At 50.5% G+C, this 53,665-nt stretch overlaps 1 protein-coding gene and 1 long non-coding RNA gene across 5 annotated transcripts; both read left to right on the top strand.

The window, feature by feature from the left end:
* Window positions 1–1,555: 1,555 nt before the first annotated feature.
* On the top strand, window positions 1,556–6,014 carry LOC149864222 (uncharacterized). Its single transcript, XR_016442524.1, has 3 exons — window positions 1,556–1,706; window positions 3,733–3,861; window positions 5,449–6,014. It is a non-coding gene; the product is annotated as an uncharacterized LOC149864222 (long non-coding RNA).
* A 12,206-nt stretch (window positions 6,015–18,220) lies between these two features.
* On the top strand, window positions 18,221–41,383 carry LOC149864223 (uncharacterized). 4 transcript variants are annotated; one of them, XM_090048918.1, is made up of 15 exons: window positions 18,232–18,331; window positions 18,886–19,000; window positions 24,714–25,068; window positions 25,312–25,536; window positions 25,740–25,976; window positions 26,241–26,393; window positions 26,915–27,142; window positions 27,516–27,743; window positions 28,038–28,196; window positions 29,060–29,170; window positions 30,130–30,357; window positions 31,216–31,449; window positions 32,003–32,053; window positions 36,352–37,323; window positions 39,464–41,383. In XM_090048918.1, the coding sequence occupies exons 3-15, from the start codon at window positions 24,720–24,722 to the stop codon at window positions 40,387–40,389; spliced, it is 4,101 nt and encodes a 1,366-aa protein (XP_089905044.1). In that variant the 5' UTR covers window positions 18,232–18,331; window positions 18,886–19,000; window positions 24,714–24,719; the 3' UTR covers window positions 40,390–41,383. The 4 variants fall into 4 exon arrangements, with proteins under 4 accessions (XP_089905045.1, XP_089905044.1, XP_089905046.1 ...); XM_090048919.1 differs by lacking the exon at window positions 18,886–19,000 and having other exon boundaries at window positions 18,221–18,331; XM_090048920.1 differs by lacking the exon at window positions 32,003–32,053.
* Window positions 41,384–53,665: the final 12,282 nt, after the last annotated feature.

Raw genomic sequence — 53,665 nt, forward strand, 5'->3', positions numbered from 1 at the left:
TTTCCCAAAAATACAAGCCTCAGCAATCAAACAAATCCCAAGGTACACTGTAACTCGCCGTGCCTGTCCTGTGCTCCTCACTTATGATTTTCTAGTCGCCCAGAGCTAACCACGGTCCTGCAGCCCAACAGTTTGACCCCTGGCACCAGTTACCGAGACCACCAGTGCTTCTCGCCTGCAGCGTCTTCAATGGAACTTTAATCTTGGGGAATGTTGTTAACCCTGGCTCAGTGGTATCGTGTTGTATCTGATCATTAGCATGAGGTCATTGGGGCTCTGCCTCCCCTACACCTGCCTAGCGCCAACCCATTGTAACTCCGATGTTGCATGAATGAGTTTTTTTTACCAGTCGTCTCTCTCATCTTGTCCTGCAGATCCGCCACTGCCTTGGCTCCACTCTCTGCAGCTGGACTTCCACTTCACTCCTCCAGGTAAGTGTCTCCCTATTATAACCGCGTTAGTATGCAAGGCAACAAGATGGCGGGAGTCCCCGCCCTTCATGTCACAGGACAAAGGAGGCGAAAGTTACAGCGCGCGCTTTTTGAAAAAATCAGACAGGTGATAAGGTGAACTTACCGCTCATCATCGCGTGCATCACCTAAGTAATATAAGGGAGCGTGTAGCCGCACCCGAGCGAGGTCGTTCGTTACCTGCTCTGTTATTACAAGGGACGCTAGCCTGATCATCTAGCTTCTGCCTCCCGTCCGCGATTAGCAGCTGCCGGACGCTGTTTGTAATCACTGTGATGCGTCAGCACGTACTGCCGGTTGTAGTCTTCTCGTTTGCTTCTGTCTTCTCTCCCCCGCAGCTGCTGCCATAAGTAATTAAAACGCTTCGATTTTTTCATCACCCCACCTGCTCCTTGTTGATTGATATATATGATGTTTGAGAGCAGGCCCAAAAGCCAACAAAGAAAAATACTGCTGAGAGGCCATAAACAGGATAATCATGAACTTTCTGTATGCAGGATGACATTTGGAATGTGAGTTGATAAATAGGGATGGTACAAACTGAACCTACCTTGAACCCACTAGCATAAGTAACAGTGCTGAAAAGAAAGTTGCATATTTGATGATAAGGAAGATGCTTATGCGTAAGAACTGCTCAAAGCCTATTATTGTGTAGCTGTAGAAATTAACAAGACCATAGATAAATCTACAAAGCAGACTCAGTGCTTCAAAGACAGAGCTGAAACAATCAAAGATGCAATCCTCCTCCCTGATTTAGCATATCAAAACAAGTATGTAGCCAAAAGCCAGTTTGAACTAATTAGAAGTTTTCTCACACTAACCTGATACCTTGCTTTCTTTTACAGTGGGAAATTCCCACCTACGCGCGTATCGTGTCATGCGCACTAGAAGTTTTTAACTAACCATAGAGGTTGAGTCAATTACGTGTAGAATTTGTGACGCAAAACTGTCTATATAAACTTGCTTATTATCAAGGGGGGCTGGTTCTTGGAGGAGACGGGCTGCTCTTTGTTGTTGTATGCATGCTTCAATAAAGAGCTTTGAGATAAGACCTTGCCGGTGTTGCCTGTCTCTTGCAGTCAGACAACAGACCTGGGAAGTTGGGGTTCGAGTCCCTGACATCGTCAATTGTTTAATCACAACAACGTGCAAGCTGGACTTGAACGACCCCACCGTCCGCTAAAAGTCCCAAAACTTTATCTCCGGTCCTCATGCACAGCAAGTAACACCGTGACGGTAAGTAGCCTGACTTTTCCAAGTCGGCCAGTAGGGGCAGCTCCTCGTTTGGCGGCTACCACCAGTTGCTCCTCCCGGGACCTAGGTCTCGCCCACAGCCTCCTCCTGGCTGCTGGGAACTTCCTTCCAGGCTCCCTGCTGGACCAGTGTATGGGGCTTTTAGCTCTGCCCCACTGCTTCTGCTGGTAATTCGGCATCAGCATGCATTTATCAAGTGCGTCCACGCTGGCACTGCCTTACTTTGTTTTTCCGGCATCCTTGCCCCTGTTGGCTGCGGCTCAGTACACCACAGCGCAGCTGGCAAGCCCAGTCCCGCTGTTGCCACATCCCACTCCCATGGCTCGGCATGCTGTGGGGCCACCAATAGGATCTGCAGCGCGGCAATTATGCCGCTGCCACCATGCTCCAGCAGCTCAGCATGCTGTGGTGCCACCAGCTGTGGCAGGGGCATGGGGATCCCGCTGTTGCCGCCAGGCTCCTGCAGCTTGGTGATTCCACCGCCCCTACCACATATGGTTAAAACTGAACACCTTAAAATTACAATCTGTTTGTTCCCTTCAGGCACCAGAACATGTTGAACTCTGTCCTCCAGTGATCTCATGGCAAGGGCACTTGTCCATGTAATCAGTGTTTACACACTAAAAGTGTTCCTGGTTTAATTTTTCTTTCTTAGTTTACAACAACTAATTAAGTAACATGGACGTGATTTACCACATAATAGCTTATTATGCTATAACTATTAAAATGCGCTAGGGGGCACATCAGAACAATTTTACCCTCCTGCCCTTTCAATACTACTTTACTGCCAGGTGGCGTTTTAGGACAAGAAACGCACAGAAGAATCCTCCCAAAGGGGATTGCCATGGCTTCAGGCATCCCCTATCCTAGCCTGGTACCACAGCGCTTCTGCCCCTTGCTTTTTATGGATGCTTGCTGCACAGAGCGCTTGCAGGGTTGGGGTACAAAATCCTTCTGTGCAAAGCACTTCAAAAGGTTGCCTGCCCCCCCTTCACAATTCGGGCTTGTCATGGCTTCGGGCATCATGGCTTCTCCTTGCTTCTTCTGGGGGCATAGCAGTTCTGCCTCCCTTTTTCTGCACACACTTTGCACCGGGAGCTGGGTGTGGGGTACCCTTAGGGCTACACAAGGGTACATAAGCATTGCATTTCCCACCCACCCACTTTGCAAAGCTGCCCACAGCAAATTTTTTTCCTGCTATTTTTTGCACAGGGAATAGTTATGTTTTGTGCTTTTTGGGGACTGGGCTTTTCGCATGCTTTTCCAGCCTATGGGGGTTTTTGCACACTTACAAAGCCGGTGCCAGACTGTCTGGTGTTTATTTTTTAACACCAGAATGAGGCCGGTGGGGGTGAGGGGAGGGGGACCCCTGAGGGCCTATAAATTTGTGGAGCAGGGATCAGGGTGCATATGCTATATCCATGAACGAGAGACTTTTGAGGCAGATCAGAGATGGCAGCACACCAGAGGCACAACGGCTGAGCCATACGGGACACTTGCCCTGGGTGGCACAGGAATACGAACGCACCTGTTCGATAAGAGTGCAGCCTGCTGCTTGCTGCTGATGTCAGGTGCAGTGCAGCATTTGAGTGCCGAATGAGACCGCTTTTGCGACACTTGAAATGAGGACATCTCTTCCTGTTTTGCAACCAAGACATTTATGCATTAGTAAGTGACACCCAACACTTGGCTGTGCCCTGAGAGAGGGCGGTTTGTGTTGTTTACTTCAACTTGCAAGTAAATAGGGTTTAACTGCCATGAATGAAGGTGCAAGGTAGCCCACAGCATGAAGCCCCACAGTCGCAGTGCAAGGCTTGGGATGGGGGATAAAATACACCCTTCCCCGCTTCCTCAGCCCTCAGCTGCCCTTCTCCACCTTCCCATGCCCCTCCCTCCCCTGCACCCATGTACAGGAGGGGTACCCCCATTTCAGGGCTGGAGGCACTGCATGGTGGTTTTACAATACAAATTCTTATGCTCTTAACTTCCCCCTCCCTCCTATTTCTAGTTCCCGATTGCTACACTTCATATGTTGATCCCGCCAGGCACAACAGGCAGAAAAGAAGAACACAAGCCTGAGACAGACATCTGATGCCATTTCCGTCTCAAGTAAAAATGCTGGCAATGTCACTGCCAGGTGTTTATTCGCTACTCTTAATATCCTTTTAGACTTATATTCATAATACTGAAAAAGCATATGTGAATTCACCATTAGCTTCTCTCTTCCATGATGTAGACAAGTCCTTGCATTGTGTGAATACATCAGCAACTAAGCTTGCATTTTAACTGTAACCCTGGTGGCAGCACTACCCACAGCCACCTCCAGATTTTTGGGATCCTGGGGCGCCAATAGGTCTTGGTCTACTCCCACTCCATCTACAGCCTGGGAGCCACCACTCATTGGAGTGCTCTCCTGCTGTCCTCCCCGCATGACCACACACTAAATAGTTATTTACAATAATATATTATTTAGAATAATGACTGATTGACAAATTCAACATCCCGTAAATAACAAACAAAATGTTTTCAATGAGCTCAATAATAATCTATGCAGATAAAGCAAATATTTATCATGTAGCAAAAGCAATTATGTTATCAACGTTAACAACTCAGGCAACTTAAAACAGGTATATACACTTAATCAGCCAGGTCTCCACAAAATCACTCTACCCACTGTGGAGTGGCTGCAGTGGAGCCCCCCGGGAGCAGTGCTCGCTCTGCCTAAAAAGAGGGGTGGCAATGCCGTCATCGGGACAGAAGATGGAGTGCCTGTCAGGACCTTGGGTGTAGCTGCTTCAGAGACCAGGGTTTCTTCCCTTTTCCAGTATTTCCTGGATGCCTGCAATCAATCGCACCATTCCTCATACACTTGCCCAAGGCAGTTCCCCTGTGTTTGACACCTAGAGTGCCCCTTCTCAGTTGTACTTTATTGAGCTCCCTGCTGAAGCTCCCACAAAGCCACGATTCCCTGCTGCTTGCTTTAGCTCTCCTAGAGAACCTCCTTTAGCAACCCCTGTCCCTGATTCCCTCCCAGTGACTCCCTGCACCCAGGGATCTTAAGAGTGGGAGAGGAACCCATTTGCACAACCCCTGCTCCTTTAGCAAAGGATACCAGGTGATCCTTGACACTCATTAGCTCAGGGGTGGGCAAAATGCAGCCCGCGGGCCAGATGCAGCCTGCCAGGCCATTCTATCTGGCCTGTGGGGCCCCTAAAAAATTTAGAAAATTAATATTTATCTGCCCTGGGCTGCCTGGTATGTGGCTCTCAATGGCTTGCCAAAACTCAGTAAACAGCCCTCCACCCAAAATAATTGCCTGCCCCTGCATTAGCTGATGGCTCCTCTGCCTTCAGCAGCAGCTCAATCAGCAATAATTCTTCTGCCAATAGACCTCTCAGAAGCAATTGTCCTGGCACCAACCCCCTCAAAAGCAGCCCTTCTCAGCACACCTTCAGCTACCCTCTCCCCTTTGGTTTTTTTCCCTGGGGCTTCCAGCCCTGGAGTTCCAGCTGTCCAATCCTGTGCATGTATTTTGTGTGCACAGCCTGCTGCAGAGCCTTGTCCCAAGAATGCAAATGCCCTGATTGAGCTTGCAAGCTCCGAGGAAACCCTTCAACACCTTTACATAACTAACCATTTTAGGATTGAAAAATTAACGTTTCTGTTTCATATATGACCATGCCAGTATTTACCAATAAATACCATTGTTTTTGTCTCTGTTCAGGCTAAGAACCTTCTCTGCTGCGTTTTGTTTGCCCTACTTCCTGCCCTACTTCATACTTGCCTGCTGCTCAGCCACCCAGCCTACAGTGTGCAAGATTTAAAAATGAAGAAAAATTACAAATGTTTGGGTAGTCCAAGAAGCTACTTAATGGAATATGCTTCATTAGCTCTTTTCAAAGATGATGTATGAAATGTTTCCTTTTTTATACCCAAAATATGTTAGTAGGCTGTCTGCCTTTCCTTGGTAGCTGCCCAAAGATCTGAGGTGCTGTACAATGATTAAGTTATTAATTATACTAGTAATACATACATACATACATACATACACACATACTAGGGCTAAACGAAACAGGTACATTTCGATTTGGTTTCGTATTCAGCCATTTCAGAGGACAAAGATTCAGTTCGGTGTTAGAGATCACTGTCTTCACGACGCATTGTAAACATTTCAAAAAGAAATTTGGCAGGAGTAAAAATGAGCCGTGTCAAGAAGGAACTGCTCTTTACTAGCGGAAGAGCATGATGGTTCTTTCTTTCTTACTTTCTTTCTTTCTTTCTTCATTTGTTAAAATTAACGTATGTTATTAAAGAATTCATTTGTTAAATTTGAAGTTAAATTATGTTATTAAAATGTTTTAATTTTTTTACATTATTAACATTTTTTGATCTGTAGAATATGGGCTTGTGCACTTCCCCCCCACCCCCAGGAATAAGCAGCAGGGGGGGAACGGGGGTTGGGGTCCCCAAAATTTTCAGCAGCAGCAAGATAAAACATTGGAGGGCTGGCTGGAAAGGAAGAGGCTGAGGCTGGCCGACTCTGATAAGATGCAGGGGTGGGAAAAGCGGCCTCGGGGGTGGGGAAGTGGGGGCGGTGGCCAATCTTACTGACCAGGGCTGGGGGCTTGCGTGGCCACTTCCGGAAGCAGCGTGGCCGCTTTTGCTGGTGGCCCTGCTCTCAGGCGGCACTCGCAAGGGGCCACTGGCGCTCCAATCTGCCCCCCTGCTCGTCAGGGAGCACAGCCTGACAGGAGCTGCACCAGTGCTCTTAGGGGGTGCACATGCACCCCCATGCACCCCCTATGCATTGCCACTGGATGCACCTTTCCTCCAAGAATTTGTCCAAGATGGAGTGGGGCCTAGAGGATTAAAGTGACAGGGCATTAAACCAGGGCACTTTCTATCCCAGCCTTAAGAGGGGAGTGGTGTTGGTGGGTTTGAAGTGAGGGTTAGGAGCCAGGATGCCTGGGTTCCTCTCCTGACTGTCACATGGTCCCTGCATCCTGGCTGCCAGCCACACTGCTCTAACCTACCAGCCCCCACTCCCCAAAAGCCCTGACTCCCTGTCTTCTCTGCTGTAATCCACTGCCCCCACTCCTGCTAGAACAAGTTTATCTTGGTTAGCATATGCTAGTTACTCAGTTCTGGAAGAAAAGGCCATTAATCATGCCTGAGGACTGCTCAGGGACAGAAAGTCTTAGATTAATTGGCATTATGTATTACCAATAGTCATAAGAACTGTCATTTACTGGGTCCACCTTGCCCACTACCTGGAGTGCACCAGGATGCAGCCCCTTCACCTGGCTACACTACTCCCCTTGTTACTGTCAGAGCAAAAATTTTGATTAAATCCTGACAGCACAGAAGAGCTGAAACTGACATGCGCATTTGACTCTGTGAGTGGAAAGTTCCAAGGCTCACCCAGCTCTTGCCCCCTGGGTGACCTGCGGGCCTGTCAGTCATTGCTGACCTACTTCCCTCCCCCACCCCTGACACATGCTCAGACTGTGTCAGCTTCTGACTGAGAGCATGCTCAGTCAGAACCTGACATGAGGTAATCTGACTAGAAATTTCTCTGCGGAGAGCGTTCTGATTGGCCACTAAATTCAGATAAAAGTTCAGTGAGCAACCCCTCAGGGGGAAGATGGCACTAGCTGGAGACAGAGGCTGGTATTCCAGGGACTGTCTCTCAGTCAGGCTTTGGGGCCTATTGATCTCCTCCCTCGCTCGGCGTTTCTTCTCGCTTGTTGCTGGTGTATTGCGGTTTTGATTTCCTGGCTTCTGACCTATCTTGGCATTGACCATCAACCATGACCCGGATCATCCCTGCTGGCTTTGACTACTTCTCGGCTTTGACCTCGGCTTCGGATACCACCACTTCTCTTCACTGTCCTTACTGGACTGGCGTCACGACCCTGTTCTACCCGACGTGTTACAGTTTTGTTTGTTCGTTTACTCCAATTAATGAGCTGTTGACCAGCCCTGGGACTTACAGAGTGGGCAGCCACCCCAGCCCTCTGGGCTTAGATAGCAAGGGCTCACTCCAGAACCCCGTGGGCCAACAGACCCCTTTGTTATTGTTCACATTCGTTAACTGTAACTGAAGAAAGAACTATGCCTCCACTTCAAAGTGTGAGTAAATAAACCTATCTAATTTCAAAACCAATACGCTTCCCGTGCCGTTCAGACTCCGCCACCGCTAATCCCACCTGTTCTGTGATCCAATCGCCACCCCAGCCCACCGTGACCTTGGGGCCCGATTCATTCGGTTTTGGTGACCCCGACATGGCGTCACGAACAGGATCCAAGGGAGGTGTGTGTGAGTCAAGGCTGAGCGAGAGCTGCCCATGGCGCAGTGGAGTCCATTCGATTGATAATCCGGATGATCTGTGGGACCACGTCATGTTCCATCAGGCCACAAGACCGGCCAGGGAGTGGATAAGCGGGTACCTGTCCCTCCGGGGGGCAAGCGGCAAGGAGAAACCCATCCGGCTCAGCCCGGCGGCTCTGGGTTGTATATTACGGGACTCCTGGGCCGGTTATCACCCGAGGGAGGAGAGCGGAACCACCCGGACAAAATCTCTGGCTGTGGCAAGCCTCAGCCCGGAGCGGGAATTTGCCCAGTATATTAAATATATGAAGGAGGGGAGAGATGAAACTCCTTCCGACCGATTCCAGTGCCCTAGCCACACTGCCGAATCGAGGGGCCATGAGCTCCTGACTCAACTCCGTGAGGTCCTGGAGAGAGATGGGAAGAAGGCCAAGTGGACCGGCATTCGATGGAAAAAAGGCAGAATAATAAACGTGCTTTTTTGACATTATGCCATTTTATTGAGGGAATTCATGGAGCTGGGGGTAAAGCTTGAGACCGCTACCGAGTGGCCATTACAAGATGGCGCCAGCCGCTCTGAAAGCGCGCCAAACCCTGCACTGACGTCACCACCCACCCTGCCCATCAAGATCCCTCCTTCTGCCACCATGTCCCCCACTGTCCCACCCACCTGGGACCCGCCTCTCCCGCTATTAGTCACCGCCCCTGAACCGCCTCCACGGCGCAATCAACCTCCCGTGGCAGCGCCCCCTTCCAAGCCAGTATCACCGCCCCCATATGTTGACCAGCACCAACTAAGGGACGTACAAGAGAACTGTAACTATGAAAGCTACCAACCCACAAGCAACAATGTAACGAGAAGCATGAGAATGGAAGCAGCAAGACAGCCAAGTAACAGCAACGAGAATGCAACTGGCACAAGCGGGACCAACAATAATGATGAGACTGCAGCCACAAGCCGAAGCAGGGACACTATTGAGGCCAATGCGAATATCAGAAACAAGGAAGCTACGAATGAAACCACAAGCTGGAGCAATGCGATTATGATCAATCAAACAAGCAATGAATCAGAGTATGTAACTGCATACCCAATTGCAGTACAAAAATTTGTGACTGGACCACAAGGACAGATGCAAACAACGATAACTACAAGATCCAGAAACCAATTAGAGATGAGTGAACTTAGGAAAGATACCCAAATCCGAAGTGATGAAACGCCTATCACGTGGTTAGGACGTCTAGTAGCGGAAGCTGGCAGCGAAACTGTCAATCAAGAGGAAGCGTTGCAGCTTGTGAGAAACTCAGGATGGAGTAGAGCAAAGGTGGTTGCGGCTTCATTAGTATACGCCATAATCGGAGCATCTTATGGTTATTGGAATCCTGCTTATCAACCACTGAAACTGACACCAGCCCAGATACAGGGAGCATGGCCACACAGGTATGCTGCCACCCCCCGGGACGTGCCTTGTCTGGCTGAAGCCATTGACGCTGCCACCGAGATCTATGGTGGGGATCAAGCAATCACCGCCAAATTGTTGTTAAATGCATCCATTAATGGTCCTGTCATTCATTCACACCTTGGGCTGATTAGACCAACTTCAGCGAGCAATGAAGAAAACTAGAGTGAACCTCGCTTCTGGCGATGAGCATGAAACAGTTAGAGTGTATCCAGTAGAAAACCGATCACAAAAATCTTTCACAAAGTTACCAGAGAAGTCATTCATGCATGACCCTCCAAGATCTAATCAACATGGAGGTATTCGCCTCCACAAAGAACACCGATGGAGAGAGCCTTGTTTAGTTTCCTAGTTAATAAGTCGGGACTAACAAAGGAGAAACTAAGACTACTAGGGGACGACGGTCAACGAGCCTTAGCAGAGACTCTAGACTTCCAGAGATATAGCCCCAAACCAAAAAACGAGTAACCGCCGTCAGCGTGAGTCCGACGACCGGCGGCTATCCTGAAAAACGGAATGATGGACTAAATACGGACCCCAAATTAAACCAGAAAACGGTAACTTTTATGATTGATGGAGAGCAGGAGACGGTTGGAGGAGAAAAACGATACGATTCACACGGTTCTTCGATAAATTAAACGGTTATCAAGGGGGACAGAAAGTGGAAGATGGTCAAATTTTCGGATACGGTACAAGAGAAAGATATGATCAGTGAAATGGTACGGGAGAAAAATGTGGTTGATAAAACGATTCACAGAAAAAATGGAGAGGTAACGACAACGAGCTTTACGAAACTGCTGAATGATGATCAACAACGCTATGCCACAATTAGTATTCAGAACCCAGATGACCCCCCTGGACGAAACTATCACAAGATTCCTACTTGATACGGGAGCCCAAGTTAACGTAATTAAACCATCCATCCCGCATAAGCAAACGAGTAAAATCATGATGGTGCAAGGACTGAACTCAGCTTCGGCGACATCACAAGTAAAGATCTTCGTGAAAAATCACAAGAAACCACTCGAAGCGGTATTAGGATATGTAAACATCTTGGGGATACCAGGTATTCGAACGTTACACCTAAAGGATCAAGTGCTCGAGGCCCTACCAATTAACATCTTGCCTGAATGTGAGTGGCACCAACCATCCCTCAGGGTAACCACGCTTTGGAGGTATACTCCAATACCCACTAAACAGCAGTTCCACGTTCAACTAGATACATTATTCAAGAGTCTGCAACAAGATGGATCCATCACACCAGTACATGCTAGCACTCGATTGTCACCCGGATGGGGGATACCCAAGCCGGGGAAGCCGAATGAGGTCCGTCTCATCATGGACTATCGCGAGGTCAACAAGAGATGTACTATCCTGACCCAACTGGCACCTTACACCTTGATCCATAGTCTCAACGAGATGGTGGTATACCAGTCGGAGGACTGGGTTGGAACAACTTTAGATTTGAAAAACATGTTTTTCTACATCCCAATTGATGACAAAGAAGGTATCCTGAATATCTGCATGAGAGGGAAAATGTTCCGGTGAAATGTCTGCCCGCAAGAGTATTGCAATGCCCCTGCACTAGCAACCGGAGCGATGAATACAAGCCTTGACCGCTTCTACCAGAAACACCCTGAAGCCCATCAAGTCCGACTCTGGAGTTATATGGACAATCTAGCAATCATGGGACGAATGGCAGAATTGGTTCGGCACATCACAATTAAGCTAGTAAACCACCTAAAGGGTGAAGGGTGGACCGTCAACAAAAGCAAGTCCCAACTAACCCCGACCAACCAAATTCTCACAAAAGTTTAGCGAGCCCCTCCCTCGGGGGAGACCGGCGTAGCTGGAGACAGAGGCTGAACTCTTTCAGGGGCTGTCCTCCAGTTAGGCCCTTGAGCCTATCAGTCTCCTCCCTCTTCTGGTGTTCTGCATTATTCGTTCTGTTACTGTATCAATCTGTTGACTTACCTACCTTTGCTTTGACCTTCGACCACGATTCCGGATCACCCCTTTGGACTCTGGCTACGACCTCAGCTCGACTTACCTGGCTTCAGACCTCAGCAATCGCCTCGGCTACCCGACCTTTCTGTGGACCAGTGAACCTCAACGAGTTACACTTTTGTTTCGTTATTTGTTCATCCGCTAATAAACTGCTGACCATCCCTGGGACTTATCCGACAGGCAGCCGCACCTATTCCCGGGCTTCGGCACCAGGAGTAGAAAGCAAGGGCTTGTCGGTGAACCCCATGGGACAACAGGTCCCTCTGTTGTGCATTAACACTGCTACTGTAACTGAAGAAGCTCCGTACCTGCACTCTTCCAAGCGTAAGTCAATAAACCCATTTTGTTAAAAGAATCCCCAGCTTCCGTGTCACTCAGAACTCCACCGCCGCTAATCCCACCTGTTCCGTATCCAATTTGCCACCACTCGACCAACCAACCACGACCGAGACCGTGAGCTTGGCTCGCCAGCTCCGGGTCCCTCGACAGTTACACGTGGACTTAATTATAACCTAATTAATTAGGGTCGCTCAGTGAGTGGCTTCCCCCTACCCTAGATCCTATAAGTATCCTAAATATTAATAAACATACTATTACTAATAAACGGTTGGGCCAACCACTACCAACCTATATAACTTAAATTAAAAGTCAAATCCCATTTTCCATAAGTAAAGCCAAACTGGTGCAAGTTGGTATAATTAAGGCAAGTTTCATCTGTCACGTAAGTTACCCAGATATTTTTGGGATTAGAATCCCTATGGAAGGGTGGCACCCTTTCTAATTCTGCATCTATGATAGTGATTGGGTGTCTCTGGAACAGGAGGTCAATGAGTGTTATAGCATACTTGTCCACCATCTTATACTTTACAAAGATCAAGAATGGTTGCTTGTCAATCACCTGCCGGGGCACCATCCAAAATGCGTATGTATTTAGCGGGGTAGAAATGGACAAAACTAATTTCTGCCTCCCCACTTCCACTCAGATACTCATGACTGCAAGGGTACCATATTTAATATTCCCGCAGGTAATCAGCATTGATTCAGTCACTACTGTGGACCATATACATATAGCCTTATTTTTACATTGTACAACAGGTTGTCTATGCAATTTTGTAGTCTTGTTCCCATTTCCACTCAATGATAGATAGATAGATAATTTATCCTTTAAATGATCAGATTGACAAGTTATAACAATTCCAGTTAAATTACACCATGTCTGCACAGGAATCCTGCCAGAGGTCTTATTCACTAAAAGTCAACTGATGAGTCCTTTAGCTGTTATACCCCAAAGAATCTTCATCCACACAGTGTCAGTATTTGTGATGGATGACAGAAGGACAGACGCTTCCATCTTCTTTGCGGTACTGAAGACTGCGGTGGTTTTCAAAGTCAGGGGGCCCCATAGAATTATCATCAGGATGGTGGTCCAACCCATCTCAACAGGTAGTACCTATATAGATATATCTATATTTATATATTTATACATGTACACACATTTACACAGATTACTCCTCCTTCACCAATCTGCTGCTAGGAATGCCAAAACATTATCATTTATATATACATGCATTATTTCAATTACTCAATCACCTCTCCATTCTTTCTACTACAAGGGATCAGTATGCCATAAACTGTGGGACTTGCCTTTTCGATAATCAGAAATGGCCCTTCCCACAATGGGGATAGATAGTGTAGCTTCTGTCTAAAACTAAATACCATGACCTATTGGCCTATATCCCACTCTATGATTCTGAACAGTCCAAATCTTTTATTCATTCTCTGTTGATTTTGATTTAAGTTACATTTAACTTACATTTGCATTTGCGACTTGCATTTGTATTCGCTTTATTTCTTCCATTATCAAATTGATCCACTGATCATTGCATGTGCCCAGACGGAATTCAGTTGGAATGTAGCTCTTAAGGAACCATGCCTCAGGCATTCTCATCTCTCTTCCAGTGTTCACAAAATGTGGAGTGTATCCATGGGATGCAATGGTTCTGCATAATGTCACGAGTATCAATGGGAGCTTCAGGTCCCAATCTTTTCCATTTTCATGGTTGGTCTTATGGAGTGCGGTCTTGATGGTTCTGTTTGTGTGCGCCACCAAGCCAGACAACTCTGGATGATACGCAATGTGTAGTCGCTGCTTAATATTAAAGGCAACACAAATCTGTCTCATCACTTCTCCCACAAAGTTGTGGCCCTAGTCTGACTATCAATATTAGCATATGCCACTGTGTAAAGACTTCATTAATGAGGACTCTCGTGGTAGCCATGGCAGTATATGTTTTCATTGGGTACGCTTCGGTCCATTTCGTAACGGTGTCAACGATTACTAAGCAGTACTTGGTTCTTCACTGTGTTGTTGGCAAGAGACCTATGAAATCTAATTGTATAGTATGCCATGGACCCATGATTTTCCTGTGGCGCAAGGGTCCTTTTTTAATTCTGCAGTCAGCGTTGTTGGCTGCACAGGGTAGACAATTCTCAATGAAGTTATGGGTGTCTGTAACAATTCTGGGCCACCAAATGATCTTCAGTAGTCGGCTAACAGTCTTCCCCAGTGCAAAATGACCAATGCCATGGGCCAGTTGCATGAAGTCAAAGCGGACCTGGTCTGATGCTACCTAGCCCACTGATGAACTTGGGCATTGGGCCAGTACTAGACTGGAGGGTTCTTGCCATCCATGCCACTGTCAATGTTTGCCAATCTTCACCAATTTGGTAATCAAAGGGTCCTGCTTCTGGAGTTTAATCAAATCAACTGAAACAGAACCAGGCATGACCTTCGACACAGGACAAACGTTAGCTGTGTTGGGCAGCTTCCACTCATGTCTCGGAGTTCTCCTTCCTTGGCATAGGTGTCTGCTTGTCCATTCAGTCTAGCCACTATTCCATCCTTCTGATGTGCCCTGACTTTACCTAACCGTACAGGCACGCGTCTATTGATGGCAATCGTGTGGCAAGACACCAGAAGGTCGGCATATTTTACTGCCTTCCCATCTGAGGTGCGATAACCTCGACTTTGCCATACAGGGAGCCAATCTGACAAAGCCCGCACAACCCAGTCACCTTTGGAAAATATCCCCACAGTGGCATCAGCAGGGATATTCTTGATAGCCATGATCACACTAACCAACTCTGCAGCCTGGGAAGAGGTAAACTTACAATGTCCGTTGACCACCTGGAGAATTGTGTGATCTGCAGTGTCCACTAATACAGCTGTGAAACTGTCCTTTTATGTAAACTGAGCTTCCATCAGTAACCCATACATACTGCATCTGGTTTACTTCCTCGGGTTTGTAATGGGTACCTGGCACAAGAACTCTGTCCATCAGATCTATGGCACCCCGGTTGGACATTTGTGATTTGTTGAATAATTAAGATCATCACCCTTATTTACAATGATTCCATATGGCATAATTGGTAGCTCTGTTACAGTTTTGACATTGACATTATGGTTCAAAAGGGCCAACGTCCACTGTGCGATTCTAGGGGTTGATACCCGAGAATCTTTGATTTTTCCAGATATTACATATTTTGCTGGAGAGTGGCGTGTCCTCAGGGGTAATAGGCACCAATCCCACTAGATGCTCCCAGTTGTTGATGGACCACACCAGGGCAAGTATCTCTTTCTCACACGGCAAATATTGGCGCTCCATATCGGCCAGAATTCTCAATCCATATGCCATTGGCCATCTGCCAGTCCCAGGTTCTGGCACTTACACTATCCACAGTTGATGCTAATTCCAGAGTATACGGTTTTGAGACATTTGGAAATAATGCAGGAGCCCTAATCATGCTTTAAGTATTAGTTGCCTTTGTTTCAGTGTCTGACCATTTCCATGGCGTGTCCTTCTTTAAGAGTTGGTATAATGGGGCTGCCTTTGACACATAGCCTTCAGTAAAATCTCTCAGGAAGCCAACTAACCCTAAGAATGAGCATAGGCTGGTTACATTGCTTGGTATCAGCAAGTTAGAAATTAGTTGTATTCGATCCACATCTGGGCACCTTCCCTGCACATTTAGCTCTAACCCAAGGTACTGAACAGTACTTTTACACAGCTGGGCCTTGGCTGGGTTAACCATAAACCCTGTTTGTTCTGTAATCTGCAGCACTGTCTGAGTTCCATTTAGACGTTGATTTTTCGTCCTCGCAGTAATCAATGTTATCCACATAACAGATGATCAAATTCTTGTCCTCTTCAGGGAGTTCCAGCCACATCTTACACACATGCTTGTGGCAGATGGCAGGGGAGTTATGGAAACCCCATGGCAGGCATTTAAACGTAAATTGTGATGCCTGAACTGAAAATGCAAATTTATACCAACAGCTTTCATGTAGAGTAAAAGCAAAGAAAGTGTTACTCAAATCTAGGGCGGTAAAGTATTTGGCACCACATGCTATTTGGGCCATTACTTCTGGGTAACAGGCCACTACAGGAGCCAACGTGGGTGTTATGTGGTTCAGAGCCCAACAATCGATCGTTAACCTCCAGATGGTCCCATATGATTTTCTAACAAGGGAGTTACATCCTGATTGTATTTCTATAATCACTTCTTGCTGTATTAATGATTGTATTGTCTGCATCACACTTGCTTCACCCTCCCATGGATAGTGGTATTGTCTTTGCCGTGCCCAGTCTGATCTGGCTATGTGTATGTCTGCTTCTACTCTTCTGCACTGGAGTTTATGTACAGCCCAAATATTGGGGAACGCCATATACATCTTCCTCACATCTTCTTCTAGATGTCCTGACCCCCAAGCTTGGCCCTACTCTATGCCAGCAGACCCTGTTCCTCTCCCAGAGCTAGCACAGAACCCAGACATGCAAGCTCCCAACTCTCCTCCACCTCCCCTGGCTCTAATCCATGGGACCCCACTCACTTCTAATAACTGGGAGAGAACGCAGGAGTCTTGACTCCAAGCCTTTACTGCTCTAACCCATCAGACCTCACTCCTCCCAGGAATGGCATGTCCTGGGCTGTATGTGTTGCCCCTGTGTGCAATAGACCCCTCAGTAAAAGACTAGAGAAGGGAATCAAGACTCTGTGTTCCATCCCAGCTTTGGGAGGAGTGCAGGGTATAGTGGATCAGAGCGGGGTGGAACTGGGTGCCCAGACATCTGGGTTCCATCCCCAGCACTTTAAGGGGAATAGCACTGGCGATGTATAGGAGGTATATGTGGGTGTATGTGGGTGCACATGCACCCTCTGAAATTAGCAGTGCACCCCTTGCCACCGACACTGCTGGTGATGTCTGTGGGTGGTCCCTGATCGCCACTGGCCACTGCCGACACTGCCAGAGGCATCTGCAGGTGGTCGCCAACCCCTGGTTGGCACTTACCACCCCCCAGCTCCCCACCACCACCACTGCAGCCGCCTGTGGGAGTTCCTCACTCGGCCTGCTGCTGACACCTCCATGGCTCCCTGCGGGTGCTCCCCACTTGCCACCACCACACCGCCACCACTGCCGCCAGCAGGCGGCCACCATGCCCCGCCAGTCTCCAGGGGCACGTGTCGTTCATGTGCTGAGCAGTACATGGCATGGGTGAAGACATAACAACTGCCATGTCCTGGGTCAGCCCATTGGTCCATCCTGCCCAGGCCCTCTGCAGCCTGTGCATGCCTAACCATGTCTGGACACGGCAAAGGGGGCAAGGGGCAGTGGAAAGGCAGCGCCAAGTGCTACCACAAAGTCCTCTGCCACATCCAGCGCATCACCAAGCCAGCCGGCCACCACTGGCTGGCTGTGGTGGTATGGAGCACATCTCCAGCCTCATCAGCGAGGAGACCTGCAGGGTGCTGAAGGTCTTCCTGGAGAGCATGGTCCATGATACCGTCACCTACCCTGAGCAAGCCAAGCACAAGACTGTGACTGTTGTGGATGTAGTCTACCCTCTTGTACAGATTCAGTGGCTAAACTCTCAATACCAGCACTCCGTGTCACACAGTGGCAGAGAGTGGATGCCAAAGGCGATCGTGAGTTGTGTATGACCAGCAGGTTTTTCCCATTCCTCTCCCACTTGCAGCCTCCAGCATTTAAGGCAGGGCTGGGATTTTGCTGTGGTGACCATGTGGTCCAGAGCTTCGTAGACATTTTATAGACATTAGGGCTGGGAGGGACTTCAGGAGATCGAGTCCAGCCCCTGAACAGGAACAGCTGTCTCTCTGCATACTGCTGTCCAGGGCACGCAGGCGGTGCATCCCAGCTCTGCCCTGAACTTTCACAGCTGCAAGACCCCAGCCCCAGAGCACCTCCCTCCCAGACGCGTGCCCTGCCAACACTGCTCGGCCCTTGTCCGTGGAAACCCTGGCCCCACACTGCCATGGCCCTCCACTTCTGGGGTCTTCATGGAAACTGGCTGCAGGAGGCAGCCACCATTTAGCCCAGGCCTGATGTCGAGGACATCCTGATTTGGAGGCTGTGCCCCCAACTCCCGTGCTCAACCGCTCAGCACGCAGGGCCGCGGGGACGGCGAGACGTGGCCGTGAGGAGACTGGCACTAAGCAGCCTCCTGCCTCCCGCCCTGCTCTCCCTTCCGGGGACGAGCCAGCTCGTCCCAGGGCCCCTCACGAGCCCCCCACGCGGCCAGCCCCTCCATGTGGCCCAGGCGCTCGTGTCACAGCCACGTCCGGGCCCGCCCTCCAACGGGGCCGCCGCGGCGCCTGTTTCCAGGCGAGGCTGAGCCCGCCCCGCCCCACCCCGCCCACGTGGGTGACACGGGGTCTGGCGGAAACGAAAGAGAAAGGGAGCGAGCAGAGCGGGGCGAGGGCCTGGCTGGGGTCTCTCGCTGTCTGCGCTGCAGGTAGGAGTCGGCGCCCGGCCTCGCCTCGGTCCCTGGCCCGTGGCGCGGGGCAGGCAGCGCCTCCTGCTCTCCGCGGGGCCCTCCGGAGTCACGCGGGACCGGGGTGGCGGTGTCCTCCGCCCCGCGCCTGCCCGGGCCGGCCTGGGGCGGGGGAAGAGCCCCTCGCTCCCTGCCGCCTGGCACCCAAGGGCCGGGACAGGGTCCCCTTCGCTTCGAGGCCGGTTGTGCAAGGGCCCTCCCCTGCCTCAGCAGCACCCGCTGCCTGGCCCCGCTTGGCACCTCTCCTCCCTGCCGCTCGGGTGTGACGAGGGGCCCGCTGCCCCGGCCCCGCTCGGCCTGCACCCCGCAAACCCCGCCCAAGCAGTCCCCCCCGCCCCCGGGACCGCATCTCCTGTGGGACCACCGACTTGAACACACCAGGTCCCTGCCTGCCCTGCTCCCTTGGGACTCCCACACCCTGACCGTGCTGCCTCTCGGCCTAGTTCATGGGTTTGTAGTGACAGTAACTCATGTGTTTGCTATACACTCACAGCACTCTTTTTACCTCTCTTCAGAGTTGCCTGTCGCCCTTCTCTACGGGCCACATCTATACACATAGATCTGTTAGAGCTACAGGTTTTATTAGAAACATTTAGTAATGGCAGATCACCTTTGCCCACAATTGTTTCTGTAAGTAGCTTTCTGCAGTTTTTTTATGAATACTTTTTCTACAATTTTTGTATATTACGTGGCAATTCTAAATTGTGAGGGTTGGGCTAGATCAGTGGTTTTCAGCCTGTAGTCTGCAGACCCCTGGGGGTCCACAGACTGTGTCTAAGAGGTCAGTGAAAGATGGCTTTGAAAACAAAGTTTCAGATCCTAGATATCACATCTGCTTAAAGAACGCTGCCTGCCTACGTCCTTAGACCAACACAACTACGACCAAAAACCCAGATTCTAGAGAAGACGTTCCATTTCCAAAGGGGTCCACACTTCCATTCAAAAATGTTTAGGGGTCTGCAAATGTAAAAGGTTGAAAACCACTGGCCTAGATGACCTCCAGGGGTCATTTCCAGCCCTAGTTTTCTGTGATTTCATGATATTTATCATTGTGTGCTGCTTTCATCTGTAAGTGGTAATATAAATAAATGAGAAACATACTTATAAAAGTACAGGTAATTATAACTTTATTAATTACACTGTAGTTTGTATAACACTTTTAACTAAAACTGTTAAAATAAGCTATAAATAATTCTTTGTTACAACACATTTAATTATGAATTATTTTAAATATTATAAATTTGCAAATAGAGACATATTACCTGGTTCTGTTATCATTATAATTATTTATGTACAGCACAACCTCATTCTAACAACCCCTTCTTGCTGTGGCCTGATGAAAGTTCATTAAAGAAGTGTGTTTGCACTAAAGACGTCAATAATCAGTTTGCTGTATCGTTCCTAATGATAGAGCTGTGTCTGCTGTGGGTATTGTTAGAGGCAGGGAGTATTATAACGAAGTGGTCCATATGTAGCTGATCATTTATATTCCTGTACATAAAATACATCATGGAAAGTATTTATACTCGTATGTACTGGGGATTCTAGCCCAAAGTCAGACTGATATGAAAGGCTACTGCAGCACGTAGCTTCTGCAAGGCCCCAGCCTGCCTACTGCCAAAGTTTTGTTCTCGTTCCTTTTAGGTGACACATGTCTTTCTGTTTGGGAGAGTCTGAAAAAAGACCATCCTCAGTCCCCCAGTAGGTTGATCCAGTGCTTTGCCATGCTACCTACCTCTTTCACCAGTGTGTCCTCCAGGTTGGTCCCGGGAGAGCCATTTCTTAGATCAGCAACAGTACAGCCTACCATTAGGATGATGTATTCAGTTATTTACTTCGAACGACTATATATGAAAGAGAGATTGTTATACATTTTTAAAATTATGCATAAATAATTACAGATTAAAATACTGTAAGTATAGTGTGTATGTGTGTATATATGTAACGTATGCATGTTTATATATCTTTGTGCATATGCATGTGTATATATATGTAAGTGCTTATATATACACACAGTCTATTTCTTTCTGTTATTTATTTATGTGTGTGTATACTTGCGCACACACTATCTTCCTATATTAGCAGTGCTACACCTACAGCCTGTGGGCTGGATATGGCTCACAGAGCTATGTCATCTGACCTCCCCAGAAATATGCTATGGGGGTGCAGTGGCAGTATTAATTGCCATGGCTCTGCCCCATGCATTGCACAACAATAAGCCTGAGTGCAGGCTGAATCAGGTCAATGCTTAGGGCTAGCCCATGGCCAGATCTGACGCACAGAACCGGTAGTTGGGGTTAGTCTGCAGATTAGCCCTGTGTAGCCGGTCTAGCTGCAAACTGGCCCTACTTGCCAGCTGAATCAACAGGGCTGGGTTGTTTGGACATCATTGAGCTTTACTGGGGGGGGGGGTGTACATACACACACACACACACACACAAAATATATATTAGGGGTGCTACAATAAAGATTTTCTTGGCCGATACTGATAGCTGATGATTAACCAACCGTATTGGCTGATGCTGATCTGCTAACCTCTATTGAGTAATAGAGCAAGGTATTTTAAACTACTGGCATCAATAAATATTTTTTTCATTTGTTTTGGATTTGTAACATAAGCACACACCTGTCTCCTGCTCGCTCTGGCCCTCAATGAGGAAGTCACACTCTCACAGTGCATGTCACACTCTTGGCCATGGCTTGTAGCCACAGCCCCACTTCCCATGCAGCCTTAGTTGCTGTCCCAGGCGGGCAGGTTGGACATGCATGCAGACAGAAGCACCAGGCACGTTTGGAGCCCCAGAGCACGCTGCTGCCTCAGTGCCAGTGGGCCCCATGCAGCCGAGCTCCTGTGGCTGCCAGCAAAAGTTGCTTTTGCAAAGGTGCCCAGTGCCCAGCGAAGCAGAATGTCTCTCACATGGCACCGTACCACACCCAGGTGTACCACACCCGGGTGTAGCCCAGTGTCTCTGCAGCAGCCCTGGCACTTGGACCCCTGCTGCACACGTGGCATTGCCATGGCAGCAGCAGCACAGCAAGAGCTGGTAATGGTCCCTTTGTTGCTGATCCCAGTGCCCTGCAACTGTTCCCCAGCACCCACTCCTGCTGCTTGCCAGGACCTGCATTCTGCTGCAGTCTCAGGCTGGTGGCTGGGCACAGGAACCGGACTGCACTCGCCAGGGTGCTCCGGGCATGCGGCCGTAATTATCAGCTACAATGACCAAAAAATACCAGATGGCTGATAACATCATTTCTCTTTTTATTGGTGCCGATCCAATAGCCAACTGATATATCGGTGCACCCCATATATACATACACACACGCACACAGACACACACATACACACACGCACACACACATACACACACACAGTATCTATATAAAAAAAAATGACAGTGTGCATGTGCATATATGTATATACACACACACATATATACACGGCTGCATTATATGGATACATTCAGGTATAAATTATATGAAATCTATAACATGTTTTTATTTATAATTATGTGTTATGTTTTTAGTTATTCCTGTTGGGTTAGCTGCTATACTCACAATGCTATGATGCCATTGGTTTATAAGGTTGAACATCTTTTCTGTGCATAGCTGAATTGTGAGCTAGTCTCCCGTGATATCTTGAAGCTAAGAGGCATCCCTGTGCCCTGCAGAATACTTTTTAAAACCAGTTCCTCACCCTCTGTGATACACGTATGTGTGATGGATCAGGGTGTCTTATTTTTGTGAGATTTTGGTGTTCCCCCTCTCAAGTCAGCCAGATGCACACACAAGGAGAAGCTGTACATCTGGTGCTTCACCCTTCTGACCTTTCTGCTTTTGAAAGCAGTGGATGGGTGTTGATGGGTCCCATAGAGCTGCTTATTAGGAACCAGCAGGGCATGAATGGGGGTTGGGGGGGCAGTTTCTATTTTAGGTGCTTCAGCCCTGAACACACCCAGGTCTGGGAATGTGGATGTAGGTTCCCTTAGACAGATCACGCGGCGTCAGCACTGTGGCCTGAGGGGGTGCACTGGTCTGGTGCTTAGGGGATGTGGGTACTATCCTTGGCTCTGCTGCTGACTGGTGGCAAGATGTGGGCTGGTTAGGTTCCCCCCCTTCTCCCCTATGCCTTGTGTCATGAACCCAGCTGAGAAGCGGTAATGATTTTGGGTTACAGAGTATCTCCCACAGAGGCATCTTTCCCAAGTTTGATGTGATTGACCTTGTGTTTGGTTTCATTCAAAAGTCAGTAATACATTTTATTGATTCATATAATCCTTATCATTATATGGATTATGTTCTATTTTGTTATGCTGCCTGTATATATCTTTATGATTTGGGGTTGTCATTTAATCAACATTTAGAGCCAGGCCTTTAATTAAAAGCTGTCCTTTTTAGAGGCACTAGTAAGGTCACCTGGAGATGAGGTGTGGGCTTAGGCATCCTTTTAGGGGTGCCCTTAGGTTGGACTTGACACAAAGGACCCTGACTGTTTGATCTTGAAGTCATCAATCGCCATCACTGGTTCTGACTCTGAAACAGAGCAAGTGCAACTATATTTTCTCTTCTGCAAAGGATTTTCTTGGTCATCCATTTTTGGACTGCATCTGCAGCACCCTCTTCTGTAATCTCTGGCATTTCTCTTCCAGCTGCTCCTTTTCTGCCTTGATCTATTTAAAAGGAATCCAGTTCCTTCACCCTGGACCCTGAGCACTGCTTCTCTGAACAAAACCGCATCCAGGTCACCCACTCTTAGGTCCTGACTGAATATTCTGGCTGCTTGTACTGAAAGACCTTGTTTATTTTGTTTCCACTTGTAAAATCATATCCCGTGTATCAACAGGGTCTGGTGTAAACTGCAGCATGTACTCTCTGCACTGCTCAGTCATTGCATGTAAAAATCCCTTTCAGTGTGCCTTATCCCCCCATTGCAAGTGTTGTATGGGAGTTGTTCAAGAAGTTCACCACATAAACAGTCTGTCTGCTGCCTCCCTGGGTCCTAATTCTGGGATCACTCTGATATCAGCCATCTCAACCACGAGTGATCTAACATTAAACAAATGCTTGGCAAAAGCTGTGGCTCCTCCCATGGTTAATATTATCTGGGCTTGGGGCCATAGGGAAGGTTCTAGAGCCTTTTGCACTATTTGTCAGTCTTCTGCTGATAATTGGTGCTGCTGGATTAATTCCACCTCTGTTAAGACCCATGCTACAAATATATTAAAATCATCAGGGGCTACCTGTCCTCAAGCTTTAACCAAGGATTCTACTTCTAGCACTGCTGTGTGCTTTTCTTCTGTGGTTAGATGATGCACACTTCCACAAGGTGACCTTTCAATTTTAACAGTGACTGGTGCTGATGGTTGTGCTGTCTCTTTGGTGATAGGACTTTCTGGAGGATGGTACTCTAGTGGGGAAAAGAGAGTGAGCAAGTTTGTCTGATTTTGTGTATTCTGCATTAAAATTTATACATTCAAAATCTTCTGTATAATTCTTCTCTCCTATAGAATAAATATTTTTGTTATTTGATAACTTGCTGTGCGTCTGTAGTAAAGCGTGGTGTTGGCGTGAGTGATATTCCAAGCTGGCCCCTTTATGGAAGGGGGAACCCAGAATTTATTCTCAACCCAAAGGGAAATTACCTCTAGCAGTGTGGGGTCTAGGATGAGGGCTGAGGCTTGTGAGGATAAGGAGTTATCCCAGTGCAAACCTTTGTCCACTCCTTAGGACAAGCAGTGGGACAGCAGAGAGAAACTTGAGGACTAGGGATACCCTGTGAATATACCAATAAAGATTTTCTTGGCCAATACCCCATATCTCCAGACGGAAGATGGGGCTGGCAACACTGATTTCCTTCCTGAAGCACTTGGGGACTTTTATGGCAGGGGGAGCTAGTCAGGGGCTCCTCTATCTTTAGGTTTCTGTGCTAGGGAAACCCCAAAAGTGGAGGAGAGGGGAGATAATGAGTGTTTGTCCCAGCCCAGGAGTTGTGACCAAGAAAGGAGGTTTGTTTCAACTTGCAAAAAGTGTAGTGAGATGGCGAGGTAGCAGTTGGTTACTTCTTCCTTCTTGCTCCAAAGAGCCAGAATAAAGTGTGGGAGTCCTGGCTCCCAGCCCCTGCTGCCCTAATGCACTAGGCCTCATTCCTGTCCCACAGCTAAGAATAGACTCCAGGCATCTGGTCTCTGGGGCACCCAGCTCTTCTGCTTTTCTGCACAGTGGGAACCTCAGGTCATGACCCCCACTGTGGTGGGCTGACCCCCTGCCCTTGGGTGATCTGTCTCCACTCCTTCCCCCATATCTGATGCCTGCTTGTGTAAACCCATCTCTCTGTTTCTTCCTGCAGAACACCATGACCCAGGAGGCTGTGGCCCAGGTGGCACTGAAGGCTGCACTGCTGCAGGTGCTGGGACAGCACCCTGTTGACTTGCCCCTGGGTGATGTGGCTGGGGCCTTCCACCACCTGTATGGCACCCAGCTGCAGTTCAGCTCCACTGAGGTACTACTGAATGCCCTGGGGGATGCTGTGGAGGTGATGGAGCTAGGCTCCAAGGGGCCCCTCGCTCGGGGGAATCTTGTCATCGACACCCACCTGGGACAGGCTGGAGAACCCCTGCTGGGGACCAGAGCCACCTCCCCCATGGAGAGTGATGGGACCCCCAGCAACTCGGACAACAAGGAGGAGAAGAACAAGGGCACAGGTAGCGACACCCACCTCTGCTTTCACTACTAAGTCCTGCTTTCACTACTAAGTCCACTTGTTGTAACCCTCAAACCCCATTGCCCCCACAGAGGAGGGAGAGAATCCAGGAGTCCTGGATCCCTGCCTCCCAGCATGTCTAGCCCACCTAACTCACCAGACTATACTGCACACAGCATAATGCTTCCCACACTGCCCCCCACTGTGCTAGCACCCTTCACTCAGCTCTGCCTTCCCCCTGCAGCCTTCCACCAGGCCGGCATGCTCCTTGGCCAGGTCCTGCAGGGCTTTCCCTGTGGCATGACCTTGCGCAGGTTGCACCACATCCTACAGGCAGAGGGGATCCTGCAGGACCTGCCCAGACACTGGGACTCCTTGGAGTTTGTCTACCTTCTATTCCATGTGCCGGGAATCAAGCTGTGGGTACCCAAAAACGGCACGGAGGTTGTGGCCTACCGGGCAGTGCCAGGTAAGTGGGAGGAGGGAAGGACAGGAGTTCTCCCTGGGCTCTGCAGGCAAAGGCACTTCTCCCAGTGTGCTGGCCTGGCCCTTATAGCACCCCTTGTGGAACCTGGGGAAACTGAGGCCCAGTAAAGGGAAGAGGAATTGGGTGAGATGGGAGCCAGGTTCTCCAAGCCAGAGTGTGGTTCTGACTCCTCCATCTTCCTCTAGACCCTTCAGCAGTCCAGAGGCTGGTGCATCTGATCCTGGGATATTACGGGACACCTGGGGGCTGCTGGACAGTGCCGGAGCTAGAGGGCTTCATGGCGCAGACATACGGGCTGGATTTGGAGGGCTACAGCCAAGAGCATGGCTACAGGGGGACTGTGGACTTCCTGCGCTCCATGCCTGACCTCGCCCTGCATACCCCACTCTGGGGGGGACCCTACATCCTCCACCTCTATGCAGGTAGTGTGCATCCTGAAGACCTGGGCTGTCTCCTGGGTTTCCACAGCTCTTCTATGTCCCCCTGGGCCTAGTATACCCAGGGCTTTTCTCTAGGCTGGCTCTGCTGCCATAGTGTGTTGAGTGTCCTACTGCTGTGCCAGTGGAGCATTGGAGTCTAAGAGTGATGTCCAAGGCCATGCAGGAGGACTGTAGAAGAGCTGATCCTGCCTCTAGCCCCCACCCCAATCTAGTGAGCTTCATCCTTTCCTCCTCTTCTTCTCCCAGGACCTACCTTGCCCCCCACACACATGATTCCACCACCCCTCAACACTGAGCCCCTGTGTGAGATCCTGGCACCTTCAGACCCTCAGCCCTTTGAACCCCCTGTGTCAGCACAGCGCCTGGAGACCCTCTTCCTGAAGCACCTAGACCAAGGAGGTATGTTCCCAGAAGGGAAGAAAGGGGCTGAGGGCTTCACTGCACCTCATAAAGATGCAAAAGAAATTTTAAAAAGATTTATGAGGTAAGCTATTGTGAGCCTGAGGTGACAAAATCAGCAGGTCTCAATCAGTAACCTTTAAGGGGGGGGTTCACCAAAATCACTTGCATTAGGGCTGCTATCACCATGAGACCCCATTCCCTTTCCCCAGAGTTGAGGTAAACCCAGGCATCCTGGCTTCCAGCAATAACTGATCAGACCCCACATTCCTCCCAGAGCTGGGGGAGGACCAAGGCATCCTGGTGAGGATTTTCACCATGTTGCTTGGGGATGTGACACCTTCGTCCTGATGATTACCCCAGCATCGACTCGCCTAACTGAGTCCCCTTGCTGCTGCCAGTGGTTTCTCCAAGTGATCCAGTTAGTACAGGCCAGCTCTGCTGTCACTGGGGTCCCTGGGATGTAGGTGGCTGGGTGGGACCATGTCTCACTCTGACATACCCCTTCTCCTTGCACTCAGCATTGGACAGGGTGCTGAGCCTGCTGCGGGATGGGCTCATGGAGCACCCAGGTGGCCTGGAACTGGGGGTGCTGAAGGAGGCCGTGAGGAGAGGCCTTGGTGTCGACCTTGAGGACCTGAGCTGGGACCTGGGCTACCGGGGCACCCTGGAGCTGCTAAGCAATCTGCCAGGTGTTTGGGTCTGGGGGCCTGAGAAGGGGGACCACTGCATCCTCCACATGGAGCGAGGTATGAGGGAACCCCTCACTGTGGGGGTGGCCCCTGATGGCAGGGTGGGACCTGCACACTGTAGGAGACAGATGTGCTTGCTGGAAGTGATCAGCCAAGTGTCTGCCTGTCCCTTCTAGGACCTAATGAATATATATTCCTGCTGGAGGGGATGGGGACCCATACACTCAGTACACCTCTCCACCATTCCTGGTCTGGGGCCCCACCTGGGGGTGGGAGAAGAGTCCTGCCAGGCTGGGTGCAGCTGCCGAGCTGTGGGGTCCCATGAAATCCTAAATGAAAGGCCTGGTGCAGGGAGGAGGAAGAGGGCAGATGGGTTTGAGGCTCCCTGGACCCCATGCAGACCCTGTCTCTCTCTCTTGCTGGGTCCCAGGCCTGGATGAGGTGCTAGCACTGCTGGCAGGAGGCCTGGTGGGGGCTCCAGCAGGTGCAGAGCTGTGTGAGCTGCAGGAGGCTGTGGGAATGGAGCTTGGTGTCGACCTGGAGCAGCTGGGCCGGGACCTGGGCTATGCCAGTGCCAAGGACTTCCTCACCCACGTGCCTGGCCTCCAGCTCCAGGCCCCTGAGAGGGGCAGCCACTGCATAGTGCAACTGCAGAGAGGTAGGAGGGGGCTTGTTTCCATCTGTCTGTCTGTCCTACTCAGTGCAGCAGTCAAAGCCCTGCTGGGTCTTCAGTTGGACATGCAAGGAAGGCATGGCTACTCAACCTGCCAGGCATTTAGCTCTGGACAGAAAGTGGAGTTGGGATAGAACTGAGTTGCCTGACTTCCAGTCCCCTCCACTGCTTTTGCCCACCAAACCCCACACTCTTCCAGAGCCAAGACATAATCCATTGCTGTGCCCCCAGAGGTGCCACTGTCCCTTTCCAGTGACCCTGGCTCCATCCCTCTTCCAGATTTCATCTATGACCCTGCAGTGGTGCAGAAATATTCCAGCCTGGACCCTAGCCATGCAGGGCACAAGAGAAAGAAGCCATGGCCTGGGCACCAGGAGCCCTGCTGTTGCTGCAGCCAGGGGACAGACAGTCACAGCAATTGGGGTGACATGGACTCTGGTGAGAAACAGAATGCGCCTGAGCAGAAGAGAATTTGAGCATTCTGACCGTATCCCTCCCCTGCTGTAACCTGGCAGTGAGCAAAGCAAAGACCGGGCTGAGACAGGAAGGGGGAGGGAGAAGAGCCAGGAGGAAGGCATTCTCTTCCTCCACCCTGCAGACACAACAGCCAATAGAATTATGCACAGTCATGTGGGATCTAATAGAATCACAGTGAAATGAAACTAGAGGAGGGGAGAGTAGGTTGCAGCTGGGAGGGGTGGGGACGGCTGCTCCTGGGGCCAGATCCTGTACTCAGACCAGAACTGGCTTCAGTCCTGATGCAGCCCAGGAATGCAGGTAAGAGCTGGAGCCTCATCGCAGCCTCTTAGAATCAATACAGAGTCAATCCTTTTTGCACTGGGTCCCCAGATGGCAAATGATGAATCTCTGGCATCCGGCTCAGGGAAGGACGACTCTGAGCTGGGGACAGGCTGGGCATTGGGGATGGAGGAAGCACTGCAGGCAGAGAGGAGCCAGACAAAGCTGGGGGTGAGGGGTTGACCATGGCCTCTGAGGCTAAGCAGAGTGGGGTACAGCATTGCAGCTGGGGACTACAGTGTGTTGGGATGGATGGATTGGAGGTGACCTGGGGTGGGAGAGAACTGCTGCATCCCCCCCTGCCCTATACCCCACTACATTGGGGAAAATATCCACCACCTCCTCCCTCCTGGTACTCAGAGGCATCTGAGCCAGGTATAACACAGCCCTGCCCTGCCATGAGAGTCTGTCCATGTGTCCCCCTGCCCCACCCCCCACCCAGGATACAGCACAGCTCATCCAGCCCCAAGAGCAGCATAAAGACCTCCTCATTTCTTTTGTAGGAGTCACCATGGATGTGCCCGTACCTCCTTGGGCCAAGCATGCCCCCTGTGTTACCCAGCCTGCCTGCCTGGATCCTGTGGAGACCACCCAGCTGGCAAAACCAAAGCCAGGTAGGACCACTAGAGTCGGGTTCTTTGGCCTACACTGATAAGTTGGATACCTTAGCCTGAGGCCGAGCAAGGCAGAGGCAGGCCCTGGTGCTGTTATTGAGCCCCCCTCAGTGTGTGGGTGAGAGCTGGATGGGGTCAGAGAGAGCAGAGCACCCCACTCTCCTAGTGCATTGCTACCTTCTCTTCCCTCCGCCACTGCGATACAAGTTTGTCAGGTCTCAACCTGGCTTCTAACAAGGCATGCCCAGGTCAAAGCACTATAAATGATGCCCCTTCAGCAGGACAAGTGAAGGCCAGATAAAGTCATGGGGAACTTGTTTTTTAGTGGAACAGGACCGCCCACCCTCTATTGCCCAGGCTACAGATACTGAACTTGTGTGTGTTCCTTCTGGAATGGGAAGGACAGAGGAGAAAAAGGGGATGCATTGATGAGGAGATGATGCAAGAAAATGGGGAGCATCTTCACAAGGGGCAGGAGAGGGCTGGATGTATGAGGCACAGCAGCAGCAGAGTGGCTGCAGAGATATCAAGGTGGCACACTGGGGACTTGAACTCACAACTTGGGCCATGTTAATGGGGATTATGCTACTTAGACAAACATTCATTCAGCTACCAAGGACCCTGGCTAGTTAAAGATGGCCATTCACTGACTTTGGCTTCTGTCTACCTTCTCTGCCCCCTCTCTAAGCTCTAATTTTCTTCTAACCCTTTGCCATTTCCCAACAGCAACCCTTTGTTGGGAGACACAGGCTTGTCTGGACACGCAGAACCTGTACCCCAGCATGCTTTGTTCCTGCCACTAGGGAAGTGGCACTCTCCATCATAATGTCCCACTGGGGCTTTAATGCCTCACACTGGTCTAAAAGCCTTTCCTTCCTACCGTGCATCACTCCCTGATCCCCATTTCTTTGCTATCCTCAGGCAACCCCCACGGATGCTAATGTCTCTTTTCCCTCCAGGCTTGGACCAGTTCTCAGCGGCCATCCTGGAATGTCTCCATGGCTACAGCAGTGGCCTGCGAATGGAGACACTGAAGAAGATGCTATGCCAAAGACAGGCCATGGACCTGGAGGATTTTGTGAAATATGGCGGGTATGGGAACACTGTGGAGCTGCTGCAGCAAGTGCCTGAGGTCCAGCTCATCTTCCCTGAGAGAGGGGAAAAGTGCCTGGTCAGACTGAAAACAGGTAAGGTGTCATGGGAGCCCTGGCATCAGCCCCTCTGATCTGATGCACCAGACCCCACTCCTCTCCTGGAATTCAAATAAAATCCAGGTTTCCTGGCTCCCACGCTTCTCCTTTCTAATCCACTATACCTCACCCTCACCCAAAATTCCACCTTGTATGCCTTGATGTTTCCATAAGTTTAGTCTCATATATGACATGAACCTCACATCAGATGACTAGAATCCAAGTCTCCAACCTGGTTTTAGGCTGCAGCATGGCTAGACTATGCAGTGAGGATTTTCTGGCCTGGCTGACTTCAGGGGATGAACTCAGTACTTTGCAGATACCTTCCAGTCTGCAGGTGCCACTGCTTGGGAAAGTGAATCCAAAGGCCAGGAACAGACTCCCAGTTCTGGTGAAGGGATGGATGCATTCCAGAGACATCATGGAGACTGGAGCTGTTCTGTGGTTCATATGCCTCTGCTCTGGTGCTGCCTGCTGCCCCCTACATTCTGCATTCAGCATAGTCTGGTCAAAGAGTGCTCATAAAACTGCTCATTATGGAACCATGCAGTTGGTGGGGAAAAACTGAAACCAGCAGAGTGGGTGAGAGTCATGGAGCTGGCACCTTGGCCACTGGGGAAGGCTGATCTTCCTGCTGCTGCTTTTGAGGCCAAAAGTCTCAGAGATGAAGTTCTGCCTCCTTCTACAGGGCCTTGGAGGCAGACAGCAGCCCCAGTGTAGGGCACCTGGAGGCAGGGAACAGCTGCAGGATGGGGGCCCCCTGCCATATCCCCATCCTGTCCCTTTGGTTGTGTGAAGGTGGAAGTGCATCCCTGAGCATTCAGTGTATGAAACCATTCTGTCTCCTATCTCCAGACCTGGATATGTTGGAGGGGCTGATCCAAGATATTCTGACACCCTTTCCCAGTGGTCTGCGGCTCAAGAAGCTGAAGGAGATGCTGGTGAAGAAGCATGGGACTGACCTGGAGTCCTGGAGTCAAGGCGCAGGCTACAGGGATGTGATCTCCTGTCTGAAGAACATGCCAGGGCTCAGACTCCATGGCTCCGGGAGAAGCAACAACTGCCTGGTCCAAATCCAAAACCAGGCAGGTATGGAGCATGGGGGACAGGGACAGGGGAGGGGATGATGTCCAGAGCCAGGTGTAATGTCTATGGGCAGACAGAAGAGGTGGGAGGGGGAAAACCTCTTCACCCCACTCCTCTCCCAGGGCTGGGGTAGGACCCAGGTGTCCTGATATCCATCTTCCCTGGCTACCAGTGAATCATGGTCCACAACTATATTCAGATTTGGACATTCACTGTCAGGGCATCCAAAATACTATAACACAGATGTTTGGAGTCCCCTGTGGGCCTGGAACAGAAAACAGCATACACTTCTGCTCCCTGGTGGTATGAAACTTGTGGTGCAGCAGGTTGGGAGTGTAAGTGCATCAGAGGATGGAGGTAAGGGGCAGAGGAAGGACCCTGTCACACGCGTGCACGTGCGCTTCTCTTGTTCTTTGTGACCAGCTGATCCTGTCCTTGATCTCAGCTGTTGTTTGGCAGCCATCTTCCAGTCCCCCAAGCCCTCCCATATTCCTGCCAGACATGGAGAATCTACCCAGAGACATTTGCATTGACACTAACCTCTCATCCTCCCCAGGAAGCCCCATCCTCCAGCTCATGGTAAAGTCTAAGAGGAAGAAGCCACAAGGTGAATCCATACTTCAGTATCAAGGGGTTGGTGACAGATGGTTGGAGATCATGGAGCTAGAGGCAGCCCATGTTCAAGGTCACTGGGATTGTTGACCCACCCCTACAGCAGGATGGGGGCTGATCCCCCTAGAACAGAACAGCCCTGACCTATGCCCAAAAGCCTGAGCCAGCCAAAACTGGGTCACATCCAGTGCCTTCTAGAGAGGAAAAGCCTCTACCCCAGACCCAAGTATTGCCTATGGTGCTGGGTGGCCACACAGGGCTATGAATTCCAGGCAGTCTCTCGCAGGCATCAGTGAAGTCTCAGCATCACTCAGAGCTCTGCTGGGCAGTAACATCCAGTTGAGCATGAGGCGGTGGAAGACACAGGATCTTCTGCAGGAGAGCCATGGGCTGGACCTGGATGCTGCCAAGGCTATGAGGACATGCCACCCTTTGCAGGACCATGTGTCCAGGCTGGAGTGCCGGTGCCCCCAAAAAGGGGAGAACTGCATCATCTGGCTGTCTGAACACAACAGGATTGGGCAGGAACACCTGTCATGAGATCCCACCCAGAGCTGGGAAAGAACCCAGGCATCCTGGTTCCCAGTCTCCTTGCTCTAACCCACTAGACCCTACTCTATTTTGGAGATGGGAGAGAACTCGGGAGTCCTGGCTTTCTTCCTGAGCCCCGCTTGCCACCCGGGGTCCATCCTGTGCTTATAGTTTCATAGTTAGTAGGGTTGGAAGGAACCTGAGCGGATCATCAAGTCTGACCCCCTGCCATGGCAGGAAAGAGTACGGGGGTCAAGCCACCCTGGCAAGGTGATTGTCAAGTCTTGTCTTAAACACCCCCAGGGTAGGAGCCAGCACCACTTCACTTGGAAGTTGGTTCCAGACCCTAGCCGCCCTGACCATGAAGTAGCGCCTCCTGCTATCTAGTCTGAATCTACCCTCTGCCAGCTTGTGACCGTTATTTCTAATCACTCCTGGTAGTGCTGGGGGTAACAGGGACTCCCCCAATGCCTGCTGGTCCCCTCTGACTAGTTTGTAACAGGCCACTAGATCCCCCCTCAGCCTTCTCTTGTGGAGGTTCAGGTCCCATAGCCTCTCCTCATAGGGCCTGCCCTGCTGCCTCCTGATCATGCGAGCGGCCCTCCTCTGGACCCTCTCCATGTTGTCCACATCCCTCTTGAAGTGCGGTGCCCAGAACTGGATGCAGTACTCCAGCTGCAGCCTGACCAATGTCACATAGAGGGGGAGGATCACCTCCCTGGACCTGCTTGAGATGCATCTGTGGATGCATGACAGGGTATGGTTGGTCTTCCTGACTGCATCCCCACACTGCCGGCCCATGTTCATCTTGGCGGCATCAACAGTGACTCCAAGACCCTTCTCTGCCTCTGTGCTGACAAGAAGGGAGTTCTCCAGCCTATAGGTATGGGGCTGGTTCTTCCTTCCCAAGTGGAGCAGCTTGCACTTGTCAGTGTTGAATCCTATCCTATTCTCATCCACCCACCCCTGTAACCTGTCGAGTTCTGATTGCAGCTTATTCCTCCCTTCTAGCATGCCCACATCCCCCACATCTTAGTGTCATCAGCAAATTTGAACAAGGTGCTTTTTACCCCCTCGTCCAAGTCGCTGATGAAGATGTTGAACAGTGCGTGCCCGAGGACAGAGCCCTGGGGGACCCCACTGCCCACATCCCTCCAAGTCGAAAATGACCCGTCCACCACCACTCTCTGGGTGCGGCCCTCCAGCCACTTAGTGACCCATTTAACTGTGTAAGTGTCGACACCACAGTCCCCCAGTTTCTTAATGAGAACAGGATGAGAGACTGTCAGAGGCCTTTCTAAAGTCCAGAAAGACTGTCCACTGCTACCCCTGCATCTAATGATTTGGTGAGCAGGCGATGATCCCTGTCACCCAGGTGGTCGAGCACCCACATCCCCCTCACCAGGTCACCACCTGTGGCCAGCACCAGGTCCAACAAGGCGTCTCCCCTGGTGGGGCTGTGCACCTCCTGGGTTAGATGGAGGTCCTGTATCTCAGCTAGGAACCTACGTGAGCAGTCAGACCTGGCTGACTGCTCTTCCCAGCAGATGTCTGGAAAGTTCAGGTCACCCATGATGACCATGTCCTTTGACCTAACTACCTCCATGAGCTGACTTAAGAATTCCTGGCCTAGCTCTTCCCCTTGGTTAGGAGGTCTGTAGTAGACCCCCACTGTTAAGTCCCTTTCCCCTCAGCTGCCTTGTAGTCTAACCCAGAGTACTTCCATGTGCCCCTCCTCTGACTGTGCTACCTGATGACGATGTGCATTCCTCCTTAATGTAGAGCGCCACACCCCCCGCCTTTCCTCCCTGTCTTGTCCCTCCTGTACAGCCTATAGCCCTTGATGTTCACCGCCCAGTCATGCGTAGGGTCCCACCATGTTTCAGTGAGCCCCACTGTGTCTGGGTTGGTGTCAGCTAGCAGGAGGGTAAGTTCCTCCTGCTTGTTTCCCATACTACGAGCATTTGCGTCGAGGCATTTCAGGCCTCCTCTGGATGTGTGCACTGGCCCCCTAATCTCAGCATTGCCCTGGCCCCTGTTGCTTACCCATGTGTATGTTCTACTCGTTGGTCTAGGCTGGGCTGTACTTGTGAGTGCTGCTTGTGTTAGCGGTCCAAGGCTTCCTTCTCCCTCGTCTTCCCCTTCGCCCAACGAGCCTAGTTTAAAGCCCGCCGGAGGAGATCCGCCAACCTAGAAGAGAACACACACTTACCTTTAGGGGAAAGGTGGAGCCCATCCCACGCGAGCATGTCTCTCATCCTGATGTGCGGGTCATTGTCAAGGAAATCAAAGCCCGCCTCAAGACACCATTCCCAAAGCCACCAGCTGGTCTCTGCGATGCACGTCTCGTGCCATCTTCCACGTCCGCTCACTGGTAGAACAAGAGAGAAAACCACCTGTGCACCTATCCTTCATCACACACCCCAAATCATGGTAGTCCACCATCAGGTGATCAGGGCTTCTCCTGGCTGCATCATTAGTACCCACATGGATTAGGACCAAGGGGTAGTAATCGGTGGGCTGGATCATCCCCATCACATCCTGAATCTTTGCTCCGGGTAGGCAGTAGACCTCGTGTGTCGAGGAGTCCTGGTGACAGATGGGGCCCTCTATACCTCAGGATGGAGTCGCTTATGACGATCACTCAACGCTTTCTCCTCCAGGACTGCTTAGCTCCTTCGACCTGTTCGGAGCATGGAGAGTGTGGAGTTGCCTCCTCTCCCTCCTCCTCCAGTGTTGCCAGGGCCTTGTACCTGTTCTCCAGCCGGACTGGAGGAACTGGTACTGCTGTGTTACGAGCAGCCCTGGTTCTGGAGGTGACTGTCTGCCACTCTGCAGTGGAGGGCACTTCCCGAGGTGCTTCTTCCTTGGGTGTGTGACCCTGCAGGGAAAGGAAATAGCCATCAATTTCTTCCTCCACCTCCCTGATTCCCCTCAGCCTGCTAACCTCCTCCTGGAACTCCCTCACCTGTGCCTCCAGGGCCCTAGGGCCCTGCTGGGCAACCCCCGCAGGCCAGGGGGTGGGGAGACGCCAGCTCCCCCATGGGCTTTGTCTGTGGAGGCCTCAAACAAGCCCTGGGTAGGCTGCTCCCCCTGGGCAGGGGCCCTGGCAGCACTCATCATAGGAGTTGCTGCTTGTTTTTAGCTTAGTGCAGTGCCTTTGCCCTGCCCTAGTAGGAGTCTCCCTCCTGGCCCTTCCTGCTCGCCCACCGGCGCAAATGCCGGCACACTGTTTGCACGGCTCGGGAGCATGGCTCCCTATTGGCTCAGCTAAGAGGGATCCGGGGGGGCTTCCCCTCTGGATCTGGCTCTGCTGTGTCCGGTCCCTCCACCCACTCACCTTAGGGGGATCAGCTGCTGCTGCCCCCACTGCTGGCTCTGCTGCGGCTGCATCCGCCTCCACCTCAGGTCTGGTAAGGGGGCACACATGCATGTGGGACACGTGTGCCTGGATCCCTCCTCTCCCCTCTGCTCCTGACTCCCAAGATCCGGTGCTGCTGCCATTCTTTTGTCCTCTGTAGAGTCATTGCCAGGAACAGATTCATATTTCTGGAGGTCTGAAATCCCAGACCATAGGGCACAGCCCTGGAGCAAAAATCCAAATTTATTCTAGTGCACTCTGGGAACAATCTGGAGTCAAGTGCCCACCACAGTGCACACTGGGATACCCCTGCTCCGCTTCATCCACTAGCTTCCTCGGTGGCCTCTGCTCCTCTGCAGTGTGCCTTGTCTTGATGACACTTTCTCTTCTTTCTCCTTTAGGGAATCAAGAAGATTCTGGACTGTTACCTGGTGGCAGTGCCAAACCCTTGTCCAGCCCCAAGGGGCACCTATCCAATGCTGCTTCTCCAGCACCCCCTGACAACTGCTGGTTCAAGTCTCAGCTACCCAGTACCACCGCCACCAAATCCCTGGCCCAAATCCCTGGTGCCCCTGCTGTACAGGGCATGCTGAGTCAGCACCTCCAACCTAATGCCCATTTGCCAGGCTGGCTCATGAACTCACCCCAGCCAGCTGGCAGCCGCTTAGGCCTGCACATGGGCAAGGATACCCAAGGGCCTGGCCCTCAGCTGGACAGTGCTTCCTCAGGCTTTGAAGTGAACAAGGAAACCCCAGTAGGTAGGACCCAGCTGGACAGCCCTCCCCAGAATCCATGGGCACACAAGGAGTCCCCAGGGCCTGGTGCACTGTTAGTCAGTGCACCCTCAGTCCTGAGAATGAATAAAGGGACACAGTGGTCCAGCACCCAGCTTGATACCATTCCTTCAGGCCCAAAGACTGGAAAGGAAACTCAGGGGCCAACCACTCAGCTGTATCGTGCCCCTTGGGGCCCTTGGGTAAAGGACGAAACCCAGGACCAAAGGGCCCAACTGGATAGCACCCCATTGGGCCTATGGCCAGTGGAAGAGACCAAGGTGCTTAGGACCCAGCCAGCCAGAGCAGACGTGCCTAGAGCCAGCCCAGGCTGTACCCCATCCACCCAGCCCCCCGAAGACCTGGCAGAGCTGAAGCAGAATGTGGCCAGCATCCTGGCCCAGCATCCCCAGGGCATATCTGTCTTCCAGTTCCGGGCAGCCTACAGTGCCACTTACCATCACCCGCTGCCCTTGGGTCCCGCGGCCTCAGCCAAGCAGCGGCTGGCAGAAATGCCTGATGTGGTGAGGATCCAAGGATATGGAGTCCAGACACTGCTGCTGCCTGTCTCTAACAGCAACCCCACAGGCGATGATCCTGGTATGTATCTGGGATGGAGGCAGCTGTCCTGCTTGGGGGCATTCAAGCACTGTTGAGGGCTGGGGACGGTGGTCTTAATACCCAAAAGTGGCGTGCCATGTCAGGGAGATGCGTCATTCGATGGAGGATTTTTTGGGCTGTGCCTTGTATCCATCCATCAGGGCATGAATGATCAAAACAGATTTTGGGGTTCCTTTGGGTCCAGTAGGAATGGGACCTGCCACTGATACATAGAGGCCGCATCTACATCAGCAGCAGACTGTGCAGTTGTTACTGTGCAGTCATTTAGTACAGGCAACCCCTGCTCAGCGCTCTTAATTGGTTCCTGAACAATTGAGCGTTAAGTGAAATGAGCATTAAGCGAAACTGAAAGTATTTGATGACCCAAGATGGTGACCACCCAAGATGGAGACTGCAAGCATTATAATGAAACTCGATGAGCACTAAGTGAAATCAGGTATTAATTTCAAATGAGCATTAGAGCAAAATAGTGCTTAACAGCGTTAAGTGGGGGTTGCCTGTACTTGCATAAACAAATTGACTTTTATTAGTAGATGTTTTGGATGGGGAATCCAGGAAAAAGATGACAAAGTTGAGATGGAAATACAAAGCGCCCGAGCGAGGGACTAACAATCAAGGGGTCGGGGAGAGGAGTGGAACACGACTAGGTTACATACCATACAATGTTAGCCAACTAAGCCCGGGGGTGGGGGGCTGGGGAGGGGGGAGGGGGGATCGCGACGCTGAGAGGGAAAGAAGATAGATACACACATACCCGTTACAGTGGTCCGCGGTGTTGAAGGAAGTGGCTCCGAGTGAGCGTCTCAGTCCATAAAGTCCGATCGCGGGGCTCCTCTTCGGGTGGGGCGGGGTCGTCCGTGGCGGCGAAGTCCTCTCGACGCGAAGCGAAGCGGTGGGGGCGTGGTTCAGGTGGCGGCGTCCTCTGGGTCCGGTCCGGCGGCGGCTGGTCTGGAGGGGTCGATGTACTGTCAGTGGCCCGTGATGTGCTCCACGTAGATGTCGCGGGACCAGCGGATGGTGTCGGACACCATGAGGCAGCGCATCAGCTTGGCGTAGCGGCAGGAAACGCGGCAGGCGCGGAGGACGCTCTCGTTGTTGGGGTCCCAGGCTCCGAGCGTCCCCACGATGAGCGCGTCCACCGTCACGTCATAGCCGCGGCTCCTCAGGGTGTCGGCCAGTGAGGCGTACTTCTCCCACTTGCGAGCCCGGGCCTCGGTGAAGGCTTGGCGCCGGTTCTCTACTAAATGACAGTAATGTTCCCACATGTTTTTTTGCTGATGCTACTGCACAGTAGCTCGTTAATACTGCACAGCAGTGTTGCATCACAGTTAGTGCCCCCAACAGTACTGCACAGTGACGTCTCATGTAGACATGACCAGAGACATGTGCATGTTGCCATATGGAACTACAGGTCACCCCAGTCTGGAGACAGCAGTCTCACTAAGACCTGTTTCTGCAGCAGGATGTGTCACAGAGGGCATTGATAGTAATGCACTGTTTGCATCTGGCACTAGCCCATGGCATTATGGGAACTCTCTGTTGCTTTCCAGATTTCCCTGGAGCAAATGTACTCAGTGCCACAGGTGGGATGTGTCCTAGGATATATTGCAGGCAGTGTTCTTTGTCCCTCCTCAGAGCTAAGACAAGACGGGTAGAAGCCACCTAGACATATCCCAGAATTGACCACTGTCTTATCAAATGGTCACAGCCCACAGGAGGGCAACATGCAAGGTTGGCACCCTCTAGTGCAAGGGTCAGCAACATTTTTGGGCAGAGTGCCCAAAACACCCACAAGCTCGACTTGCTGGTGTGCCGGGGCAGATGGCAGGGAAGCCGCAAGGGGCCCGATCCTTGTTGGGGCAGAACAGCTCTGGCCCCTTCCCTGCCGCGTGCCGTGAGGCATGCATGCTGCATTGACTAAGGATCCTCTTGCTGGTTGCTAGGAGGGTTCCTAGCTGGCTGCTAGCCTAGGAAGCTTCTAGCAATGAAATTTGTCGGTGCAGATGTTAACGGGCAGGGCTTGACTGTGAGGTTGGACAGGCGCAGCCCAGTGGGGGGAGCTGTCCATCTTGATCCTCCCTGTTACTTAATTTGTATTCAATTGGATTTGTTTCTGAAGGTTGCACCCTCTTGATCGCAGAAGAACCTGCTGATCCTGTTGGAGACCCTGACAGACTGGCTGAGCCCCCACCTGTCCTGGCCCCACAACCCTCAGCAGGCCCACGGGGGCCTGAGTCTCCACCTGCCCCCAGGGCCCTGCCACCCACTCAGGCTGTGAAGCCCAAAGCTGCCCTCAAGGAGCCTGATCTGATGCCCAGTGCTCCTGTGATTACCACGGAGATGGAGCCCAGCAGCAGCTCATGGACCCCAGTCCAGCCTGAACTTCTCCCTGTCGTGGATGATGCCAGCTCAGCTTCTCATCCAGTTGTGTACCCTCCACTCCAGCAGATCCCATTACCTGATCCCAGCCCACTGCCTTCATCCCTGCAGCCAGCCAAAGATGTGGGAGCACAGATCCCTCAAGCCCAGGCCAAGCCAGTCCAGCCTGTGTCTCCCACCCAAGGCCTCCCCCATCCGTCTCCCAGGGCAGGTCCAGTCTCTAGAGTCTCAGAGTGGTACCAGGACCCTGTGGGCTTCCTTTTGGATCCCAGCCCTGATGTTTGGCCTTCCACTGAGGACATTACCACCCCACTGACTATTGCAGCCCCAAGAGCGGAGGTCAGCCCCCTCCCTACACCATACGCCGACACCTTGAGAGCCCTGACGTCATACGTACGCCCCAGGGAAATCTGGCTGGAGAACAGGCTGCCTGGCCTGGCAGCGGTAAACAATTCTTCAGAAGACTTTCTGGACCCCGCTGCACCCACTGCTTCTCCTCAGCCCTCCCCCACACTCAGCAATGCTGAGAATGACACACACAAGACACGCTGTTCCATCATAGGATGGGATACGCCTGAGGTTTTCCCATGTCCCTCTTGGACAGACACAGAGGCCCCGCAACAGCCATCTCAGCCACACAGCTCTGACCGCTGCATCATTCTCTAGTGCTGCTATCACCCAGCAGCAAACCAGAGCCATCAATATACATGGAGCTCTGAAGTAGAGCACACCTGGTCATGTAACAACACTCAGGGATACGGTTTTGCTGTCTGGACAGTAAAGGACTTGATGAAAGACGTTTCTGTTATATGCAACGCTTCCAGAGATGGGGACGTCTTCTGCTCCAGCATCTCAAAGATTGGATATATGCCTGACCCCCTAAGGGACGTATGTGTATCCTCACCCTGGAGAAGTTCCTTTATGTGATACTATGAAGATCCTTCAAGAGAGCTGGAAACTTTGGGCCTGGAACTTTTAAGAAACGGCTACTAATTTTTATTTTATGTGGGATGGGAGCTAGTGGGAAAGAGCAGGGTGTTCTCCAATTCAGAACCCACCTGAAAATGGGAATTATGTGGCCTTTATCCAGTCACTAAAAGTTGGTACCCAAGGGCTGAAAACAGCCATCTGCAGAAGTGGTTTTTCATCTTCATTTCTTTAAATGAAATCCTACTACAGTAGGATATTTTTTACTATATAGGTTTGATTTGGATCAATAATTCTATGTGCATCTTCACTACCTGGCTCTTCACAGAAGTGATTTGGGAATGCTTTAGGAGGCAGATCATGGACTGAGACCCCCAAATTGCAAGGTGTTATACAGGCAGAGCAGAAACACAGTCTCTTCCTCAAAGGGTTTATAGTCTGAATGAAAGACCAGGCCCAGCAGAAGGCTATAAGTCACCCCTAGGATACAAGGACACTGCAGGGATTTCTGTGACAAATAAGCCCGGTTAAATGGAGCTGATGGGAACACTTTGATAAAAAGTCTTCTGTGGTAAATGAAAGATATTTTTAAGCGCCTAGAAAGGTCTCTGTCAACTTTGAAATTCAATAAGGGAAAAGGTGAAACAAATTGTTCAAACCTTTGCTCATGCTGGCACTGATGAAAGGGATTTTGTATTTGTTTGGCCTTAAACAATAAAATATTAACAATGGATATTTCATATTTTCTTGTGTAAACAGCAAAGCAGTATGGTTGTTCCACTTTGCATCACATTTACATATTTATATATTTACATATATTATAATGTTGGGGAGGTGTAAAAATCAGACATACACGGACATTGACTTTACAAACAATAGTTGTAGGAAAGCAAATTGCTCTTTAAAAGAATATGCTTGTTTCTTCTTTCTCTGCCAGCTTGTCTGCCTGCCTGTCTTTCTGCTTAGGTAACTGCATTTTTTTGTTACACTTCAGCCTTATCAAAGCAACATTTCTTTTTTAGTGCATTGTTATTTTAATGCAAATATTCTAATTGCCTCATTTGAGTATTGCCTACTATATATATATATATATATATATATATATGCAATAGTTTTCTGAGGCTGGACATTATCAGTAGTAAGGACTTTGAAGACCCTAAATAGTGGTGCTTTCATTCTGTGGGAAGTATCAAACACTTGAGGATTTTGTTTCCTTTTGGAACAGATAGTTTCAAAAAATATCCATCCTAAACACAAAGAGTTCTGTTTTTTCCTGGGAAGAATATCAAAAGGGAATCAAATGGAAGGGGAAGGCTTTGTGCTGCGCTTCTGTCCACACTCCAAAAGTGAGGTTCTCTCAGGCTGGCTTGGCTGACCTGGATTAGCCAGCACAAGCTCAAAGAGCAGTGAAGACACAGCAGCTTTGTCTTAATTCAGATCCTTTCTATTTCAAGCCCAGCCTCCTGTGTAGCTGATCTTTATGTGCACACCAGGCTGCAGTGTCTTCACTGATATTTAGTCCCACTCAGGAACACCCAGTCTTCAATGTAGACTTCAGTGAGTTTTTTTTACACTGATACCAAAAAGGGTCATAGAGGGTAATAGTCTACTACCACTGCAGACATACCCAGGGTCTCACAGTATGTCCCCCTTCTGCTTTCTAGATAATAACCCTTTTTTCCCGTCGCCACTACTCAAACGTACTAAACTCACTCTATGCTCCCCATGCCACAACACCCTTGCTCCCTGCAGCATGTCAGTGCCACTCTGCACCCACACTGATGCCCCTCCCTTACAGCAGGTCCCTTCTGCCAAGCCCCCACCCTGCATGCAGCATCCTCCACCTCTCCCTAGAGAACAGCACCTTCCATCCTGCTCTCCACAGCACAGTGCCCACTTCCAAGCCCTCACTCAGCTCCCAGAAATATGGCACTGCTGCCCCCCTCCTGGAACACTGTGCTCCTTGCCAAGCTTCCCTCAGCCCTACTCCCTGCATCGCATTGCCCCTTGCCCCAATCCCTGCAGCTAGGTACCTCCAACTGAAATCTTATCTGCCAGCCCTATGCCCCACCCCCATAGCCAGGGCAACCCAGAGGGTTTATGGGGCCTGGAGCAAGTGTGATGTTGGGGTCCTCACCACTGCCCCCTACAAGGACCCATATATGTGTGTACAAAAGCTGGGGGACCACATGCAAGAATTCTTGCACGCACGCATCACGTGAGAATTCTCACATGCGGCTCCTCCTTCCTTTGCCCTGGGAAGTGGGAACAAGTGGGCTTTCCCCACTTGTTCCCACAGCAAGGGGGGCTAGGCAGAGAGAATTTACCTTGAAGATAGGTTTCTAAAGCAAAGTGACATTAACAGTATGCAAGTGAAACATTTATTAAACTTATGCTACAAAGTTAGGAACTTAAGAACAAAATGAGAAGAGGAAAGTTTAAGTCAAGTATTTCTTTCCCGCCTTCATGAATGCAAAGCCTTCAATTACAACATCACATTTATTTGGTTTGCAAGTGCCTTCTCCACTGACAGCATGATCAAATGGTTCTTCAGCCTATCCTCCCCGACCGCAGGTAGTTCTTAATAATCTTAAGCTTACTAAAAGTGCATTCCCTGGATGCAACAGAGACTTGCAAGGCAATGAGCAGTCTCAAGCAAAAGTGTATCTAAGGGAACACAGATTCTACACCTTTGCCATAAATCCAGTTGAGAAGCTCAAGTGCAGTGCCCGTGCCAAGAGTGCATTAATTTGATTCTTTCCTGATTTTGTAAAACAGGTAAACTTCTTGCAACTCATCCGTATTCACATCTTGTGGATATGTGGTGGACAGGGACTCTGCAAACTTTGCAATTTCTTCATCCTCTGCAACAGCTGGTGAGTCAAGTATGGGTGAGAACAAGCTTGAGAGTTTTCCCATGGTCTCAGCTAGCCTTCAGAGATCTGAGAGGAGCATATTCATGGCTGTGATGAACACTTCAACCCTAAATTTATCTTCAGGGGAAGAGATTATGTGTTCTGTATTGGCTGGCTCATCGTGGAAACACTTTGTCCTTTCGATTCTTCTGTGTATTCTCTTGAATTCGGTGGTGATACCTAGCCCCTCAGCAATGACCTTAGCTTCTGTGAGAAGACCTGGTCAGGAATCATTCAACCATTGAATTTCTTCCAGGAGGCTCTTGACATTTCCCCCCCTTTTTTCCATGGTGAGTTTGGAGCCTTGGACAAGCTTGCTTCAGTTATTGATGGACTGCAATATCTTGTACCACACTGTAGTCAGAAGGATGAACTCAAAGGATTGCATCCACTCAATGAGACCTAAAACATCTGCCTGGGCTTCTGCTGTCAAGTTCAATTCTTTCTCAATTTTGAAGAGAGAATCCAGCATCCCTTTAGGATTTTTCAAGAAAGGGCAAATAGCATCGATTCTCAAGCTCCATCTAGTTGTTGGCACGGAGCGAAGAGAGTCCTGCAGTTTCCTGAAGAATTTTCCATCTTGCAAGACTGAATGAAAATACAGTGTACAGCTTCTGTACATTTCTGCAATATGTTTTCACTTAAGGGCTCTTCTCCAGGGCATGGGTACCACATAGGCTCAGAGGGTATGCAGTGCAGGCTGAAAACAATGCCTGAAGATTTTCATCCTGTATCCTAGTTTTCACACCTTGGTATTTCCCAAACATATTTGAGGCACTGTCATACCCTTGGCATCTACTGTTCTGTAAATCTACTTTACACTCCGCCAGTACTTTCTTTATCTGCTCCACAATGTCTACTCCTCTTTTTTTTATTGCAGTCCACCATTTTCAGAAATCGTTCCTGCACATCCCATTTTCCATCTTTTTCATGTACATATCTCATGATAAATATCAGCTGTCAATATGCAAGATATCAGGTGTCCCATCTACAATGATTCTATAGTAGCAAGCATTTCTCACCTCCAAGAAGCATATTTAGTACTTTCTTGGCACACACCTCCAAATACTCATTCTGACTATGCCAGGACATGCAGTGTCATTCATTCCCCAGCCATTCAATGCTCCGTAACAGTTTCAAGGTGGCAGTTCAGATCTTGATTGTATTTACTGATGAACTGTACAGTAAAAAGGAAGAACCCGCAGTTGTCATGCTCTAGGGTAAAATGTGATCCTCCAAACGGCATATTTCACTCTGCCAGAAACAGGATAACATCAACCAGACCTCACAACATTTTATGCCACTTTTCCTTCTCTGAATGTATACCCTTTTCAAGAGCATTATCAATGGCTCCTTTTCCACTAAGAGCATTTGCAAGATCTTTCCACTGTAAATAATGTTGAAGGTGACCAGAATTGGTGAAGCTCAGGCACAGATCCGGAAACCAGATCAATTGTCTCATTTTTCTCATTTGATGCTATGTCTCCTTCAGCTTGCACCACCAAACCTGACTTATTTTCACATTCTCCTGCTACATACTGCTTGCTTCCTTTGTGATGTTTCCATGATCAGAATATTCTTCATCCCCTGCAAATGATGAGCCACCTGCATCACCTGTTCCACTTCCAACTTCCTTATTTCTTTTCACCACCCATCCAAACTGATCCAGTGTCTGCCTCTCTTTTTCCTCCTGAGCTTTTTTCTCCTTTGTCTCCTTTCTGTCTGATGCCCTGGATTGATTGGTGCGCTTCATTTTTTCTTACCCGGGGATAAGGGGATAGGAACAGGGTTGTACTTCTCCTGAGCACCTCCAAATTCCAAACCACTTCTGGCAGAGCTTCTATCTCCTACCAGTTTCCTGGGCCCCAGCTCAGTCTCACAGGTGGCCTTCTGGCTGGTGGCCTCCACCACTCAGGAAGGAAGGATTCTTCCCTTAAGGCCTGGCCTCACACCACTCCTAGGCCTTTTCCCTGTGATACCTGCCACAGAAAATTACTCTCCAGTGGGACCCTGCCTGGAAATCTTAGCTGGTGCTCATGTAACCCCCATAAGCTGGGTTGTTCTTGATTCATGCTTGTGGATGTGGCAGAGGATAAGCAGGCCCTGCCCCTGTTTAAGGAAAAAGAAAGTAACTGCAGAGAGAGTAGACAAAGGAAGGAGGATTGCCTTCATACTGTTGCTGGAAAATAAACTTGTATATATTTAGCCTTTAACCCCCTTGATTAAGGGCATTGTGAGACTGGTCATATTCTTATAAGCCTTAGCAACTGCTACTGTTTGAAGGACCAGAAGAGAGCAAGTCATCTCTGCAATACTGAAAGCAAGATTTGCAGTTTGGAGCATAGGCTTCTTCAATCAAGAAGGACTTTACACCCTCCCCCGCCAAGAGTTATACAGACACCTTGGATTTAAGTACTTTTTGAAGTGGAGAAATTTTTTAAATTGAATATACATTATGTCCAATGCTGTTATTTTCCTTGGCAAATATAAAGGAAACAATATATATCATTTTAATTATTATATTCCTGCAAATTCATTTCTGACTTTGGCCCTTAAGAACCCACAAAACTGACATTCACTCACGATCGAACTCTTTCCCCTGGAGGTCTTGCTGTGACAACGATCCCTCCTTTAAGCTTTCCCTGTTTCTTCTCTCCTCGCATCAGACTGTAACCAGGGCTGCAAACTCTGTGATCGGGCAATCATAAGCTTGCCTGTAATGCATAAACTGCAGTTCGTTTCTCTGGAGGCTCGCAAAGAATCACAGACACACAGTCATCAGTCGGCACAAAAGGTTGTATTTGTTTGCAAACAAGGTCAGAGTGGGGCATTGATGCCCAAATCAGCTTCTGACACTAATTGTGTTTGCAAGCGGAATTTATCTTCTCTCTCCTGAGCATGTGTGCAGACACCGGAACTCTTACAGCTACTTCCATTTCATACAAGCATACATGTAGTTACATCATTACATACATCGCATGTATAGTATAATTAGCTACTTAAGTAGGCAGGGCGGAGAGGTAAATATGCATCAGCTAATTAAGCATGCTCAAAGACCACAACAGTTCACCAAAAGTTTACACTTCAAGGCTACAGATAATTGAATTTTGGCTCCTGCAATCCGCATGAGAAAGACTAAGGCGGGTGAGGGGGAGAGACTGCAATCAGCATAAGAAAGGCTGAGGCAGGACTGGGAAAGAAAGGAGTCTTTGGCAGTATTTCTTTCTTATCAGATGCAAGATGCAAGCTGCGCATTTCTAACAATATTCTATTTCTAACACCTGATCCATCAGTTAGGCTCCGGAGCGGTGAGAGACGCACAGGTGAAGTCCGCTGCGCCCCCGCTCCCCCGAAGCCCCCCAAACACCCCGTCAGCAGCCGCAGAGCCCCCTGCCGACCCCCAGCACAGCCGGAGGTAAGTGGGCTCATGGTGGGAAGGGGTTAACTCCTTGCTCCCTAGGAGGAGGCAGCTGCGCGGAGCCGGGCCGGGTCAAGCCCCTGCCCAGGCCCCTACTTGGCCCAGCCCCCCAGGGAGCCACGCAACCGGAGCCGTGTGAACAGGCTGCGTAAACAGGCGCTTGAGTTAGCGTGGAGTTCGCACAGGAGAGGGCATGGGAGGGCACAAGACCCTGCCTGCGAACCCCCCAGAGTAGTCAGCCCCAGCTCTAGCCAACCTATCAGAGGCATGACACGGATGGGCACGCGCCGCACCCCTAGGGCCCCCTTGGGCTCTGCGGCCCCCCCCCCCATTGGGCACCTCAGAGACGGCCACCCAGACGGAGCCCATGGTCCTGGGCTCCACGCAGACGGAGCCCCTGGCTCTTGGCTGCAGGGGCTGCCTGTCCCTTTTTCAGGCTCTGGGGCCCGGGAGCATGGCCACCTCCCCTTGCGGGGTCTGCTCCCTACTGGGGTCTCTGGTGCGCCAGCTGGAGGAGCTCCAGGCCACAGTCCAGAGACTGTGTGCCATCAGGGACTGCGAGCAGGAAATAGACTCCTACTGCCAAGCCCTTCTCCCCCGGGAGCCGCAGGGTAGAGCACCGTCTCCCTCCAGGACTAAGGAGGACTCTGGGACCTCCCGCTCTGCCCAGTCAGGGGCATGGACCAAGGTGGTCAAGGGCCCTAAGGCCTGCCGCACCAAGGACCCCCCTCGCCGGAGCTTAGCAACAGGTTCGCACCTCTTGCAGCCCCAGCAGAGCCTGCTCAGTTACCAGCTCCCACAGGCAACCCAGGCTCAACTACAGCTACTGCCCCCGCTCTCCGCAAGACAAAGCGAAAGGTGTTTGTTGTGGGAGACTCTCACCTGCGGGGGACTGAGGGGCAATCTGCCGCCCCGACCCCTTAGCCTGGGAAGTCTGCTGCTTCCCGGGGGCCCGCATCTGAGACATTGCGGAGAGGATCCCACAGCTCCTCCGGCCCACAGACCACTACCCCATGCTCCTTATTCACGTGGGCACCAATGACACGGCTCGGAGCACCCCCAGCCAGGTCATGAGGTGCTACAGGGATTTGGGAGTGGGGCTTAGGGGTCTGGGAGCTCAGGTGGTGTTTTCGTCGATCCTCCCAGTCTCGGGCTATGGGCTGAGGAGGGAGAGGAGGATCCACGCAGTGAACCAAAGACTGTGGAGCTGGTGTCATCAGGAAGGCTTTGGCTTCCATGACCACAGCCCACTCTTTGGCGAGAGAGGCAGCGAGCTGCTGGGAAGAGATGGCCTCCAACTCTCTCCCCTGGGGAGGAGGCTCTTCTCAGCCAGGCTGGCTGACCTGCTCCACCGGACTTTAAACTAAGCCCGCTGGGGGATGGTGAGACTACTGCCACTGCTGGCCCGCTGAGCAACCCTTGCAAAGCCAGCAGACCAAGGCACTTCAGGGAGCCCATCCCTGCCCCAGCCCTGGCACAATCTGTGGGCAAGGCAAGAGCCCCCAAGGGGACACTTGCCTGCCCGTACACTAATGTCAGGAGCCTGGGCAACAAACAGGAGGAGCTCATCCTCCTGCTCAGTGCAAAGAATTATGGCGTCATTGGGATAACAGAGACCTGGTGGGACTCCACCCATGACTGGACCATGGGTAGAGGGCTATACCCTGTACAGGAGGGATCGTGTTGACAAAAGGGGTGGGGGTGTAGCTCTCTATGTGAAGGAAAGCTACATGTCCCTGCAAGCTGATGTTGGTGACCAGCATGGACAGCTAGAGACCTTCTGGGTAAAAATTCGTGGGGAATACGGCACAGGGGACACAACGGTGGGAGTCTACTACAGACCTCCCACTCAAAGTCCTGAGCTTGACCAGGAGTTCGCCCGGGAACTGACTGAGGCCGCTTGCTCCAGGACCTTGGTTGTCATGGGTGACTTCAATTATCCGGACATCTCGTGGGAAGATCACTCAGCAAAATCTGAGCAGTCGCAAAGCTTTCTCTCGTGCGTGGATGACCTCTACCTGACTCAAGAAGTCTATGGGCCAATGACAGGCAAAGCGCTGCTCGACCTGGTACTGGCTACGGGGGACGACCTAATCAGTGACCTAGTGATTGATGGGAAGCTGGGTGACAGTGACCACGAGCTGATCACCTTCACCATCCACCGTAAAGCTGGCAAGTCAGTCAGCAACACAGAAGTCCTTGACTTCAGAAAAGCTGACTTTGACAAGCTCAAGAGGCTTGTCGGTCAGGCCCTTAGGGACCATGACCCCAGGGAGATGGGAGTTCAAGAAGAGTGGTTGCTTCTCAAGGAAGCAATCCTCAATGCACAAGCTAAATCTATTCCAACATGGAGAAAAGGCAGCAAGGCGGCACAGCAGTCCTCCTGGCTCTCCAGGGACCTAGCGGACTTCCTGCAGCTAAAAAGGAAAGCCTACAAAGGATGGAGGACGGGATTCACCTCCAAGAAGGATTATTCTGCACTGGTCCGGTCCTGCAGGGAGCAAACCAGGAAAGCCAAGGCTGCAACTGAACTCCAACTAGCTTCAGGCAACAAGGACAACAAAAAGTCCTTTTTCAGGTATGTGGGGAGCCGGAGGAAAAGCAAGGGCAACGTTGGACCCCTGCTAAACCAGACGGGGCAACTGACAACTGACGCCCAGGAAAAAGCCAACCTATTAAATAAGTACTTTGCGTCAGTCTTTCATCAGTCCCATGGGACGCCCATGCCTGCTATGGGACAGGGAGATCCGGGTGATGGGGATCCCCTACCCTCCATAAATGCTGACCTCGTGGAGGAACATCTTGAGAAGCTGGATACCTTCAAGTCAGCCGGCCCTGAACAATCTGCACCCCAGGGTACTCAAGGAGCTGGCGAGCGTCATAGCCCAGCCCCTGGCACAGATCTTTGAAAACTCCTGGAGCTCTGGTATAGTGCCCGAAGACTGGAAGAAGGCCAATGTGGTGCCGATCTTCAAGAAAGGGAGGAGAGTGGATCCGGCTAACTACAGGCCCATTAGCCTGACTTCTATCCTGGGGAAGATCTTAGAAAAGTTTATTAAGGAGGCGATCCTTGATGGACTGGCCCAGGCTAACATCCTAAGGGATAGCTAGCACGGGTTTGTTGCAGATAGGTCTTGTTTGACCAATCATATTTCCTTCTACGACCAGGTGACCTATCACCTGGACAAGGGAGAAGAGATTGATGTCATATATCTTGACTTCAAAAAAGCCTTTGATCTGGTATCCCACGATCACCTCTTGGCCAAACTGGCCAGTTGTGGCCTTGGCTCCACCACGATCCGCTGGCTGGGAAATTGGCTCCGTGGTCGGACCCAGAGGGTTGTAATTGATGGCAGTCACTCATCGTGGTGCCCTGTGACCAGTGGGGTCCCTCAAGGCTCTGTCCTGGGACCCATCCTGTTCAACATCTTCATTAATGATGTGGACATTGGAGACAGGAGTGGACTGGCCAAGTTTGCTGATGACACCAAACTTTGGGGCAAAGCATCCACGCCAGAAGATAGGCGGGTGATCCAGGCTGACCTGGACAAGCTCAGCAAATGGGCAGACGAGAACCTGATGGTGTTTAACACCGAAAAATGCAAGGTTCTCCACCTTGGGAGGAAAAACCTGCAGCACCCTTATAGGCTCGGCAGTGCTACGTTGGTTAGCACTACAGAAGAAAAAGACTTGGGGGTCATCATTGACCACAAGATGAACATGAGCCTCCAATGCGATGCTGCGGCTAGTAAAGCGACCAAAAAGCTGGCTTGCATCCATAGATGCTTCTCAAGCAAATCCCGGGATGTCATTCTCCCCTTGTACTCGGCCTTGGTGAGGTTGCAGCTGGAGTACTGCGTCCAGTTTTGGGCTCCACAATTCAAAAAGGATGTGGAGAAGCTTGAGAGAGTCCAGAGGAGAGCCACACGCATGATCAGAGGTCAGGAAAACAGATCTTACGATGATAGGCTGAGAGACATGAGACTCTTTAGCCTGGAAAAGTGTAGGTTCAGGGGTGATCTGATGGCCACCTATAAGTTTACCGGGGTGACCACCAGGATCTGGGGGAACATTTGTTCACCAGAGCCCCCCAAGGGATGACTAGGTCGAATGGTCACAAACTCCGGCAAGACCATTTCAGGCTGGACACAAGGAAGAATTTCTTTACTGTCCGAGCCCCCAAGGTCTGGAACAGCCTGCCATCAGAGGTGGTTCAAGCACCTACATTGAATACCTTCAAGAGTAAATTGGATGCTTATCTTGCTGGGATCCTATGACCCCAGCTGACTTCCTGCCCTTTGGGCAGGGGCTGGACTCGATGATCTCCCGAGGTCCCTTCCAGCCCTGATGTCTATGAAATCTATGAAATCTTGTCTCTACTGCTGCCCAGAGATAAAGAAAGATGTTACCTTACCATGCTTGGTTTAGACTCCCGCTTGGACTTCAACACATCAATCACTTTGGCCTCAAATAGCATCTGGTTCACACACAACTGTGTATAATATTTACTTCATGGTGGGGGGGTCCCATAATGTCACAATTACATGCTGAGAATGATTCAGTGTCATCTTGCACTCTAACACACAAATTTCCTCTTTTTTATGAGGACAAAATACCAAGGATCCTGATGAGTGATGTCGCAGGGCAGGGGCCAACAGTACACACAGGAGCCGAGGCAGGGGGACTTTGCTTTGCAGGGGCCAGAGGCAAATTGCCCCAGTTGCCCCCTCCTCCCCCAGGCAGCCCTGCCCATAGCACAGCCCCCATTCCTGAACTGCCTCTCCCAAGCCCTCCCCTAATTCCCCATACTATGAACCCCCAAGTTCCCACCTCCCTGCTGGGATCTGACCCTTTGGGAACACACGTAACAGCAAGAAGCTTTCAGGGCCATGATCTGCTCCAGCCTGGGGTGCTCTCCAGACACTTAGTCCAGTCAGTGTTGTGCTAAATTTAGTTAAGGGGTGCGGGGGAATGGAAATTAATTGATCAGTGAGATTATTCCAGTGTAAAATACTAATTTATTGAACGCGCAAGCAACACCAGTATTTAAGCAAGGCTTCAAATGCAACACTTAACCTTTAAGCGAGCCCTAACAGTCAATATAGATATTCTGCCATGAGCCTTGTGCTAGATAGAGCAAGTTCAGCTACCCAGGCGTCTGGTCATTGCACCAAGGGGCAAGTGCCTGTTCTTTCTTGTCCTGTGGATTACTCTCTCCCCCAACTCTGAGTTCCTACATGGCGGTCCTCTTTGCAGCTCTGACATGCTCCCTGTTCTGTGCAGATTCTTGACTTAGGGTTGTGCCTGCTGCAGTTGCAATTTCATTTTACCATTTGCCCAATCGGCCTTTTCTGTTTACATGCTTTCTTTATACTTAGACATATGCCTTTTCACTGGTTCATTTGCAGCCCTTGTATTTAGCAAGCTGTATTTTTTTTTATTGTTTATGCTACGTGCCTTCATGCACAAATATCCATCAGTTCCCTTTTGCAGTGTGGCGAAATGCCGGGCTAGCGGCTCCGGCACCGCTTAGGGGAGCCGCGGGCTTTGCGGAGTTGTGCGAGCGCGCGGCTTGTGGGGCGGGATTGAGGTAGCTCTTAGCCGCCCTCGAGGTTCGCCAAGTTGGCACAAGTAGACGACTTAGAGTAAGTAGTTAGTGTCTCTTAATCTATAGGGTGTCCGTTGGTTCACGAGGTTCCAGAGCCAGCCCTTGCGTTCCAACAGTGGAACTAGTCCAAAGCTAGGTGCGGCTGCCAACTCCTTAAGTCCCAGAACTGGTCAACGGCTCATTGATATGGAATGTTAGTAATAAAAGTTATTACAGAGCAGATATAGAGTAAAATAAAAAGATTTATTCACTCACCTGGCCTCACCCTCTTACAAGTAAGAGGGGAGGCCGGTTGGAACGAAGTTGCAGTAAATACAAGTATAGCGAGCGTAGCTTTGCTGTCTAAGCTACGATGAGAGGCAGTCGAGAAGCGGAGTCTCCGATGTTTCTTCAGTTACAGTATGCTGGATACTAAAGGGGTCTGTTGGTTCACGGGGTTCCAGAGCCAGCAGCTGCCGACTCCGTAGTCCCAGAACTGGTCAACAGCTCATGAATGGGATAATCTATAGGGTGTCCGTTGGTTCACGAGGTTCCAGAGCCAGCCCTTGCGTTCCAACAGTGGAACTAGTCCAAAGCTAGGTGCGGCTGCCGACTCCTTAAGTCCCAGAACTGGTCAACGGCTCATGAATGGGAAATACAAGGCAATACTGTAACACAGTGAATCGTTGTCAGTTGTCGGATTTCTGAGGCCTTTATCTTCGCTGGGATACGCCCAGGCGGGGAGGCTGAGAACCGGTCTGCGGGGTGATCAGGCCCACAGAGTTTTCCAGTTGTCGTCTCTGCTGCTTCCTGCTTTTTTGCCTCTTTTATAAATGTTTGTTGGACTGCCTCTATGACACTAACTATAGTATACAGATAGGATAATTTTCTTTTACATAATTATTGCTAGGCAGATTTTCTACATAAGTTTCATTTCTGCAGAAATGACACTTCTAGATAAGAAATGAAATTTACAGAATGCGCACGTGTAGCTTAATGCCAGTGGAGAAAAGTACAAAGCGTTCATTTTGATTAACAGTCCACTTCAAGGTTACATAAATGTGAGAGTGCCGCGCGGCAGTTACACAAAAAAGA

This window comes from Crocodylus siamensis, chromosome 5 (genome assembly GCF_052110815.1).
Source record: "Crocodylus siamensis isolate JL-2025a chromosome 5, ASM5211081v1, whole genome shotgun sequence".
Taxonomy (NCBI): domain Eukaryota; kingdom Metazoa; phylum Chordata; order Crocodylia; family Crocodylidae; genus Crocodylus; species Crocodylus siamensis.

What these genes read in the sequence shown, in the direction of transcription:
- LOC149864223 (XM_090048919.1), top strand. Translation starts at nt 24,720, where the DNA reads ATGACCCAGGAGGCTGTGGCCCAGGTGGCACTGAAGGCTGCACTGCTG. An exon ending in GGAGAAGAACAAGGGCACAG is followed by an intron (nt 25,069 to 25,311) that starts GTAGCGACACCC and finishes TTCCCCCTGCAG; the next exon opens with CCTTCCACCAGGCCGGCATG. An exon ending in CCTGGTCAGACTGAAAACAG is followed by an intron (nt 30,358 to 31,215) that starts GTAAGGTGTCAT and finishes TCCTATCTCCAG; the next exon opens with ACCTGGATATGTTGGAGGGG.